The sequence below is a fragment of the Camellia sinensis genome, chromosome 15 (assembly GCF_055761805.1).
Source record: "Camellia sinensis isolate YWXY chromosome 15, ASM5576180v1, whole genome shotgun sequence".
Taxonomy (NCBI): domain Eukaryota; kingdom Viridiplantae; phylum Streptophyta; class Magnoliopsida; order Ericales; family Theaceae; genus Camellia; species Camellia sinensis.
This window is the reverse complement of record NC_138975.1, coordinates 82,170,983-82,243,071: the sequence shown is the minus strand read 5'-3', so window position 1 is coordinate 82,243,071 and position 72,089 is coordinate 82,170,983. Positions and strand designations below refer to the sequence as shown.

General features: G+C 37.9%; 2 protein-coding genes across 4 annotated transcripts; one reads left to right on the top strand and one right to left on the bottom strand.

Moving 5' to 3' along the window:
* Nucleotides 1-25,036: 25,036 nt before the first annotated feature.
* Nucleotides 25,037-25,999, bottom strand: LOC145813089 (uncharacterized). The gene is made up of 2 exons (XM_082908354.1): nt 25,756-25,999; nt 25,037-25,608 (listed from the first exon to the last, which is right to left on the bottom strand). Exons 1-2 carry the CDS (start codon nt 25,997-25,999, stop codon nt 25,037-25,039), a joined length of 816 nt encoding a protein of 271 aa, XP_082764480.1.
* Nucleotides 26,000-33,459: 7,460 nt separating this feature from the next.
* Nucleotides 33,460-42,086, top strand: LOC114299866 (C2 calcium/lipid-binding and GRAM domain containing protein). 3 transcript variants are annotated; one of them, XR_014356375.1, is made up of 9 exons: nt 33,460-34,075; nt 36,024-37,223; nt 37,341-37,523; nt 37,637-37,920; nt 38,129-38,245; nt 40,034-40,296; nt 40,420-40,594; nt 41,119-41,422; nt 41,519-41,934. XR_014356375.1 is itself a non-coding variant. In XM_028244696.2 (9 exons), exons 1-9 carry the CDS (start codon nt 33,721-33,723, stop codon nt 41,723-41,725), a joined length of 3,057 nt encoding a protein of 1,018 aa, XP_028100497.2. In that variant the 5' UTR covers nt 33,460-33,720; the 3' UTR covers nt 41,726-41,934. The 3 variants fall into 3 exon arrangements, 2 of the variants coding, with proteins under 2 accessions (XP_028100497.2, XP_082764785.1); XM_028244696.2 differs by having other exon boundaries at nt 41,150-41,422; XM_082908659.1 differs by lacking the exon at nt 38,129-38,245 and having other exon boundaries at nt 33,465-34,075; nt 41,150-41,422; nt 41,519-42,086.
* Nucleotides 42,087-72,089: the final 30,003 nt, after the last annotated feature.

Genomic DNA, 72,089 nt, shown 5'->3' with positions numbered 1-72,089 from the left:
GGAATTCATCCTCTTTTTGTTTCTGTTTAATCTCCTCAATGATTGCTGGTTTGGCTGAAATGGCGGCTATCAGTCTGCCCTGTTCACACAATATCACTTCAATCCCGGGCTTCTCAAAATCTTGCAAAATCTCTTTCTGTTCAGTAAGCAAGCAAGCCAAATTTCCCATCGATTTTCTGCTCAAGGCATTAGCAACTGCATTAGCTTTCCCGGGGTAATACTGGATTTGAAGATCATAATCTTTTATCAATTCAAGCCATCTCCTCTGCAGCATATTCAAATCTTTCTGAGTGAAGAAGTACTTTAGGCTTTTGTGATTTGTGTAAACTTCGCATTTTGCCCCATACAAGCAATGCCGCCAGATTTTCAAAGCAAATACGACTGCGGCCAGTTCTAAATCATGTGCTGGGTAGTTTTTCTCAAGTGGCCTCAACTGCCAAGAGGCGTAGGCAATAACCCTTCCATTCTGCATTAATACATAACCCAAACCTGTATAGGATGTATCACTGAAGATTACAAAGTTTTCCATACCTGTGGGCAACGTCAATACTGGTGCAGTGGTCAATCTTGTTTTCAGTTCATGGAAGGCAAACTCTCTTTCGTCATTCCATTCAAACGGTTGCCCTTTGCGTGTCAGTTGGGTAAGAGACACAGCTATTTTTGAAAAGTCTTTCACAAACCTCATGTAGTACCCAGCTAAGCCCATGAAACTGTGGACCTCTGTTACATTTGTCGGTGTAGGCCAATTCACAATTGCCTCTATCTTCTGCGGGTCCATTGAAATCCCCTCTTTGTTGATGACATGCCCTAAAAAGATAACTTCATCCAACCAAAATTCACATTTCTTTAGTTTGGCAAATAATTTCTTTTCCCTAAGTGTTTGTAAAATAGTCCTCAGATGTTGTTCATGTTTAAATCTATTCCTTGAATATATCAAGATATCATTTATAAAAACCACAACGAATTCATCAAGGTAGGTCTTAAAAATTCGGTTCATTAGGTCCATAAATGCTGCGAGAGCATTAGTCACCCTAAATGGCATAACAAGAAATTCATAATGGCCATACCTTGTTCGAAACGTAGTTTTCTCAACATCTTCTGCTTTCGCTTTCAATTGGTGACACCCGGATCTCAAATCAATTTTGGAAAACAGTTGTGATCCCTGCAACTGATCAAACAGGTCATCAATACGAGGTAAGGGATATTTATTCTTTATTGTTACCTTGTTCAGTTCTCGATAGTCAATACACAAGCGTAAGGTTCCATCTTTCTTTTTCACAAATAACACCGGTGCACCCCACGGTGAAGTACTAGGTCAAATAAACTCTTTGTCAAGTAGGTCTTGTAACTGTTCTTTTAATTCTTTTATTTCAGCAGTAGCCATTCTGTAGGGAGTTTTAGAAATAGGTTGAGTGCCTGGCACAACTTCAATAGTAAACTCTATCTCCCTGTCTACTAATTCCCCTAGCAATTCATCTGGAAACACATCTGGAAATTCGCTAATAGTAGGGATACTACTCAATTCAACATTCACAAATTGTTCAGATAGTACATAACACAAGTAACCTTGGCATCATTTCCTGATCAATTTACATGCTTTCACTGCAGATATTAAATAAGGTGGAGGCTGTCATGACCCGAACCTGCCCCTATGAGTTAAGGACATAATTGGCTAGTAATCAAGGGATTACCTACGGCCTCAAACCAAACAAGACATATCTCATCAGAGTAAGGGGCCAAACAGAAGCAAATTTAAAACTTTGTCCATAGAGCATATCATAACATTTTAAATAAGTATTCATTAATAACTCACATCAAAAGGGAAGTGAACATATAAACTTTACATAACATGATCATTCAAGTCTTAGTCAACCTAGCCAAAACTTATATACAAAGGTAGTCCACCATTTTCGCCTTCATAACAAGATTATAACAAAAGATCAAAAAAGGCGAAAGTAAGTCTCATGAGTGAGACGTTTGCTGACTCTCCAAAACTTGACCTTTCTCACAGACTTCACCGGGGCTGGGTTTGGACATCTCTTTGCTCACCTACATACACATGAATGAATGTGAGCGAAAGCCCAGTGAATAATATCAAATAAAGAAGGTACGCAAATGAGATTCACATATATCAAACGGCCTTGGGCCCATGTAGAATTCTATTTAGTGCATTATTTTGGTATATTAGGCGATTCAAGCCCGAACATATCAAACGGCCTCTGGCCCACTTCGCTCCTTAGCAAACGGCCTCGAGCCCAATTCATTCATGTATATCAAACGGCCTTTAGCCCAATCATTCGTGTCAGACGGCCTTTGGTCCATTCATTCATGTCCAACGGCTTTTAGCCCATTCATTCATATCCAACAGCCTTGGGCCCATTCACTCATCTCCAATGGCCTTTGGCCCATTCATTCATATCCAACGGCCCTTGGCCCATTCATTCATCAAACGGCCTTCGGCCCATTCATTCATTCATATCCAACGGTCCTTGGCCGATTCATTCATCAAACGGCCTTCGGCCCAATCAACTGTATCCAACGGCCTTTGGCCCAATCATATGGTATAGCAAACATTTGTCCACAATTCAAATTAACAAGCTTATAGGAATTGTATGGAAATAAGCAATTGGACAAATAACATACTTTAAAATATCTTTATTAAGATATTACTCACAGTGTTCTGCCGGTGGATTTTCCCTAGAGCTCAACCCAATACATTACATAACACATATGGGTCACAATGAATTCAATCCGTTCTTAATTCATACATTCCTCTTAGGCTTCTTTCTTATTCTTTTGATTCATTCATAATGCTCAATGCATGCCTAAAAGTACTTAGAAGTGAAAGAGAACAGAAAATGAAACACAAAACACCTTTACAAATTTTCTGAAATAGGGGTCCCCACTCGAGCGTGGGTTCTGCCGCTCGAGCGGACCCTCAAGGTCTGCAAAAGTACTGGTTGCCTCATTTTTACGCTCGAGCATGAATTCGGATGCTCGAGCTGAAAGTCACACTACATGGCTCCCCGCTCGAGCGTGAATGTCCTCGCTCGAGCGGACATCAATGTCTGCAAAAATTCTGGGAGCTCACATTTCACGCTCGAGCGGCGGTTCCCCCGCTCAAGCGGACTTCATGAATTCTAGGTTTTCCAGAACTGTTCTTGAAGCTCAAACTCAACCTTCAAAGGTCCAAAACTCATGATTTTGGTTCAAAACATGCAAATACATTATACCACATGAGAATATAAGTGTATGGAACTGAATTGTTCAAAATCACAATCTAATTCTCAAACAAATCCTCATTTCATTTGTATGATCAAACCCATGCATTCAAACTTCATCCAAAATCCATATCTCTACCAATTCAACATGCATGTTAGTCTTTGACCCCAATTCCATTTCAAATAGCACCAATGATGCTCATAACCATGAAAATCAACAAAACTATGCTTGCATGTATGCTTTAATACTCATATTTCCATATTCAACTTGATACATGTTTGATTATGCAAAATCATGGTAATTCTATACATGCATGTACATATAAGCTTTAAATTCTTCAATTTCATCTCAATTTATGTTCTTGATTACCCAACTAGTTTGAATACACAAATTTACAAACTTATACTCATGAATTTATGCTCAAATGCTCACCTAGAGGTTCAATCTTCCAAATAGTAGCAAATTCTTGAGCCTAGCCCTTTAAAGCTTGAGCTCCTTAGCAAGATCTTCAAGATTGTCCCTTCTCCCTCTCTAAATTCGGTTCTCTCTCTCTAGAGAGCAAATTCAGATTCTTTGAGCTCAAAAGAATGAGCTTAAGTATAGTTGGGTCCCTTATATAGGCTTCCTTAGTCAAATTTGATCATAGCTAATTAATGACACTTAATTAATCGTTCTGAATCTAATTATTTTGATCCGAATAAATTTGCAATTAAATTTCACCGTAGGCTCTAAAAATTATGCTAATCACAATGGCGCAATCATTTTCGATTTCTGTGGTCGATAAGGCCTTCAATTAAATTCTAGAGCAGTTAAGTCAAACAGATTTTCCCACAGTGAACAGATAGAAATTCAAAACCACATATATTCATATAAATGGCACTCGAAATCGTATCAAACACATAATCACAATCACTATTAAGATTAATTAGCATAATACGGACCAGGGTTATCACACTTAGGATGACCTAGGGTGCTCCTGTCATAACCCCATCCTCTCCCAAACAGGATGGTAGTTATGACCGGCCAGTAGTGTCTAACTACCAAAGGCCTAATAAGACAAGACATGAAAAGGTTTTACTAAAACATTGTGGCTTATGCGGAAAACATCATTATCCATTAATTACCAAGAGTCTATCCAGAGCCTGTGCATGAATCATATTATACAAGCAAGCAACTTTAGTTATTAATCTTTGACATTTACAAACTAGACATCCAAAAGGAAAATATAACATTTACAAATATACAACCACAAAAGTAAAAACTCATATACAAGATCGTCCTCTCAAGTGGAACTTCCACAAGAAGAAAAGAAAAGTAAAAAAAAAATACTTCTAACCAGATCTCTCTTCTTGAATCTGATCATCATCATCACCTATATATAGAGGAGAGGGGTGAGCTAAAGCCCATTGAATAGTAATACAAAGTGGTAAATGAATGAACACTGATAAATTTTATTTACAACCAATCACAAGCTCATTTTAAACATAATATAATTTTCAAAATATACAAAGCTTAACTTACATGCATATACATAGCGATGAACATTCTAGGGCTTTGCAAATAACTTATCCATAACAGGTGGCAAAGACCTCAATTAGTGCAAAGTTATTGGCATGATTCCCAATAATGAACAAGTTCCAAGATGTCATCTTAATACATAATACAAAAGTATAGGATGTTCATTCATAACAAAATAGTAATATAACTTCATAAACATATCATAAGTTTGCATTTCAAATCACAATTTTAACAAACATAACTTTACCACACTACCACTCACAATTGGCTCCGCGAACAAGGGTTTAAACGTCCCCAAGCTTGACCCATACAAGACAAGAACAAAACATTGAAGCATTTGAACAATCTCTAAACTTCCTATATCAATTGATCATATAAATAGACTTTAATTCTCTTTTCTATTCAAACATCTCCCAAGTGGGTTTCTAATTATGTTGCCCTTGTGTCTAGGTATCAAAACATGCCTTAAGGTGTCCCAAGAAAAGAAGGAAAACAAGTGGAACAAAGTGTAGAAATTTGTTGATTTGGCCAGTCTGCTGAAGCGGTTACTTCACCGATTGAGCAGTAAATTGGTACCTTCTAAAAGTACAAACCTGTGAAACAAGATTTTGGGAGTTGCTAAAGTGCGCTCGAGTGGTTAACTGACTTCTAACAGATATACATACCTGTAAAATATTAAAATACTGGATGATCATGAAGTTCGCTCGAGCAATACTTTCATCGCTCAAGTGGTGATGCCAAAAAACTTGCAGTTCGAAATTCTGCTCAGTTTTGTAAACTATTCCAAGGCTGCTATGGCTAGGTTTGTTACAAATTTCTACTTGCAAACATGCACATATGATGCTAAACATGGTATTATGATTGTTTATTAAATGAAATGCACCAAATCTTTATTTTTTTTCAGGGTCTAAAACATGATTCAAACTTCAATGAGAAATTTCATAGTTTCCTTTCCTTTCTTTTCAAAACTGAATTTTAATCAATGAATTGTTGAGGCCGTAGGTAATCTCAGGATTACTGGCCGGTTGTGTCCTTAACCCATAGGGGCGGGTTCGGGTCATGACAACCTAACCCGGTGCTGCTTGATAAAAATCCTTCCTCGTACTGCCAGATACGAGAGGGTGCGATGAGTGCATCCAAAATATTTGTAGGTGGGCTCGCAGCCGTTCCATTCCTGATCATGTACACCGAGAAGTTATCCCCCAAGCACTTCTATACGATCGGAGCATCTGAAAGTAGACAAGCCAGCGCTACCCCCATTTCAATTTCAGTGCTCTCAGAATCCACTTTCCCATTCTGCTCAACCTCAGCTGGTGGGTCTGTTTGCTCCTCGGCAATATCATCCCCTGATAATTGCAGGTCAAAAAAGATCTCAAATCCCGGCAGGCGCCTCTTTTTGGCATTTAGCCGTGGCTCTGGGAAGCCACAAAATGGAAAATCCTCCCCCTCCCGGACGGAGCGTCCGTTTAGGGTACCCTGGATGGGTCGGTGCATTAACTCAAAAGGCTTCCTTGCCTGCTTCGCTCTGGCTCTCCCAGCCATCTCCTTACCTTTCCTCACCCAGTCCTCTTTGGTGGCCAGATAACCCAAACCAAAGGTATATGGGTTGTGAGTCACTTCGGCCAATACTGCAATGCCCTTCCGGCCACTTCTTCCTAGTCCCATCCCAGGGATGTGCTGGAGTTTGTTCATGAGGTATACTAACTGAGCGCTGACATACATCCCTTCATCAACAGCTAAGATGTTCCGTACGACCCAGGCTTCGGGTAGGGTGAATCCTGATAGGAACACATTCTCCGTGCCATGCTTGATTTCCAAAACCAGTGTAGACACTTCCAGCGGCAGATGGATTGACAAATTCCCAAAAATAATGGCCACCCCTTTCCCGTGAGGGTATTTCAACATGTGATGCAATGTGGAAGAGATTGCCTTCACCTGGTGTAGCCATGGCTACCCCAGGAGTAGATTAAAGGTCGCGGGAACGTCCAAGACATAAAAGTCAATCTCATGATGTCCTGGACCAACCTTGGTCTGAATCTGCACAGTCTCCATCACTTCTCTGTTAGTATTGTCATAAGCCCTTATCACCTGGGCAGTTGGCACAAAGTCCACGGGCTTTAACCTGATTGCATATGCTGTCCTTGACGGGCACACGTTAATAGCGGATCCCGTGTCGACAAGAACCACCGGTATCCATTTGTCCCTGCACTCCACAGAGATGTAGAGCGGTTTGTTATGGTTTGCGCCCTCAGGTGGCAGTTCCTTGTCAGAAAAGGTCAACGTCAGGGACGCTCCTCCCAGAAAAACCAATCCTACTAGCTGCTCAGGCGTGGTATCTGTTGAGAGTTTGGCCTTGTCCATTGCCGATAAAACAGCTTGTTTATGCACACGTGAAGCCATAAGCAGTCCCCAGATGGAGATGTCTGCTTGTATCTGTTTCAACTCGTCTTCAAATAGCTTCTCTTTCTGCTTCTCCACCTCCTTGTCCTTTCCGAACGCCTCTGGTTGATCTAGGTGCGGGGCTTGAAATACCGCCCACTCCTAGTCATATGGTCAACTTCACCAATGTACCAGGTATCATTCGGCTGGTTACTCCCCCAATCCTCATCTGTGTGGGCAAGTCATAGATCATCGTCCTCCCACCACATTCCATCGGCAGCTGACAGACACCTGTCCGACTCCGTTGTAACTATCCCTATACTTGTAGTATTTTCCGTCCAGGTGCTCACAGCACACTCTATCTTTGCGTACACAGCTGGTTCAGTCCTCACAGGGGCCTTGGCTTTTCTGGCTCTCTCCTCGATTCCTTCCGGTTCTAACTGTGTCAATGCAGCCTGCTGTTCAAAATTTCATATATTCAAAATGCCCAAATCCTGAGCGAAATTCTTGGCACCGGCGCTCTCCGGCGATGTATTCTGATCCCCGGCCTTTCCGGCCACAATTGATGTCCTTGCCCCCGGCGGGCCCTTTTCCAGCTGAGATTCTTCAACAATATCAGGTTGGACATCAAGCCACCCTGTGACCTCTGCCGACTCCTCAAAATCAAACCAGTTGACCGTCATGTCCCCCGGATCTTGTTTGTTGAAAATCTGGAGGTCAGTAATGTCCCCTTCCAGAACTGCTAAGTCTTTTATCCTCTGATCAAGTCCATCCCCCTATAGTACACAAATTTCTGCCCCTACCGGCAATTCCACATTTGGCATAATCTGACCTGCTGACGCGATGTAGCCACTCGGGTTATACACCTCCTCAACAAAACTCCCCAATTCCTCAGTCCCTGAATCCACTGTACCACCTTCCTTCGAAATCATCCCTATTCTGTCTTCGACAGCCACCACCATTGGCTCGGGTTGGGTTTAGGAGATGTCCAACATGTACGAGTCAGTGCTATCAAGAAGGAACACCTCCGACTTGGGTAGGTGAGATGGGGAGATATATATGCTGGGGTCATATGACATGACCCCGATCTGGATAAAGTTGATGCGTTTGGGAGGTGGAGCTTGGTTGTGTGGCGGGAGAGGGTTGGTTGTGACATTGGGTTTCTCTGGAGGCACAATCACCCTGTTGTCGATGAGATCCTGGATCTCGTGACGCAATCTATAACATTGGTCGGTGTCATGACCATGCTGTAGGTGAAACGCGCAGTACTTCGCCGGGTTATGGGAGGGGGGAAGTTTTTCTGGCAATGGCCGCGGCTCTAGGGGCTTCAAGTGCCCTTTTCTGATTAAAACCCCCAAAGCTTTGGACAGGGGCATATATAGTGGGGTGAAGGCTCTTTGGCTCTTGGGTGCGTATCTAGTTGCTTGCGAGCTACTACCGGACGCGCCAGAGAATGGTATACCCGCAAGGGTTCTTGGGGGAAGTGGTGGTGACCATGCTTACTTCTGAAGCTCTAGCAGTTGCGGCGTTGCTTGTGCCTGTATTGGTGTTGTGGTTGAAGGTTCTCCTGGGTTGCTCTCTGTCTTGGTCAATCAGACCTTGTTTCATAGCATCCTCAATTTGTACCCACATCTCATGTAAATCTGAAAAGGTGGGGAAGGAGAGAACAATCATTTTCTGTATAAGCTTGGGCTGGAGATTGCACACAATCATCCGAGTCTGATCTTTGTCAGTGGGCCTAGTGGTCATCATTGAGGCTTGGCCCTCCATCGGGTTACGAAGTCAAAAAAACTCTCCTTAGGTTTCTGCCTAGTCGTCTCGAGATCACGGGCTGTGATCTCGATCTGTGTATTATAGGAGTATTGAGCAACAAAAGCCTTGGCCATCTCATCCCAATTCCTCTTAACATCGTCTTCCAGTTTTGCGTACCAGATGGCCGCCACACCCGACAGGGTCCGGCCAAATAAAGAAAGCTTCTGTAGTCTAGTGAGGCCCATCGGCCTTAATATATCTGAAAACAGTCATAAGTTCACCATGGGATCCCCGGACCAGTCAAAGTAGTCGATATGTGGCATCTTAAATCTGTCCGGCAGCATCACGGCTGTGTCGGTGTACCCATCTTTAATATCGGGAACAGTCTTGACACCTTGAGATTTCTTGAATAGCTTTTCAAGCTTGCTCACTTTTAATGCCGTGGGCTCCACCTCGAATTCGAAGGGAGAATCCGGTTGATTGATAGAAGTGGGTGCCTTGGGTAGTTGAGGTAGAATCGAGGACGAAGCTGGCCTCGTTGGGATGTCTGTATCCTCTTGGGCATTCTGGACATTCGCCGTCTCCTCAGGTATTGGGACTCTTGGTGGGGGAGGAGCCTGGTGTGAAGCAGATGCTCCGGTTTGCTGTTGCAGTCGGGTAATTAGCACCGCCTGTTAGGCCATGACAACAACCTACTATTTGGCAAATTCTGCTTGACGAAAAGTGTCCTCCTGCATGGCTTTCATGCTTTCCTGGAGCTGACGCACCACTTCTTCCATTCCTGCCATACTGCCCTGATCTATCTAAACTGTCGGTATATCTGCCTCTTTAGTGGACTGGGAAATCTCAACCCGACTGTTCAAAGACCATTGATCTAGCAATCTCGGTACCGAACACTGGTTGTCCGTCTACCAGATCCTCAGATCGATGGAGTTGACAACCTCTAGTTCAGAGTGCTTGGGGAATATCTGCTTGGTTGGAAGCAATTGTGCTAAACTACCTAGCAAAAAGATAAATAAAGCAATAATAAGGAAATAAACAACCAGAAAACGGACAGCATAACGACTTAAATAAACACAACACACAGTTGGGTATAACAACACGCAGTTGATAAGCTGAATACACTGTTCTCAAACACTGATCATTGTTCCCAAATTACTGCCCCCAAATCTGAATCTGATACCCGCAGATAACTGATTCCCAAAATACCGATACTGGTGCCCTCAGGCCTGATACCCAAACTTGTAAACTGATACATGCATTCCTGTAGAGACACACTCTAAAAGCACATAGCAAACAAGTGAGAGCCAAAACACCCCTATGTTGGGGTAAGGTTTCCTTGTCCTATTTTGTCAGGAGCTGGGGTTTCACTACACACACAGTGGTTTCAAACAACCTATAATCGGGTAAGCAACCTGTCCTAGTTTGGAATGGTCACTATGGATTCTGAATATGCACTAGGTCGAATGGTCAAAAGGGTACCCCGGTAAAGACCGGGGTTTCTGTTCCCATCGTGGCAGAGCCCGTAACCGGTCAGCCTTATGGCACGCTTCTCAAAGCGAGCCTCCGACAAACTGTTCAAGAATAACATATGGCAAACACAGTGTCCTAGGCGCACCAATGCAAATGCAATGCAAAGAAACACATAAGTGTAATCAAAACAAGATATCATGAGTTCGAGTCAAGTTCTCTAAATCCCCAGCAGAGTCGTCAGAAACTGTAGACGTCCCTGAACGTCCGGGGAGGGAATCCCGTTTTGTTCATTGGGCTTACTACAGTTCGGACTCAAATGTCATGGTTCTGAATCTAATCCCGCAAAGTGCAATGCGAGACCGATAAATCACCAAAAAGTCCAAATCCGACAAATCGTTTTGAAAAACAGATTTTTAGAAAGGAGTGCCAAACATGGACTGCTTTGCCAGATACAGAGTCGCCACCTAAATATTTTATTTCGGAGGAATTTAGGAAACCCTGACTCTTGCCTAAGGCCATGTGTCCGTCATCACCAAAGCTGCCTCGGCTCGGGATCTTCGGTACGATTGGGGAAGGTCACTTCGTGAGCACCCCCGCTCGCCCGATCAAAGATCGGCCTCTACTAACCATGATATCGAGTTTTGAAAACATTACGCGTTCTTATTCTGGTTGTTAGCCTAGAATTACTATGTGATGCGCACAGCATACAAGTATAGACTGGATTGCCTAAGTTGGAACAAAGCATCGCATAATTCATTTGTTTTGAAAATGGATTGAAGTTTGCTACTCGCAAGTAGGCTAAAACACGGGTTTCGGCGAATTATTCCAATTCAAGCAACCCAACCTTCACCCACAGGCATTCAGGCAGTTATATCACATAAACAATTAGCCTAATGGCAAGCATGATGTCATGTTAACACTTACACACATGCTAGATGCTAAAGCATAAACACTCACAGTGTACATCGAGCCAAAACGAGGAACATGTTAGTAATCAATACATGATCCTAGCTATGTTAAGATGGCTAATGCAACGCATGCAAAATGCAACTAGAGTAGGCTCGGCCAAGCTAAGAATGGCATGTGGAATGCGACAACTCGATATACGTATCCAAGTTGGAATTTAAATACTATGCAGTTAGCATGATGCGCCGAGCCCGGTGCATGCAATACGGATGAATGATGCAAACATGTGAGCATAAGTATGCTAATTGAAACATGCCCTAAGCTAACCATCAAAAGCTAGTAAATAAAAGGGAGAAAGACGTGGGGTTGGAAGGCATTCACACACGCACGCACACTTATTACAAATTCGCCCTCTCGACGGAGGGTCCGAAAGAATAATACAAACCAAATAAATAATTAACTACTCCAGCTAATTAATTATTACAGACCCTTAATTAATTAACAAATTAATTACAAAATAAACTAAGTATGAAATTCAAAAGGCCGCCGCAACTCCGCCTTGGAATGATTGGATGATGCATGCTCGATTTGCCTTGCTCGGAAACCCGTTGTCATGCCTCTGTTGCCTCTGTTTGCACTGTTCTACACCTCTGATAATTGTGAAAATCCTAAGGTTACTTCTGAACCACTCCCTGAACACTTTGGGATGCCACCAGCCGAGAGAAAACACCACCGGCCATGGAAATATGGTCATCGACCAAAAATGGGACCACCGGCTGGGTATTGATAGTCGGCCGGCACTTAAAGTTGCCGACCGGCCATTTCTTCCTGCAAAACACTGGTTTTGCTGCAACAGAGGACAGACAGTGCATGGCATGGAATTTGCAGCCAAATGTATGCACGACCACCCTCCCTATCATGCTATGAACTCAATGGAGTATGGCTCTCGACCCTCGGGCCACCAATCACGCATTTCGATGCATGGTGGCCAAAGATGTCAAGTGTGCAAATCGATATAAATGAATGCAACAAAAACAAATGAATGCTACACACTCAATCATGTTGGATCAAGAGTGTCGGCGACCGAGGATTGAGGTACGTTTCGTCACTCCAAGTACGAATGCCCCTCATTCCTCATGTTTGGTTTGACACCCCAAACCAAACTTAATGCAATGTATGTATGCCATATACAATGCAAAGCATGTAACCAATGCAATGCAACATGGGAGTGTAAGGCAAAGTAACATGAGCATGCCAAAAGTGCAATGTGACTCAAGCATGTACACAAAACTAAGGTAACAAACATGTCAAATGCAACACAACCTAAGCATGCAATTCAAACTAATGTAACATGAACATGCCAAGTATACAACAAAGTTATGTGATGCAACTAGCTAAGCATCATGCAATATACCGAATCACGCAAACATGATGCAATACAAGCATGCAAATATCATGAATGCAAACATGCCCAAACGGACTTAAACCAAAAGGCACCAACATGAGAAACAAACATGTACACATATTGGTCTAAACACTATGCAACAATGCACAATGCTTAAACATGAGCAAAATGGGACAAACATGAGAGCATGACAATGCAATGAACTCTGAAATCATGGGAAGAATGATGCCAAATCATAAACACAAGTGAAGCATAGCATGCCAATGGACTCAATGCTCAAAGTTAGCCAAAGGGCTTACACCATGGCCATATCAACCAAGCCCCAAAGGGCCAAGATGACCCAAAACAGTCCCGAGGCAGACCAAAACAAGGCTAGAACACGCACGGGATAAGGCCAAAACATGCTATAAAGGCGAGCACGAAACAAGACGCATACAAGGCCCAAAAGGGCAAATGCACTACACCTACTACAACCGATCATGGCATGAATTAGGCCAATAAAATTAGAGTTATAATATGTCAAAATAAGCCCCAAAACCCAATGAGAAGGCCTCCCAAAGACCTAATCATGGATGCACATACAATGGTCCACACATGGAGCATAAGACAATAACTCTTCAAAGCATTCAAAGGGGTGGTAAATACAAGCATACAAGCATGGAATATGGACTGAAATAGCATGATAAATGATTCCAAATCACTGACATAACCCAAATAAAGCATGCTCATGACTCATACACTCAAAGCTAGCAAGCTAGGATACATGGTGGCTATACAAAACGTGGCAAACATGATTGAATCAACACCAAACAGAGCTTAAACATGTTACAACATGGCTAAAAGCTTCATGAAGTCAAGCTAAAACATGCAAGCATGATGGTCTAAATGCATGGTACATGCCACGACAATAGAAAGGATTACAAAGCAAGTGCATGATGCAAATAATAGGCCATCAAACCAACATGAAACAGAGGTCTAACATGATAGAATAACACCAAATACCCTCTGAAATGGAGCCAAATAAAACTATGCAAACATGCTACCTGTATGAGCCCTAAATGCAAGCAAATGAGTCACAAGGGGAGAGGGGTGTCCCTCCCGTATACAAGACCTCAAAACCACTTCTCCACCACTGAAAATCCTCTGGATTTCAGTGGTGAGAAGGCCAAAACAAAAGGGTTACAAAGCCCAAAGAGGAAGACACAAAAAGAGACCAAACAAGGCCTAAGAGGGGGTGGACCACCCCCAACACAAAAGTGACCTAAATGAAACATCTTAAGCATGAAAATACAGAACTTTTATCAGTTATACACTAAGCTCAAAACAATATGCAAATAGGTCTAAAACCTTAAGCAAAGATGGGGAATAAAAGGGTAAGTTCTTACCCTTGAAAAACACTTCAAGAACACCAACCTTAGCACTTCCTTTTGATCAAAACCAACTCAAAACTCTGAAATCAACCCCTTAAAACCTCAGTAACCAAAGTATAGTGTAACACTAGGTGTCTTAGTGCAAAACTAAGAACAAAAACCCCTTTAGAACCCTAATACACACACAACTATATAGAGAGGGAGATATAGAGAGATATAGATATATAAGTTATATATCAGAGTTGTTCAACCCCTGGAAAGGGAGGGGAGGCCCTCCTTTTATAGGAATCCAATTCCTAAGCTTCTTGGAGAAGCTAACACAAGGGAGCAAATCCCTCCATACACGTGTATGGAGGGGGTCGGCTAGAAAATATGGCCGATTGACCAACAAAAATGGCCGGCCGACCAAACACATTGCCAACCGACCAAAATATTTGGCCGGTAGCAAGAAAATAGGGCCGGTGGCCTCAAGCCAAGGCCGGTGAGGTGTGGGGATGGCCAACAAGCCATTCCCTACCCTCAGAAGCAAAACACAAGTGTTTGGTGTACTACCAAGCACAAAATAAACAAGTCGAGAGGTCTTGGGCAAGGCGCACGACCGAAACCTCCGAGAACTCAAGACGAACACGAACATGGATGATCACCGAGTGTTCAAACCGTGACGTCCAAGTCTTGAGGACGGTAAAAAATGGGGTGTCTACACCAAGTGCCTTCTGTGCCAGCAAGTTAAAGCTAAACAACAGAAACCAGGCGGTCTACTTTAACCTCTTCATATTCCAGAATGGAAATGGAAGCACATAACTATGGACTTTGTTGTTAGCCTACCTCAAACTCCTAGAGGTATGGTTTCTATTTGGGTTGTAGTTAATAGACTGACCAAAAATGCACATTTTCTGCCTGTGAAAACTACTTTTGATGCTTATAGATTAGTCACTATATATGCTGATGAGATTGTTCATTTATATGGAGTTTCGGTATCTATTGTATCAGATAAAGATCTGAAAATTGGGTCTAGATTATGGAAAAGCCTGCAAAGAGCAATGGAAACAAAACTGAGATTCAGTACCGCATTCCATCCACAAATAGATAGGCAATCAAAACGGACCATACAGACCTTGAAAGACATGCTCAGAATGTGTGCTTTGGACTTTCAAGGGAGCTGGGAGGACTATTTGCCACTCGTTGAATTTTCATACAATAACAGTTTCCACTCCCGCATCGGTATGGCACCATACGAAGCTTTGTATGGTAGAAAGTGTAGATCACCAATTTGTTGGATAGAATCAGGGATAGAGCTTTACTTGGGCCAGGAATTGTGCAACACACTTCTGAGAAGATTAAAATCATCCAACAAAGGCTCAAGACAACACAGAGCCAGCAAAAGAACTATGTAGATGTTCGGAGAAGGCCTCTTGAGTATGAGGTTGGCAACTATGTATTTATTCGTGTGATTCCGATGAAGGGCCAATCGAGATTTGGTAAGAAAGGTAAATTGTCACCCCATTACATTGGATAATTTCAAATTCTGGAAAGGCTTGGTCTAGTTGCTTATAGAGTTGCTCTGCCATCGGGATTCAAACACATGCACAGTGTATTCCATGTATCGATGTTGAGGGATTATCTCCAAGATCCGTTTCATGTGATTGACTACCACCGGATAGCACTTGATGAAAATATGGAATACGAAGAATGGCCAAAACAGATCATTGACCAACAAGTGAAACAATTGAGAAATGAGTCCATGCCAATGCTGAAGGTAGAATAGAAAAAACACTATGAGAAGGACGCTACATAGGAAAAAGAGGATGAGATGCGCCTACAGTATCCATATTTGTTTCTGGACGAAGGAAAAATAAGTTTAGAGGACCAAACCTCCTAAAGGGGAGAAGATTGTGATAACCCTGTTCTGTGTTATATTAATTAATCTTAATTATGATTGTTATTATGTGCTTGATATGATTTTGAGTGCCAATTATATGATTATATGTGTTTTTGAATTTCTATCTGTTCACCACTATAGGAAAATATGTTTGATTTTCTGCTTTAAGATTAAATTGTAGGTCGTAGAGGCAACAGAAACTGAAATTGACCGTATTTTTGCGATAAGCATGATTTTTAGAGCTTACGGTGAGATTTAATTAAAAATTGATACGGATTAAAATAATTAGATTAATTTAATGATTAATTGAGCCTAATTGATTAATACTAAGATTGGATTAGTAATGTTGACTAGTCTAGCTTATAAATACATGGGAGATTAATGTATAAGCTCAAACTTGAGCCCATTTCTCATACTTGGTTGAATTACACTTTAGAAAGAGAGGGACTGTCACGCCCCAAACCCGCCCCTAAAAGTTTGGGCATGACCACTTCAAGAACGGACACTTAACTTGATGTACATCAGATATGGGGCCTGAACGGAAGCATTAAATATTATAAAATAACATGAAATAAAAAGAAACTACATCCATTGAGCGACCACTATCATGCCAGGATCACAAATAGTGCATCAGGTGGTGAATATTTACATACACATATACAAGTACCGCCCCTTGCTTGGGCGTATAACAAAAACATTGGAAGTATAATATAGACAATTAGTGTACAAGTCAAAAGCTTAGCAAAACTCCACAAAAATGGGCAGGCTTCATCCGAATGCCTGGACACACAGAGGTTGACAAGAGAGGGACGAGCATCGAGGGTTAAGGCTGACCTCCAAATTTGCTACCTATAGAATCAGACAAAATACAGAGTGAGACAATCTCAGTGAATAATAGTACTTTAATAATTCAATGAACATCTTGAATTACAATCCACATCAATGCGTGTATAATGCAAAATACACGTAGTTGTTTCTAGAACGACCTTGGGCCCAGTCTTCAAACAGAATGGCTTTAAGCCCTTGAACAGAGTGGCATTAAGCCCTTAATCAGAGTGGCGTTAAGCCCTTAAACAGAGTGGCATTAAGCGCAGAATGCAGAACAACCTCAGCCTTGTTCATGCATGTATGAATTCAAGAGGCGTCTCGTGCGGATTCTAGAGGTGACTCACACTGTAGCACTTAGTTCCGCACAGCACTTTGCTTCATACCAAAAAATGCAGATTGGTCTCAGGCCTAACAGACCATACAGAATGGCCCCTGGCCTAACAGATCATACAGAATGGCCATAGGCTCAGATTAGCTTTAAGCCCAGTTCATGTATGTATGGATTTAAGAGGTGTCTCGTACGAATTCTAGAGTTGACTCGCATTGCAGCACTTAGTTTCGTATAGCACTTTGTTCCATACCAAAAATCAGTAGGTCGTAAAGACCGAACAATTCATATCACCTCATAGCATAACCAGAGCGGTAAACAGAACAAAATAATCCCAGATATCATTTGAGCAGATTAGTCTCAGAGTTATACAGAAACACATGAGTTCTATCAACCATCCACATGAGTTAACATAGTTAATTTACAGGTAACAGAGTGCTAATGATAATTATTAGCCATACATAAAGCGTATTTTACAGGTTGGCCTTTAGTTCGGATATTAACAGATTGAACAATGCCAGAGATATAAGGATATTAGAATTCCACATTGCACATACGTTCCATTTGTTCATCATAAATTAATACAATTATCTTGCAGATAATAGAATGTTCATATTAACTATCAACAATGAGCAACATGTACTATTTCAGTGTTAATAATGCACGTAGATCTTCCCATGGTTTATAATAAGTCGACATACTTGTTTCGCAAATAATAGAACATCATTGATAATGACTAACAGAAGGCAACTGTATTACTGCATTCATAAGGACAGAGCAATGCACATTATAATGGCCTTGAGCCCATCACTGCCAAACAGGATGATTCCAAAGACATCAAAATATCAGTAAAGCAAGGTAATTCCAGAGCTGTACCAATGTACGCAGATTTTCCAAACATTTATAAATGTTAGCGTAGTTAACTCTCGAAGAACAGAGCGTTAATAACAATACGTATTAACGGTAACTAAGATATACAGCTACCGTACTACTACTCACAGTGCGTTGATGGGGCAATAGTCCCTCCTGGTAGGTGCCCTACATATGCATGCCATACAAGAATTAGTTCATTTTCCTTTTAAAATCATTTTTCGGTTCGTTTCGTTTCAACGAATTCACAAACATTGAAGAGGCATTAAATACAGATGTCAATATCATCAGAGGGTCAAGCACGTAAAACGGAGCGGGCAAAATTTCCCAACATGGGCCGCACGTGCGGCTGTGAGCCCCGCACATGCGGCAATGAAGCCCCGCACATGCTTTTTTAGCAATATTCAAAGACCCAAACTGCTCTGTTTTCCGCACGTGCGGCCATGACTCCCACACGTGCAGCCATGACTCCCGCACGTGCAGCCATAACCCCCACACGTGCGGCGATTTACCCTGTTTGTGCAGTCCGAAATTCATGTAATCTTTCAACTTGGTAAACTCAATTCAAAGCATAAAATGAGAGGAATTAATGCAACACAAGGGATCAACATTACAATAACATGGATTTCAAGTGTATAATACCACATGAATCTTAAGTCACAAACTCAATTAACTTAACCTTTTTCCATTTTACAACATAACCCAATTCCCTTAACCATACAAACAAACACATGTATAAACATGCAATTTCAACATGAGAGTCCAAGGAATTTATCAGTCCTTACCTCCAAACAACTATATGCTAAGAATGTTTCCCAATGAAACAATTGTCACACACACTTGATCTCAAAGACAAACTCTAGCTTGCATAGAAACATCCTTACTACCCTTAAGAAGAGGTTGAAGAGAGGTTATTTAAAGTGATTCATACATACCTTGGTTCAATCTCCACAAACCCTCTCAACTCCCTAATCTCCTCCTTTGAAGAACCCCTCTTCCTCTCAAACTCTCTCTTCCCTGGAGATATTTATGAAAATGGCTCTCAATCAAAAATCTAAGGAACCTAGCTATATATATATATAGAAAGAATAAGGACGAAAATCAATCAGTTTAGGCATTCCAAATTGAAATTTCACAGAAAATCATATTATGACTTAAAAATTACGAAGATCACAAATATAAAATCAATTCCAGATAATTACGCCTTTAAGGCTCTCAATCTCTGATCCAAACATTTTAATTGTGACAGATATTTTTCTTATTAAACAGATATGAATCTATATTCATAAGATTCACTCAGTCAAACTTCACTTCATACGAAATTTCACAGTAAGCATATAAATGCACAAAATAGGGGATTGGAAATATACCAGAAAACATATACGAGGGTCGGGTTATTACAGGGATGGTTCTAGAGAGAGAGAGAGAGGACACAAGTTATGGATTTTCGCTCAAAGCTTGGGAATTTGGAAGCTAGGCTAGATTAGTTAAATTTGGAAGAATTGAAGCTTTAGGTGAGTAATTAAACTCTAATTTATGAGTTCAAGATCATGGTTATATGAATTCAAAAATAAATGAAGCTTAGAATGACATTTGAGTTGAATATAATGAAATTGAAGTTTGTATTTACATGCATGTAAGCATTCACCATGATTATGTATATTTGAGCTTGAAGCATGTTAAATGTCATGCCCCAAACTCGCCCCTAAAAGTTTGGGCATGAGCTATTCGGAGTCGGACATGTAACCTGATATACATAACGTACAGGGCCTCAACGGAAGCATCAAATAACATAAAATAATAGAAACAAACTCCATTGAGCTACTACAACTACAATGCCAGGATCAAAAACATCATAACAGACAAATAAAATCCAAAACATACACCTGAGTATCGGTTATAAACATATACATATACAGGCCCAGCCTATGATTGGGCGTATAACAAAAAAACATTGTGGAAGAAAGTGTTATACACATTTCAGCCTAGGCCAATAATTAGAGTACAATGTCAAACTTTCGCTAAAACTTCACAAAAATATGAGTGGCTTCATCTAGGGCCTGGACACACAAGGTTGACAAAAGAGGATGAGCGTCAGGGCTTAGGGCTGACCACTTGGCTGGTTACCTACAGAAACAGACATAACACAGGGTGAGCCAGGCTCAGTGAATAGCAATACGTCTATAATTTGATGTTCAACTTAAATCATAATACAAATCAATGCGTAAGTAAATGCAAAGATCACATGTCTAATCTGATTCTGTATAAAATTCAGAACGACCTTGGGCCCAATCTTGAAACATCTTGAAACATAATGGCTTCAAGCCCTTGAACATATTGGCATTAAGCCCTTGAGTATTTTGGCATCAAGCCCTTGAACATGCATGTATGAACCTAAGAGGTGTCTCACACGGATTCTAGAGGTGTCTCACATCGTAGCACTTAGTTCCGTGTAGCACTTTATTTCATACCATATCAACTTAAACGGAATGGCCATAGGCCCAGATATCAAAGTCTTATAGAATTTCGGAGTCATAAGCAAACATTTCCATTCTTATACATTATTCGTTTACATCCTTTCAACATTCACATAAGTTACATAATTGACATGCACTTACAGAATGCAAATAGTAATGATTAGCTGAAGAAAAGTGTACTAGCACAGTACTACTACTCACAGTGCAATAGTGGTGCGCCCGTTCCTCCCGGATCATGACCTACACACATGAACAACTTGCAGGTTAATTCTTTTCCTTCGTTAAATCATTTTAGAACTCATTTCGTTTCGATGAAAGTTACAGATATCATTAAGGTCTTAAATACATATTTCCATAATATTGGAGGGTCCACCACGCAAAACGGAGCAACCCGTTGTTTTCAACATGGGTCGCATGTGCGGCGGTTGGTCCCGCACGTATGACAGTGACCCCCGCACGTGCGGCGATTCTACCCAGCAACATTCGAAAATTCAAACAAAACCTCAACTTTTGGTGAACATTAACAAGGCTTAAATTAGCTTCCTTAATTGATAGAACATTGTCTAAAACTCATGTTAATAGAATCTTCAAACACACACATCAATCTAGATATAAACTAACTTTTTCATTCTTACATGTAACTTAATTTTCTTTTTCATTCAATATCTCCTATATATATAAGGTAAGTTCTTCATGATCCTCTTGAGAAAGTAAGGAAGAAAAGATAGTTTCTCCACATATGAGCATAATCAACTTAGTTCAAAATCATCCAATTAATAAAACATGATCCAAGTCTAAGAATAATTACACCCTACGTTCAATTCCAAGTCCTAGGTTACACAATTATGATGGAATCACACTCAAATTCAAGAGAGGAATTAGAGGAGATAAATAAACTTACCTATGAGCTTAGATCTTTCAAATTCTCTCTAGGTTATTCACTCTATAAACTTTGTTGAAGTCCCCCACTAGCTTTTCTCTCTACTCCCTCTATCCTCCCCCAAGAAATATGTGAGCTAAATTTTTCTTAGGTCACATGGTTAAGAACACACATATATAAGGAATGAATAGGACAAAAATCAATCGTTTAGTCATCCTAAATTGAAATTTCACTGCAAGGCTTATTACTACATAAAAATTATACTGATTTCAAATATAAAATCAATTCCGGATTATCAAGTCTCTAAGGCCCTCAGGCCAAGTTTGGCAACTCTAAAATAATCAATCTTTTTATCTTTTTATCTTTTTTCCATCACATCACCTCTTTACTTTTCTACATATCTTTTCGTAAAAAGACAAAAAGTACACTTCTTTAGGTCATCCCAAACAACCCCTTCTGATTCAACATTCTAAACATGACAGATACTTTTCTCATTAAACAGATACGAGTTTCAAATCATAAGATCCATAGGTTTAAACTTAATTTCTCATGAAGTTTCACATTAAGCATTTGAAAACACAGAATAAGGGATTAAAAATATATCATAATCGTATGCAAGGGTAGGTTATTACACTCTCCCCCCCTTAAATAAGTTTGGTCCCTCAAACTTGTTTTACCTTAGACGGAAACATATGCGGATATCGGTGTTGCATTTCCTCTTCTTTTTCCCAAGTAGCTTCGGTCCCGTAATGTTCTTTCCATTCAACCTTTACCATTGGAATTTCGCGATTTCGTAACTGTTTCACTTGCCGATCCAGAATTCGAATTGGTTTTTCTTCATAAGTTAACTTGTCATCCAACTCAATTTGGTGGTAATCAATGACATGTGATGGATCCGGAAGGTATCCTCGAAGCATAGAAACATGAAACACGTTATGTACTTGACTCATATTGGGCGGAAGGGCAACTCGGTAAGCTACCAGATCCACTTTTCCCAAAATTTGAAAGGGTCCTACATATCGGGGTGTTAACTTACCCCTTTTCATAAATCTTGGATGTCCTTTCATCGGAGTAACCTTTACAAAGACATGACTATCCACTTCAAATTCCAAATCCCTTCGTCGGTTATCCGTATAACTTTTCTGCCTACTTTGAGCAATTTTCAACCTTTCCTGAATAAGTTTAACCTTTTCAGTTGTCAACTGAACAATTTCAGGCCCTAGCAAGGATTTATCTCCAACCTCAGCCCAACACACGGGAGAACGACACGGTCTTCCATACAGAGCTTCATAGGGTGCCATTTCAATACTCAAATGATAACTATTATTGTACGCAAACTCTACCAACGATAGATGGGTTTCCCAACTTTCTTGAAAATCTAGCGTACACATTCGGAGCATATCCTCCAGAGTCTGTATCATTCTTTCGGATTGGCCGTCAGTCTGAGGGTGGAAAACTGTGCTGAACTTTAATTCTGTACCCACGGCTTCCTGCAGACTTTGCCAGAATTTGGAAACAAACTTTGGATCCCTATCTGATACAATTGAGATCGGAACACCATGAAGCCTTACAATTTCATTCACATAAATTACCGCCAGTTTATCTGCATTATACTGAGTCTTCACTGGTAGGAACTGAGCGGACTTAGTTAATCGGTCTCCAATGACCCATATTGAATTCATACCCCGAGGAGTCCGTGGTAACCCCACAACAAAATCCATGGTCAGATGTTCCCATTTCCATTCCGGGATTGGAAGGGGTTGTAACAATCCTGCTGGTCTCTAGTGCTCCGCTTTTACTTGCTGACATTGTAAACATTTGGAGACAAACTCCGCAATCTCCTTCTTCATACTTGGCCACCAAAAATTTTGCTTCAAATCTTGGTACATTTTAGTACTCCCTGGATGCATTGAAGATCTTGAGGTATGTGCTTCTTCCATCAGTTTCTGTTTAAGTTCCAACACATTGGGGACACATATTTGGTTTTGAAATTTGAGCACTAAATCTACTAGACTGAATCCCGGTTTTGGTTTTGTCTCTAACTCCCCACATGCCTTCTTTAGAGTTTCATCTTCCATTTGATGTAATTTAATCTCTTCAAGTAGGGTCAGTTGGGCCATCACTGCTGCCATTATAGCTTCCTGCCCATGTAGTACAAGGTCTACTTCCATTTTATCCAACTCAGTTGCCAATTCCTTTTGCCCTGTAACCAAATTTGCCAAATTTCCCATATTCTTCAGACTAAGCGCGTCTGCAATTGTGTTGGCTTTACTGAGATGGTAATGAATCTGTAAGTCATAATCTTTAATAAGTTCCAACCACCGTCACTGCCTCATATTCAACTCTTTTTTAGTAAAAAGATACTTGAGACTCTTATGGTCGGTGTACACTTCGCAGGTAGTGCCATACAGATAGTGTCTCCATATTTTCAAAGCAAAGACTACTACTGCCAGCTCAAGATCATGCGTGGGATAATTCTTCTTGTGGGGTTTCAACTGTCGAGAGGCATAAGGGACAACCCTTCCATTTTGCATAAGTACATAACCAAGCCCTTTGTGGGAAGCATCACTATAGATTACAAACCCTTCTATACCGGATGGTAAGGCCAGCACTGGTGCTGTAGTTAACTTTGTTTTCAATTCCTGATAAGCAGATTCCCGTTCTTTTGACCATTCAAATGCAACTCCCTTTTGAGTCAGTTGTGTAAGCGGCACATCGATTTTGGAAAAATCTTGAACAAACCTTCTGTAATATCCGGCTAAACCCATAAAGCTACGCACCTCAGTCACATTAGTGGGAGTTGGCCAATTCACGATCGCCTCAATTTTGTGTGGGTCAACGGAAACTCCTTCCTTTGTTATAATATGCCCCAGAAATGCCACCTCCGGTAGCCAAAATTCACATTTCTTTAGCTTTACATACAGTTTCTTTTCCCTGAGGGTCTGAAGGATCAAGCGAAGATGGTTCTCATGAGCTTCCACATTCTTCGAGTAAATGAGGATATCATCAATAAAGACCACCACAAACTCATCCAAATAAGGTTTGAAAACACGGTTCATTAAATCCATAAATGCTACTGGTGCGTTAGTTACTCCAAAGGGCATAACCAGAAATTCATAATGACCGTACCGGGTTTGAAAAGTTGTCTTCTCAACATCATCAGCTTTGACCTTTAATTGATGGTATCCAGACCGTAAATCAATTTTAGAAAAGACCTGTGCCCCTTGTAACTGGTCAAATAAATCATCGATCCGTGGTAAGGGGTACTTGTTTTTGATTGTTACCTTGTTGAGTTCCCTATAATCAATACATAGCCGAAGTGTTCCATCCTTCTTTTTCACAAACAGAACTGGCGCACCCCAAGGAGATACACTCGGACGGATGAATCCCTTATCAAGCAAATCCTGTAGATGAATCTTTAATTCTTTCATTTCAATTGGTGACATCCTATACGGAGTCTTAAAAATAGGTTGAGTTCCCGACGCTACTTCAATTGTAAACTCAATTTCACGGTCTATCAACTGCCCCGATAATTCTTCTAGAAAAACATCCGGAAATTCACAGACGACCGAAATTATATCAATAACCCCATCCATCCCTTGCCCCTCCAAAACATTGCATAAATACCCCTAACACCCTTTCTGAATTAATTTACAAGCCTTTGCTGCAGAAATCAAATAAGGTGGGGAAGTCACTTCCTGTCCCTGAAAAATAGACTCTGCTTGTCCCGGAGGGCGGAAACTGATTTTCTAAGTCAAGCAGTCTATAGTTGCACCATATTCACTCAACCAGTCCATTCTCAGAACAATATCAAAATACGTCATGTCAAGAGGTAACAGGTTAGCATATACTCGGATATCCCCAAGGTGGAGTTCACAAGCAACATATATAGAAGTACAGATCATAGAATCCCCCAAAGGTGAGGACACACATAGCATATAAGATAATACTTCCTCAAATTCATCTAAATTGAGAGCAAATAACTTTGACACAAAAGAATGGGTAAAGCCTGAATTAAACAAAACATGAGCAGAATGACCATGAACAATAAATGTACCTGACACCACTGTTGCAGCATTTTGCACATCTCCCGGAACCAATGCAAACACCCTGCCTTGTCTTGTACCGTCTTTGTTGTTAGCAGATTTGGCAGCTGGCTTGGTATTGGGAGTCGGTGTAGACCCTGCTGAACTGGCAGCAGCCTTATTACCATCTTGTTGATTCGGCTGAGGGCAATCCCTTATCAAGTGACCTATTTTGCCACACCTAAAACAGGCTCCAGACTTCCGATAACATGTTCCCCGATGCTTCTTTCCACATTCTAAACAAACAGGAATTGAATCCTGACCAGGAGTAGAAGTATTTGAAGTCCCTGAATTTTGTTTCTTATTTGGTGGAGTAGTTGCCCCCTTTGACCATTGAGTATTCTACCTCTTCCCTTTCTATTCCGAAATTCGGCTCTGAGTACCGAGGTTTCCTTCTGCTATAACAGCCCTCTCCAACACATCGACATAAGTGGGTAACTTCAACATGTTGACCTTGTCCAGGATAGCACTCCGTAATCCCCCTTCAAATTTACGCGCCTTCTTGTAATCTGTGTCCACCATATGAGGTGCAAACTGAGCCAATTCTGCAAATTGGGCTTCATATTCGGCAACAGTTTTATTTTCTTGTCTGAGAGTTTCGAATTCTGTCACCTTCTTATCCCGCATACTTTGAGGAAATACTTGTCATAAAACAATTCTAGGAATCTGTCCCATGTTAACCCTGGGTGTATGGTCCTTGTAAGCATCCACCATCTCCGCGCCTCGTCCTCGAGAGTGAAGGCAACCAGTTGCACTTTTTGGGCTTCAGTGCAAGGAAAAACTTCAAATTACTTTTCTATTCCCAACACCCATGCCTCAGCTTTCATTGGTTCTATTCCTCCTTTGAATGACGGCGGTTTCATCTTTTTAAACTCCTTGGTAAGGGTAATGGTCCGGTCCTCAGCATGGAAATCTTGTACTACAGGCGGAGGTACCGCTGGTGGTGGCGGTTGTGGTTGTTGCTGTTGTTGCCGTGAGGTTTTCGCCATCTCCATAATCATTCGTTCCATTCTGTCCAATCGTGCAGAGGTAGTATCTTCCGGGTCTTCTGTCCTTGTTCTCACCATAGTCTACACAATAATCAATTACATAGCATCGACATAGTTCAAATTGTTAGCATTAGCAGAGTACATGTAACGTTGCTATTGATCATATACTTTCAAGATGTCATGCACAATGCCTACGTTTGGTTTTCTAGACACCCTAAAGCTCAATGGATCCGTGTGTCAGATAGCAACTCGTGCTCTGATACCACTTGTCACGCCCCAAACTCGCCCCTAAAAGTTTGGGCATGAGCTATTCGGAGTCGGACATGTAACCTGATATACATAACGTACGGGGCCTTAACGGAAGCATCAAATAATATAAAATAATAGAAACAAACTCCATTGAGCTACTATTACTACAATGCTAGGATCAAAAACATCATAACAGACAAATAAAATCCAAAACATACACCTGAGTATCGGTTATAAACATATACATATACAGGCCCAGCCTATGATTGGGCGTATAACAAAAAAACATTGTAGAAGAAAGTGTTACACACATTTTAGCCTAGGCCAATAATTAGAGTGCAATGCCAAACTTTCGCTAAAACTTCACAAAAATATGAGTGGCTTCATCTAGGGCCTGGACACACAAGGTTGACAAAAGAGGATGAGCGTCAGGGCTTAGGGCTGACCACTTGGCTGGTTACCTACAGAAACAGACATAACACAGGGTGAGCCAGGCTCAGTGAATAGCAATACGTCTATAATTTGATGTTCAACTTAAATCATAATACAAATCAATGCGTATGTAAAGCAAAGATCACATGTCTAATCTGATTCTGTATAAAATTCAGAACGGCCTTGGGCCCAATCTTGAAACATCTTGAAACATAATGGCTTCAAGCCCTTGAACATATTGGCATTAAGCCCTTAAACATATTGGCATTAAGCCCTTGAGTATTTTGGCATCAAGCCCTTGAACATGCATGTATGAACCTAAGAGGTGTCTCACACGGATTCTAGAGGTGTCTCACATCGTAGCACTTAGTTCCGTGTAGCACTTTATTTCATACCATATCAACTTAAACGGAATGGCCATAGGCCCAGATATCAAAGTCTTATAGAATTTCGAAGTCATAAGCAAACATTTCCATTCTTATACATTATTCGTTTACATCCTTTCAACATTCACATAAGTTACATAATTGACATGCACTTACAGAATGCAAATAGTAATGATTAGCTGAAGAAAAGTGTACTAGCACAGCACTACTACTCACAGTGCAATAGTGGCATGCCCGTTCCTCCCGGATCATGACCTACACACATGAACAACTTGCAGGTTAATTCTTTTCCTTTGTTAAATCATTTTTGAACTCATTTCGCTTCGATGAAAGTTACAGATATCATTAAGGTCTTAAATACATATTTCCATAATATTGGAGGGTCCACCACGCAAAACGGAGCAACCCGTTGTTTTCAACATGGGCCGCACATGCGGCTGTGAGCCCTGCACGTTCGGCAGTTGGTCCCGCACGTGCGGCAGTGATGCCCGCACGTGGCTTTTCGATAGTAGCAAAACCCCAAATTTTTGCCATTTCCCGCACGTGCAGCAGTGACCCCCGCACGTGCGGCGATTCTGCCTAGCAACATCCGAAAATTCAAACAAAACCTCAACTTTTGGTGAACATTAACAAGGCTCAAATTAGCTTCCTTAATTGATAGAACATGGTCTAAAACTCATGTTAATAGAATCTTCAAACACACACATCAATCTAGATATAAACTAACTCTTTCATTCTTACATATAACTTAATTTTCTTTTGCATTCAATATCTCCTATAAATATATAAGGTAAGTTCTTCATGATCCTCTTGAGAAAGTAAGGAAGAAAAGATAGTTTCTCCACATATGAGAATAATCAACTTAGTTCAAAATCATCCATTAATAAAACATGATCCAAGTCTAACAATAATTACACCCTAGGTTCAATTCCAAGTCCTAGGTTACACAATTACGATGGAATCACACTCAAATTCAAGAGAAGAATTAGAGGAGATAAATAAACTTACCTGTGAGCTTAGATCTTTCAAATTCTCTCTAGGTTATTCACTCTATAAACTTTGTTGAAGTCCCCCACTAGCTTTTCTCTCTACTCCCTCTATCCTTCCCCAAGAAATATGTGAGATAAATTTTTCTTAGGTCACATGGTTAAGAACACACATATATAAGGAATGAATAAGGAAAAAATCAATCATTTAGTCATCCTAAATTGAAATTTCACAGCAAGGCTTATTACTACCTAAAAATTATGCTGATTTCAAATATAAAATCAATTCCGAATTATCAAGTCTCTAAGGCCCTCAATTTCTGATTTAACATTCTAAACATGACAGATACTTTTCTCATTAAACAGATACGAGTTTCAAATCATAAGATCCATAGGTTTAAACTTAATTTCTCATGAAGTTTCACATTAAGCATTTGAAAACACAGAATAAGGGATTAAAAATATATCAGAATCGTATGCGAGGGTTGGGTTATTACACTAAACATGTAGAATTTGTAGTATTTTAGACATGTATCCATGAATTATAGGATTATGGAACTTGGTTGCTTGACCTTTGAAGCTATAAAGCTCAAATCCATGTCTTGATGATGATAGAAAAGAGTTTAAGTTTGGATTCATGCTTGCAAGGAAGTTTAGAATAATGATTTGCCAAATTTGTGAAGTTTTGTATATAAGAAATGCAATTCATCAAGTATTAGTGTTCAAATAAATGTTTTTGAAGTTTTTGGGTAAATCATACATGATTTTGGCCTTTGGAAATGTGTTTTGAACTTTAAACAAAATTCTGGAAATTCTAAAATTTGACTTGTCCACTCGAGCGAGGAAAGTGTCGCTCGAGCATAGAAATCAAGCTCCCAGAAGTTTTACAGAGAATTACGTAGTGGCTCGAGCGGCAAACCTTACGCTCGAGCGAACCCTGTTTTGCAAGACTTATCGCTCAAGCGACAGAAATCTCGCTCGAGCATAAAAATCATTTAACCAATACTTTTATAGAGTTTTACAGATTGCTCAAATGACCAAAGTTGCGCTTGAGCGAAGTGCCTTGTTTCTGAAATTTTGAAAAACCACTTCATGTTCCATTTTCGTTCTCTTTCATTTCTAAGCACTCTTAGGCATGTATTGAGCATTGTAAATGAACTAAAGGATTAAGAAAGAGGCCTAAGAGAAATAAACAAGTTAAGAACAGATTGAATTGCTTGTGACCTAATGTGTTATGAAATGTGTAGGTCAAACGCAAAGGCAAATCCATCGATGGAACACTGTGAGTAATATCTTAGTAGAGATATTTTCAAGTATGTTATTTTCCAAATGCTACTTCTGTAAAAGTTTCATAGATATGTTAGATTGAATTATGAATGAGTATTTGATATGCCTAAGTTTTGTATAAGGCTTTGTAAAGAATATGAATTGGGCCTGAGGCCATTTGATACGTTTGATATATATGAATTGGACCTGAAGCCGTTTGATATGTTTGATATGTATGAATTGGGCTTGAGGCCGTTTGATACGGTTAAATATTTTGATGGGCCAAAGGCCATTTGAATGAAAGGCGATCATGATCATGAATGTGAAATATGCGTAAATATGAAAATGGAAATGATGTGCCCGAGGCCGTTTGATATGTCGAAGTGTTTAGATTGGGCCCAAGGCCATTTGATGAGTCTGACAAAGTTATGCAATGGGTCCGAGGCCGTTTGATGTGTTTGATGCAATGGGTCCGAGGCCGTTTGATATGTTTGATGAGGACTTAAAATGGGCCCGAGGCTATTTGACATGTACAACAAAAACACATAATGGGCCTAAGGCCGTTTGTATATGACATTTATAGGCTCGATGTACTTAATATGAATCTCACTCATATAATTCCTTTACTTTGGTATTATTCATTGAGCTTTCACTCACTCTTGTTTATATGTATGTAGGTGAGCAAAGAAATGTCCAACCTCAGCCTCAGTGAAGAATGTGAGAGAAATCCCAGTTGTGTGGAGTTAGCCCAAATGTCTCATGCACAAGACTTTATTTTTGTTCTTTTGCTTACTTTTTTGCTACCTTGGTGGTTCCGTTGGATGACCTATGTATATAAACTTTTGGTTTAGCTGACTATATGTTTGAATGATCCTGGATACACAAGGTGTAAATTTTGGTTATGGTGTGAGTTATTATTAATATACGGAGAATGTTTTTGATGTGCCACATAAGCACAACTCATTGAAAAAAAAAAATTTAAGTTTGATCCCGCTTTGGCCCCTTTATTACTATTAAGATGCGTTTAATCTTATTCGAGGCTGTAGGTAATGTCATGATTATTGGCTGGTTATGACCTTAATCTATAGGGGCGGTTTCGTGTCATAACAACATGTGGGCACCACTCCTTGCCACATCACTAGAGCTCTCTTTAGAGCTCCAAAATTAGAGTTCTCAATCTTCATATATATATATATATATGGGTAGTTTAGTCATTTTGAGGGAGCTTGTTCTTATGGACAAAGTCTTTTACACTTTGTTTGGATGGAGAAGTTTGGTTAGAAAAGAAAAGAAACGGTGAGAATAAGAAACCCTTTCACTCATTTGGATGATTAAGTAGGTGAGAAATAAAGAGAAAATTGTGATAAAATGATTCTCACCAAACCTAAGTTTTGTTTTTCACCAAAAGTGGTGAGATTTGGTAAGAAAAAAATTTTGTTTAATGAAAGTTTTCTAAAATACCAAAATTATGCTTATAAAAAAACATAACTTATAAATATATGGAAGGTTATTTTGGTAAACTAAAACACAACACTTTTCTTTCTTTTCTCTTATTTACTCTATCCAAACAATATAGGTAAGAAACCATATTCTTTTCTCTTTTATTCATCCAAATATAATAGTGAGAAACCATAATCATTCCCCCCCCCCTCCCCCTCACCTAAGTAAGAAACCACAATCATTTTTTTTCTCACCTAGGTGAGAAACCACAATTATTTCTTTTTTCACCTCATCTCATGATCCAAACGGAGTATAGTGTGAACCTTTGGACAAACAAAAATCAAAATTGGATTTACGGATCGAGTGCCCTAATTTTATGGTTGACATAAATCATAGTCATTGAGATTGACATAAATCATAATTATTAAGATAAATTTTGAACATTTTCGATTTTTAACATTATTAATTTGTGGGAAAATTATATAAAAATTCAAAAATTTGAGTCTTGTAACAAAAGAAATCCTGAATTTTTAATTTTATCAATTCAAACCTTAATATTTTTTATTTGTTTTCAATCTAAACTATTTATCTATTTTTGTTAGGTAAAACTCTAAAAAATATATATTTTTTCGTCCTTAAACTCAATGAAAATGGATATTTTAGACATCTTTCGTGCAATGACGTTAAGTTTAATGACTACAATATTATTTTTCAATTAAATTTACTTAACAAAAATAGACAAATGGTTTAGATTGAAAACAAATCAAAAGATTAAGATTTATTTTATTACTTAATGAAAAGTTTATTTTATTATGAGGCTCATACCCTGATATATATATATATATATATATATATTTGTAATTTCCCTCTAATTTATTTATATGTTTTCCTGACATAGTAGATTGAATTGTAAAATTTGATCAAATTTAATTTTTAATTTTTCTTAGAAGCAATTGTAATTGATATAGTCAAGCAATATTCTATAAATAATTCAAACATTTGAAAAATAGCCATCCATTATTTTTAAATAATTCATCAAATCAATTTTTTTTTTTATTTTATGAAACTTTATTTTTTAAAATATTAATACTATAATGTAGTGCTTGATTCATTGAAATCAAATTAAAGTGAGTAAAATGATTATTCCTTAGTCTCTTTAAAGAATGACTATTCTTTTCACAATAATGAATGACGATTTCGTTTTGTAATATATATATATATATATATATATATTGGTAAATTAAACTTAAGGATGGACATTATGATAGAATTATTAATTTATTCCACTTCATTTCAATAAACCGTACATAAACTTAAGATCAAATATTATTTCAGGGTTCTATTTTTTAGACAAAATTCTACGGCCTGAAATGACAGTCTTGGCTGCGTTGCCTCAAGGCCAACCCTGGGTGGACAAAGAAAAAATATAGAATGTGACACAGACGAAGTATGTAGTTTTGTAGAATTAGACACAAGGTGAGTTTCAATCGTGCAACATGCATCATAAAATATACAGATACAAGATAAAAAATATTTGTGTCTATTATTGCGTTGCATCTATAATGATCAACATGTCTCATATTGTTTGCATTTTAGAGTTGCTTTGGGGTTTGCTTATTTTGTGGGTTTTTTTTTTTTTTTTTTTTTGAATTTTTTAAAAAAAATTTAAAAAGTTTTAAATTTCTATATTCAACTCGAAATATGAACCAAAAAATATATATATATATTTTAAAATTACGAAAAAAGACAAAACAATAAGCAAAATATAGTGAATATTTTAGATTATTTTGGCTTTTAATTTATTTTTTTTTCAAAAAGAAATATTCTTTTCAGATTCGTCTCGACAAAAAAAATAAAAAATTTTGACAAAATTTTAAAAAAATTCATTGAAGATATAAAAAAATATGGATAAAAGGGGTGATTTTTTTTTTTTAATTGCCAAAAGAACACTTATAATTGTTAATATATCTTCTATTTGTACATTTTGTATCCAATATCTTGTTTCTTGTGCATATAGACATTTTGAATTTCATAAGAAGTACAAAATTTAAAATAATCTTTAAATTGTTGACATTTCTTTTTTGTGGAAAAAGAATAGTAATTGAAAATCAAACCCATGTCAGCTTCTGTTAAATTCTTGAGTAAGGATTTTCGAGAGTTTTTTTTTTCTTAAAGTTTCCTAGAGTGGTGCATTGTGTGGTTGAGATTTAATGACAAGTGACATCAATTTTTTAACATTAAATCTCAACCACACAATACACCACTTTAAAAAATTTTAGGAAAAAAATACTCTAGAGGATCCTTGGTCTAAATTCTTATCTTGAGAAATGAGGAGACTCGTGCCAAACCGCAATATCGGTCCCCAAAAGAGGCAAAAACAAACCGACTGCTTCTCTCTTTCTTCTCTCTCTAATCTCCCACATCCTCGTGTCACTTCCCTCTCACCCCCACGTTTCCTCTTCATGGCTTCACTAACAATTTTTTCTCGCTTTCCCAGACAGTCACACAACCCTCTCATCAGTTGTTTCTTTAAACACCAAAAGCGTGCCATTGTCGAACACTCTCTCTGCTTTCAAGAAATAGAGTAAAGTTATACAGAGATGAGGCTATATGTGTATGTGTTGGAGGGAAGAGATTTGGCAGCGACGGACTCATATGTAAAGCTTCAGATTGGGAAGCACAAGTCAAAGACCAGGGTTTTGAGGGACACCACAAACCCAGCTTGGAATGAGGAGTTTGCTTTCAGGGTACAAGCCATGGATGATGAGCTTGTGGTCTCTGGTTATCACCATGATGATAACTCTGGGTTCTTCAATGCCTCTGGAGATTTGATGGGTCGGGTTCGGATTCCAGTATGGTCCGTTGTGGCCGAGGAGAATCACAATTTGCCCCCCACGTGGTTTTCTATTTCTATAGAAAAGCCCAAGGCTTCAAAATCGATCAACAAAGATGGTGGTTAGTTGCCCCTACCTCTCTGTTTGGCTCTGTCAATGATGGTCTGTCTTTTCTTGTAGACTGATAGAACTGTATCTTTATTGCTGATGATTAATGTAATTTAACAGTGTTCTTTTACAGCATCGGAGTCAGAAATTTAATTTAGAGGGACACTTACTAATTATAATAATTTTTATAAAAATATTTTACATAAATTTTTTACGATTGATTTCAGAAAACATAAAAAAAATATATTATTTATAACTAGTGTATCATGGATAATATAAAAAAAAAATATAGATGTAAGCCTTAAAATAAATTATCTAATGATAAATTATTTTTTGATAGAAAATTTGATTAAAAATTCAATATAATGGTAATACCACATCATCATTGGTATATAATATCACCCACTAATGGTAAATAAACGCATAAAGAGTAAACCTCACATGTCAAATATAACTAACAATCGAATAAATTCCATATCTTTATAGTGAGATTACTTATACTTGCATATCACTAATAATGACATCGTCGTTATATTCAAAAAATTTCATAACTAATATAGTTTATTTATAATAGTCTCTTCATTTTCAATCAAAACAATTATTATTGTTTTCATAAATTTTAAAATGTCATTGACATTTCACTCTAATAATATTTTTGTAATTTTTTATTAAATTTTTTTTTTTCATGTTTGCAAAAAAAAAAAAATCCAAAATCCAGGGGGGCACGTGACCCCTGGGTCACATGCTGCCTCCGTCCCTGTTCTTTCATATGCCTTGTGTGTGTGTGTGTGTGAACGTTTGAGCAGTTGTACATTGAGATAGAATTAGGAAAAATGTACCTATGAAAGTACTTTGATCAAGGTGGTTGGGTTACATATGACTATTTCATCAGGGTCTTTTAAATTTTAGAAATTAACTGCCTTGGATTATTGAGAGAAGATTACATATTATAAAGAAGAAACAAAAATGAGCATAATTGAGTGAAGTTTGTTTGTTTGTTTGTTTGTTTGTTTTTTACCTTTAGCTGGTGTATCTGTTTGTTTGGGGGGATTGGAGGGTTGGATAGGGCTCCATGTCCATTCATGGAATAGCCCCATTTTTGTCCATTTCTTATTCAAAAAATGTAAGCCGGGTAAAATGACATTTTTGGCCCTCCGAATTATTGTACTTAATAAGATAAAATAAAATTTAAAAGTCTCAACTAAAATTTAAAATAAATTTATTTAATTTTTATTGATGTTCTATTTATTTAATTTTTTAAAAGTTCTAGCCAAAAAGTAAAATATAATTTATAACTTAGATTTATTATTCCTATTATTTAGTAAACAATTCAAAAGATAACGTAGTCTTTTGAGCATTTATCTTGTTTCATAATATCCCAAACAAGCATATGATTCAATAGAATAATCATTTCTTGTTATGAATCCCATTACTAAGCAAACATTTTATACACATCCTTTCCAACCAAATTGTCCAGAGACTATCCAGTCTGTGCAAACAAACATTTAAGTGCTTTGGGAACTTCTGACTGGCTTGCCGATAATTGTTTTAAGGGTTTCTGTCATTTGCATTGTTTTCTTCGATTGGTAAATACTAGTAGACATCTGGACATCCCTCAGAAATTGAGCCATAGTCCATTATGTTATACATATTGTTTGCAGTGAAGTAATTGATTTTCCAATAACATGATATAATTTTTCTTGTTTCATTTTGTGTAATTGCAAGGATAATGACATTGAAAGATGTCAACAACAGTAAGTGGATCATGAAGTTGAATAATTTCTGTTAGTTTGTTGGTTTGCTTATGATTTGGTAAAATTTTTTGACTTGCATTGGCTCCTGTTTCTTGATCTCTCACGAGAAGTTATAGTTGCTCTTAAAAATTGTGAATTAGTCATCAAAGTGTATGCAGAAAGAGCTCTTCCTGTTTTACCCATAGAAGTTTTACCTCATGGATGCAGGGAAAATTCTCCTTGCGCTTTCTCTGCATGGAAGAGGCCAAGACATATCCACTGACTACCTTTTCCATGAAAATCCAAATATTAAGAATGGGGATTCTAAAGAATGGGAAGGCCCCCATGTTATATATCAAGATATTTGCACAGCTTCATCTCGGAAGATCCTGGAGGGAAAACAGAAGATGAAAGCTATTGCAGGCCGTTTGGAGAGCCTTTTTAATAGAAATGAGGATAACTCTAGAAATGATGATTCTTCGGAACAGTCCGCTACACTGTCTGAATATGGGGATTGCATGGAAGAACCTCTATCTTGCGGTAGCTTTGAAGAAGCTATGGAAAAGATAGAGTCAGTGAGCAATGAAAGAGAAATGCCCAAGAACCTGGAAGGGGGCATTCTTATTGATCAGACCTACATGGGAACATCCAAAGATCTCAACTCAATTCTTTTCGCTCCCAATTCACAGTTCAGGAGAGATTTGGCAGACTTGCAAGGAACGACAGATGTACAAGAGGGGCCCTGGATGTCAAAATCAGAAGACATGTGTTTAACGCGAGTTGTTAGCTATACAAAAGCTGCAACAAAGCTAGTTAAGGCTGTTAAAGCCACTGAGGAGCAAACCTATACTAAGGCAGATGAAAGGGAATTTTCTGTTCATGTAAATGTGAGCACACCAGATGTTCCATATGGTAATACATTCAAGATTGAAATACTTCACAATATAATGCCTGGGCCACAGCTACCTTCAGGAGAAGAATCGTCCCGTCTTGTATTATCATGGGGCATTACCTTCTTTCAGAACACTATGATGAGGGGTATAATTGAAGGAGGAGCTCGGCAGGGACTCCAGGAGAGTTTTGATCAGTTTGCCAGCTTGTTGGCTCAGAATATTAAAACACTCGAGTCTTTAAACGTATTAGACAAGGTTCATATGTTGGCAACTTTGCAAAATGAGCACCAGTCAGATTGGGAGTTGGCAACTGAGTATTTTTGGAATTTTGCCGTCATTTCTGCTGCTTTTGTAATTTTGTACGTCTTCGTACATATTCTACTCTGTAGACCTCGGGAGCTGCAAGGCTTGGAATTTAATGGTCTTGATTTGCCAGACAGTTTTGGAGAGCTTATCACCGGTGGAATTGTAGGCATTCTATTAGAGCGTGTTTATAACATGATTTCACATTTTGTACAAGCTAGGTTCAAAAGAGGTAAACAATGAACAGTGCCACTTAATGTGTCATCAAGTGCTCTGAATTTCATGTAAAATAAAAACTTTTGTGTAGCTTGTTTTTGCTACTTCATTGCTACCATTATTATATTAACAGGAAGTGACCATGGAATCAAAGCCCAAGGTGATGGATGGGTGCTCACTGTAGCTGTGATTGAGGGGATGAACTTAGCATCGATGGATCCAACAGGGTTGCCAGATCCCTACGTGGTGTTCTCCTGCAATGGTAAAACAAGAACAAGCTCTGTTAAGCTTCAAGCTCCTGATCCTCAATGGCATGGTGAGATCTTTATTTCCTTTGGATTATTTTATGTGGTTCATTTGAATCATTTCGGTTAATATCTATTGACAAATTTTTGTGCCTGGCTCACCATCCACTAAAAAATCATGCAGAGATACTTGAGTTTGATGCTGCTGAAGAACCTCCCTCAGTTTTGGATGTGGAGGTTTTTGATTTTGATGGTCCATTTGACCAGGCTGCCTCACTTGGGCATGCAGAGATAAATTTCTTAAAACACACATCTACAGAACTAGCAGACATCTGGGTTTCCCTCGAGGGAAAACTTGCTCAGTCTTCTCAGTCAAAGTTGCACCTTAGAATATTTTTGGACAATAACAATGGCGTTGACACAATTAAAGATTACTTAACAAAGATGGAAAAGGAGGTCGGAAAGAAGGTAGACATATTTTTCATTATTTTTCATAGTTGTTTAAGATCATCTAGAGTGGGACCCTGTCCTCATTTGCATTCACCACTCCAATCACTTTTCTTTTGTTTTCCTTGAAAATAATTGTTGCGATTTGAGCATCCTTTTGTTGTTTCTATAACTTAACTCAATGTCTCTACTGAAATGTTAATCTAACTCCATGATTCACAATTGACAGCTGAACCTTCGATCACCTCACAGAAATTCAACTTTCCAAAAAAATTTTCGTTTGCCACCAGAAGAATTTCTCATCAGTGATTTCTCATGCTCCTTGAAAAGAAAGATGCCATTACAGGTAGGTAATAATTGCATATTCAATGCTTTTTAAGTAAAAGGAATTCTGGAGTTCTTTAGTCCCATCAGCACCACCAAACAATTGACCAAGAAGTTGCAACTCAGAAGTTGCCGAGTCCTTAGAAGTTGCATAAATATGATACAATTGAGTATAATAATCATATCTTGATGGTTGATGCATTATATTTTAAATTTATGGGGCCTTTTTTCCTGTCCCATAAGCCCATTAAATTAGTGGCATTTGATTTCAGAAAGTGTTCACTAACAGAGAGTACCGTTGTTACTAAATTCAGAAATTACCTCTATCTAAACAAGTGTTTAACAGAACTAACTACTTACATTGTAGGTAGTTCTTACCAGGAGTTAGGGGGTCACTAGAGAGAGAGAGAGAGCGGAAGCACACATCCTGTAAACTGAGGACAGAGGAAATGTTAAGATGAGAGAGAAAGTAGCCCGTATATATATATATATAGAGAGAGAGAGAGAGAGGGAGCACCATGATGTGAGCAAATACAAACTAGCCCACATATATACATATATAACTTTTACAGAGTAAAACAAAATAATTACTTTAACGGAGTAAAACAAAAACAATTACAAAAACATGACTTTTACAGAGTAAAACAAAATAATAACTTTAACGGAGTAAAGTTTTAATGTTAATTTAAAACAGAGCATCAAAAAAAAAAATGACAGATTATGGCCCTGTTTGGTAGAGCTTTTTTAAGCTAAATAATCAACTTTTTCATCTTATTTAAGCTATTTCAGTAGAAGTTGTACCAAACAGTCTGACATAGACTCCCAAATTAAAATAACCTATAATCATCTCTTAGAAGCTATACCAAACAGCCCCTACATATTATTATAGCAAAGTTAGTAAAATTTTACTCTCAATTTTATGAAAAAACACAGTAAAACTTTATTGACTGTTATTTATAAACATATTTGTATAACAAAAGAAATAACTCGAGAACACAATGCCATAGTAAAATTTTACTGTTATTCTTAAATGGGACACCAAAAAAAAAAAAAAAAAAAAGAAAAGAAAAAAGAGAGTACATATTAAAAGAGCAACTGCAACAACCAGAGATGAAATTTTACTTTCACATTCACAAACTAGTTAACCAACACAATTACAAATCACATACAACAAAAACATATCAAACAATGATTCAAACAAGCTCCAACTCTAACACGAATGAAACTCCAACTCTAACTCAAATAAAGATTGAATGAAGATCTGCAACTCGATGAGGCTCTCTTGTCCTGCAACTTGATGAATCTCTCGCGACTACGAACTGGAAAACGATTGATGAAGGAGAAGAACGATAGGGAAGGAATGACAATCGCATTCACAGATTTGATTCAAATCTCTCAGATATATATATCGAAGGGCAAGATTATCCAAAAAGAAATAAAAACATGTTTCCGTGTTCTCCATCAAGTATGCACCTCCAAGTGAGGGGGTTTATGAAGGAAAAAATTATGGGCCGTCTTTTCACCAAAAAGGAGCCCAATGGAGGTGTTTTGGCTAAATTTCCCTTTTATTTCCATATTCCTTTCATTCTCTTTTACTTGTACTTCCACTTTCTAGTTTTTTTTTATTTTTTTTTATTTTTTATATATTTTTTTAAAAATCAAACTTAGCCATATTGTTTCCAGGGAGCATCCCAACCTTTCTATTTTTATGTTGTGCGTAGCTCATTGATAGATATGATTTTTTCTATGTATCTGCTTGTGTTCAAGTGTCTACAACTTGGATTAAATTTGAGACATCCTTTTGGTGCAGGGGCGCCTTTTTTTATCTGCAAGAATTGTTGGGTTTTATACCAACTTATTTGGACATAGAACCAAATTTTTCTTTCTTTGGGAGGACATTGATGAAATTCAAGTGCTTCCCCCATCTCTAGCATCCATGGGCAGTGCTCAGTTGGTCATTGTTCTTCGGGAGGGTCGAGGTCTTGATGCCAAGCATGGTGCAAAGTGCCAAGATGAAGTAGGCAGGCTTCAGTTCTATTTTATATCATTTGTGTCATTCAACGTAGCTAATAGGTATGAATGACGTATATTAATTTAATGCTGCACTGTTAGTCATAAAGCTGATATGATGACCATAGAGATATTTAGGCATTATTTCTTACTTCAAATGGGTGCTTCATTGTGCTATACTAACAGGACAATCATGGCCTTGTGGCGAACAAGAACACTGACTCCAGATCAGAAAGCACAGATTGCAGAAGAGCAGCAGGAAGATGATGGAAAGTCTTTATTACTTGCAGACACTGGGTCTTGTTTGGTTGTTGAAGATGCAAAAATGTCCAAGGTTTACTCTGTGGAACTTCCTGTAAAAGTAAGTGGTCGATGTTTTTCTTTTCACTTCTGTTTGCTTGCTTGTGAGTCCATGGACCTTTATGCGAGTTTTTCAGCCATTAGGCTTCATTTCATTTTGCAAAGAAGCAGACTGTATTGAGGTTCCTCATGTTATTTCTACCCAGAGGTAGGCCTGTATGAAAAGGCATAAATTATGTGTTAAGACTTAAGACTATAAATAATGATTCTAAACCAGTCTTCTACTTGTAAAGCAGTGAATGTACTCCTCTCAGAACTGAGCTGAATAATCAGGAGGCGGGCCTTGCCAGCCAGAAACCCCTGATCTAATCCTTACAAGTAGAGGCTAAACATGGATAATGCCTCTGAGTTTGCAATTTCTTTACCAAAATTGGCATTTTCTTATCCTTTCTATGCCTGCACAAGGAAGAGGAAGCTAATGTTGTTTGTGTTTCCTTTTTTTATTGATCCTTTTGCTTTGTACTTTTTTTTCTCAATGGTATATGTTTAATTAATATTATTCATTTTTAAGTAACTTTGGCGTAGGTGCCTAAACTGTATGGAAATTCTTGTGCAGATGAAATTGCTGATGGAAATGTTTGATGGGGGAAACTTGGAGCATATAGTGATGGGAAAGACCGGTTGCCTGAGTTATGTCGCTACTACTTGGGAACCTGTAAAGACAGACTTGTACGAACGATGTCTATGTTACAAATTTAACCGCCAATTCTCAATCTTTGGAGGGGAAGTTACGTGCACACAGCAGAAATTTCCCATTTCAAATGGTAAAGGGTGGATTGTGAATGAGGTTATGGCCCTACACGATATCCCATTCAGTGACCACTTCCGTGTAAGTACACCAATGCATTGCAAAGACATCTCTGAGGTGAAATCTCATCTTCTATTACTTTAATTGATCCTTGTTTGTTCCATTCTTCCCATGCAGGTCCATTTTAAGTACCAGTTTGAGAACTGTGTTCTCTCTCCTAGTTCATCATGCAAGTGTGCCGTTTATGTCGGTGTCACGTGGCTAAAAACTACCAAGTTCCAGCATAGGATCACTCGAAACATAACTGAGAAGTTCACTCATCGACTGAAGGGAATATTTGAATTGGTCGAAAGAGAGATTTTATTAACCAATAGTCCCATTTGACTAATACTTTCGGCACTTCATTCCGCTTTTTCTTCAAAGGGATCGAGTTGCAGAGCAATGGCAATTCAGCAAATTTATTAGATGCTTCACAATTTTCATGTTGTAGCCGCTTTGAGGATGAATCGAATAATGTGCATTGGGTGGTTCTTGGCTAACAATGTTGGATGAGGTTAAAATTATCAATATTGTCCACGCATTTCTCACAGTAACTTCCTAGATGCAGCCCTGGGTCCTAACGAACATAGCCAATGCTAAATGATCCATGAGTCATATTTCCTTTAGTAACACTCAATTCCCTTGGTGGGCCTACGGTGTCTGGAAGCCAATCCCTTCGTATAAATTTGAAGTGTTATGCTTTTGGGATGTAGTGTTTTTTGATTATCCGACAAAAAAAGGTAATTTTTCTATTAAATAAGTTGAAAACAAAAGTTTGTTTGGGAAAAGTTAAAAAAAAAAAAATTAAAAAACAAAAATTAAAGTTTGTTTGACAATTCATTAGTTTTTTTAGAATTTAATAAAGTGAAATACTTGAACAAAAATTGTTTAAAAAAATGGAAGGGGCATTGATTTGTAGGTCTTATATACACAGTTCAAAACTCATCTAGTTTCAAAATAAAACATTTGCATTAATTAGTTTTACATATTTTTAATTGTTACCATTTTTTTTTTTTTAAATTTAAGGACGCTGCACGTCTCACCATCGACGAACTTTTGTTAGACAGTCATCGAAGGCTCGTCAAAATGTTCAACATTATCGAAAAATTGTTGGAGTGTTCTGAATGTCATCGAAAATCGCCAGAATGTCCAAAACATCGACTCACCAAAATGTCAAGAGTATTGTCGGAAAAAAAAAAAAAAAGAATAACTGGAGAAAAAAGCAATAAGGAAAAAATATAGGAGAATTTGGTCAAAATCCCCTCATAGTAAAACTTTAATGCATTAAGGAATAGTACAAAAAGTTTTGGGAAATTCTATTTTCACACACCAAGTTTCCTTACTCCATACATTTAAAGAATTTTTTTAGAATCACAATTTTATCATTTAACAAAATTACTATCTCACCCACACATCTCACAATTTCTCCATACATATCTCACCAGCCACTTCATCGCTGGTCATTGCCTCCCATGCCCAAACCTCAACAATACAAAGCGAGGAACAACATATATGCCGGTTATAGTTCTGGTTTCTGGGTATCCACGGGTGTGCAGGGAGGGTTCTTCTTTAGATTTTTGGGTTCTCTTGCTAGTTTCTCCATCACTGTGAGGCTATGTTTTGCACCGGTGGTGTGCTGGTTTTGGTTTAGTGCTCGATGTTGACTCCACCAACGCTGTTTCGATTTGCCATGGCCGGAGTGGAGCAAGCTTTAGGGAAGAGAATAGAGTGGTGTGACACGCCTTGGGCGAGTGGCGTGGATGGTGTTGAAAAGTTGTTGTCCTAGCCATGCTTGTGGTGACAGAAAGTAGCTGGTAGCCAGGCACTTGTCTACGAGATGTAGTTCCGGCGAACCTCAGTTCTTGTACTAGGCCTAAGCAACATGGTTGTTGTTTGTCTTCTTCACTCAAACTCTCAAACCCTAAGACACTATATCCAAACCGAAACATATATATATGTATCTATGAGACAAAATCGAATAATCGATAAGCTTAATCACACCTGAACCTTGTGTTTGTGTGTGTGTGTGTGTGTGTGTGTGTGAGAGAGAGAGAGAGAGAGAGAGAGAGCTGGGATTTTTGGAGGAGAAGATCGCAATGGAGGTGATGGCAGCGTGAAGGGCTGTATGAGAATGGCTAAGAGGCTGGGAAGGGGCAGATGGAAGGAGAAATGATGCCCACAGAGAAGTGAGGGTATATTTAGAATGTAAAGTGTGTGAACTGAGATAAAGAAATAAAAATCGAATTACTAATTGTGTGGATTGAGAAAAGATGTACACAAAGATAATTTGGTGTGCGGAAATAAAATTTTCTAAAAGTTTTCCTTGAAAAGTCTAGAAAATATCACTATTACCAAAATATCCTTAGTGAGTAATTTAATATTTCAAACTTTAAAATAATATAACTTTTGATTTAAATATCAGTTTTTAATAAAATTAATATTTTTAGAATTCTCTCAACAAGATCTATCACAAAAGATTCATGATGACTATGAAATTCTTAAAAATAAATAAATAAATAAAATAAAACAAAATAAATAAAAATTACTATCAAAATTGACGTAAACAGTAACATGTTACTTTGATTGATAGTAACATGTTACTATTTGTTTTGAATAGAACATCAACAACAAAAACAGAGTATGATCCTCCCTGCATATGAACTCACACTACTGCTAGAAATTAAAACCCATACATACTCGTAGAATACTCAATTGGAAATTCAAAAACCCTCTTTGTGCTGATAAAAAATGGAACATTAGTGGCACATCGTAGAATATCAATTTACATAGTCAAGTGATACAATAAAATTTGCATCTCTTTCTCTCCAACCACTATTTATGTTTGTGAGAATCAATTTCTTTAGTGTTGAAAAGCGTTGAGTTGAATTGAAATTGCAAATCTTACAAGTCAAAAAGTAGGATACTGTAAAGATACAAAGTGCCCAATACAAAAATCAAACTCTACAAACAACGACTTAGAGAACAAATTGAAGATACTACAAAGATCGACGACAAGTTTGTGATGCCCCAAAAATTAGGAACATCAAACGAATATATTAAAATAATAATACTATGGTTTATCTAAGGTTACAAATCTAGGAAACGTTACTAATGAGTCATTTGGTTAATAATTAAGTAAGATCCTAGAAAAGTCGAAGGAGTTAATATAGCCTCCTTTCAAAATACAACCACCTTAGATAGCAAAGCTACATTTTGAACATATCTTAATAAGATATTAACACAAGCTCCACATAAGTGGATGAGAAAATAAGGAATAGGTAATACAAAAGATATATATAGATATATAATAATTATAAAATCATGTCTTAAATACAACATGTGATTTATCATTTATAATCTCAAAACATGTTTGCAAAACTAGTTTCAAATTCTCTTAGGGTATCCATACGACCTCAAATGCTTTAGGTTCGTCTTCGACTGGCTAATGGTCTTCAATACCTGCATGAAACGCCATAAGCTTTGAATGCCAAGTAAACGCACATATGACCCTTTTTCCTAATCCAATACACAATAATGGTATGACTATAATATATGGCGGAAGTAAAAATGAAGCAGAGCTTATAATAAATTTCAGTTCTCAAGAATAACGGTCAATCAAGCTAGTTCTAGGCAACTCCCTGCGGAATGTTGTTCCTACCCAACCACCAACGCTGGCCATGGACAATTTTGACTCCTCATTGGTTAAACAAATACCAATGCGTTGCTCACCGCACAATTACCAATGATGCCCATGCACGTAGGTTACATACTCGAGTGGTGACATCATGGTCTGCCCCAAGGGAATAGGCTTTTAGGTATACTCTCCTTATGTGAGACCCTCACTTTCACTCTTATACCTCCCAATTCCGTTAAGCATCCAGAATACCTCTCGTGCCAAGTTAGGGTTCGAAAACACACATGCGTTGTGATAAATCCCGTTTTATGTTATACTGTGAATCCTGAATTATACCTATGATTATGTGCTTAATATGAATTTAGATGTTAATCATGTGATTATGTGTGTTTTTGAATTCATATACGTCCATTGTAGAGAAATATGTTCGGTATTCTGTAACAAACCGAAATTGAGGGCTGTAGAGGCAACAGAAACCGAAATTGACTATACCATTGTGATTAGCATAATTTTTACAACCTATGGTGAAATTTAATTAAAAACTTATTCGGATCAAATTAATTAGATTAAATTAAATAATGAGCCATAATTAATTAGACTAACCCTTAGTGAATTAGTTTAAGCTAATCACTCACTATATATATGAAGTGATAGTGCCTAGGCTCATAATTATGTTCGCTTTGAAAATCTAGCTGTATTACCCGTATGGGGTGAAATGAAGTTTACACAAATCACAAAAGCCTAAAGTACTTAGTTACTCAAAAGGAGTTGAACATGCACTAGAGAAGATGGCTTGAGCTAATAAGAGACTATGACCTCCAAATTCAGTATCATCCAGGAAAAGCCAATATAGTTGCTGATGCCTTGAGCAGAAAATCAACGGGGAACTTGGCTTGTCTACTTACTAAATAGAAGGAAATCCTGCAAGACTTTGAGAAGTCCGAAATTGAGGTAATGTTACATGAACAAAGCAGGTTGATAGCCGCCATTGCAGCCCGACCGAAAATTATTGATGAAATTAAGTTGAGGCAAAGAGATGATGAATTCCTCAAGAAGGTGATTGATGAAATTCAAGTGAATCCGAAGCTAGGGTTTAGTGTGGAGAATGAAGTGTTGAAATTCCAAAAACGATTGTGTATTCTGAACATCTTTGATTTAAAAAAGAGAATCCTGGATGAAGCTCACAAGTAAATGTTTGCAATGCATCCAGGCAACAACAAAATGTATCGGGATTTGAAACAAAACTATTGGTGGCCTAATATGAAATGGAAAATTGTAGAATATGTATCTAAATGTCTTCAATGCCAGCAAGTCAAAGTCGAACATCAAGCCGGCAGGACTACTTCAACCTCTTCCTATTCGAGAACGGAAGTGGGAGCACATAACCATAGATTTTGTTGTTGGTCTACCTTGAACACCTAGAGATATGAACTCTATTTGGGTTATAGTTGATAGATTGACTAAATCTGCACATTTTCTTCGCGCAAGGACTACGTATGATGCTTATAGACTTGCCACTACATATGCCGATGAAATTGTCCATTTACATGGAGTATCGGTGTTTATTATGTTGGATAGAGATTCGAAATTTGTATCTAGATTCTAGAAAAGCCTTCAAGTGGCAATGGGGATAGAACTCAGATATAGTACTATATTCCATCTACAAATTGATGAACAATCAAAACGAACCATATAGACTTTGGAAGTTATGCTTCGAATGTGTGCTTTAGATTTTCAAGGCAGTTAGAAAGATTACTTACCATTGGTAGAGTTTGCATATAATAACAGCTTCCACTCCAGCATTGGCATGGCACCGTATGAAGCCTTATATGGCAGAAAATGTAGATCACCGATTTGTTGGATAGAAGTCGGGGATAGAGTCTTGCTTGGGCCTGAAATTGTGCAAACCACCATTGAAAAGATCAAAGTTATTCAACAAAGGCTCAAGACAGCACATAGCAGACAAAAGAACTATGTGGATGTTAGTTTGGACTGAGCCTAGACTTGTGCTTGTGCTTATGCATGTATTGGGTTTGGTCTTGGACTTACACTTGGACTTAATCTTAAGCTTGAGCTAAGCTATGTTGTGTTGGGTTTAACTTGTGCATGTGTTTGAGAATTGGGTTTGGATCGGGTTGTGATCCAACATTGGTATCCATTTTGTGACCCATCTAGTTGGTTTATTTAAACATCATTATGTACATATTTATTTGTTTATATTAAGCACATGAGAGGTTTAGACCTTTATAACTCTCATCTTTTGATGATGGAGTTGATGACCATATTAGTGGCTATAGGTTTTCAGCCTTTGTAACTCTAGCCCTAATGGCTAGAGTTGATGGCCTTGGTTGATGGCATTTGATGGCTCTATTGATGTATAGCCTTCATGGCTAGGAATTCTCTTACTTGTGCAAATAGAGGCTTTTCCCCTCTAACTTGGAGGAAGTTTTTTAGAGAGGTTTTGTGATGAAAAATGAAATGGTGTTTTGAAATAAAAAGTTGGAGATGATTTTTTACATCAAAGAAAAATTTTCCTATATTCTTTTGTTAGTCTCTTCTTTAGTTCTTGTTGGAGAGAGTGCAACTATTATCAAGTTTGCCGAAGCTAGTTAGAAGGTACTTCTGCATTAGCTGATTTCGATCGTTGTATCCTGGGAGACAGACCCTGGCATACCTCGAGCATCCATCAAGAGGCGGTGAATCTATTTTAAGGAAGTGGTGGTATTATACAGGCTTCGGTTTGCATCTTTATCTTTTGTTCTTCAAAATTTTAAATTTAAATAATTTCTCGTACATTATTTTATATATCCATTTGAGTCCATCTTGTAATATGTTCTATGGTGTAATCTAATTCATTATTGTGTTTTTTTTAGTTGTATAGTTTATTGTATATTTTATTTTTTAATAATAATAATTGTTTCGTCAATTCTATTAATTCATTTTATATATTTTTCTTGAATTTTTATAGAAAAATACCAACAGAAAATCAAATTTGTTGCAAAAATTCAACCATCTGCGACAGCTTCTTTTGGGAAATCAACTTATTAATTTATTTTAATCACATCAATTCTTTTCATATTGTATTGTCTTTTTATAATAAGTTTAAAAAAAAAATCAACTACACCCAAAACAATCCGAAATCATCCCTGTTCCTCTCTCTCTCTCTCTCTCTCTCTCTCTCTCTCTCTCTCTCTCTCTCTCTCTCTCTCTCTCTCTCTCTCTCTCTCTCTCTCTCTTTCTTCTACAAATTTTTGAACTTGGAATTTATAAGAGCATTTCCAACTTGTCACTAGTTTTTTTTAATCTAATTTAATTCTAAATTTAAGTATAAAAATAAAAAAATGAATTTGATATGAACTATCTCAACATTTTCATCAAATTTTCAATAAAATCTTTTTAAAATTTTCCCTTTCATCAACATTGATGGGAAAAAAAGAAAAAGAAAATCATCTCCATGTTATTTCATCTTTTTGAATTTTCATTAAATTTAAATTTGATGAGTTCTCAATTTCATAAAAAATATATATGTTTCTTTCTTGATTTGATAAACATCTGGTCAAAGTCTTGTAGATAATTTTTAAGAACTTTTTCATCAAATTAAAAAACAAAAAAGAAATTAAAAGGTTAAATATTGGATATGCTGTAAGTTCTATTTATTTGATAACTGGATACTTTTAATTTTGTGTCTTTTATGACTAAATATTTTAAATGACCCTTGAAGTTTTAATAGTGACAATTGAAGAGACAAATGCATTTTACATTTAAGTTTAAATATGAAAAACATTCCAATAAATTCGCTTTAGCCTGATTATTGTCGGCCATTTGAACTTGTATTGTTTATTGTTTGTTGGATGGTGTCTTGTTGGGGTGATGCTATGGTACATTTAGGTGTACCATACATTTAGTTATGAACTTATATGATTTTATATCATAACCTATACCATATTAGTCATAACTATCACCATATTAACTCATAACTTAGTTATATTCAATTATTTACTTATACCATATTACTTCATAACCAGGTCATTAAAAGTGACCTGCTAAACAGGTCACTTTTTATAGTTATGAGCTAAAATTATATTTTTTCATAACTATAATCAAATTGATCATAACTTATGTCACGTCCCCAACTTGCCCCTAAAAGTTCGGGCATGACCTATTCACAAACAGACATATAACCTGGTATATACATAGTATATGGGGCCTTGACGGAAGCACAAACATACAAGAAGACAAAACCAAACAAATTCCATTGAGCTACTTCTAACATGCCAGGATCTCAAACATAACATGCACTGTAAGAGGTTGTTAGAATCCAAAAAAAAATATTCCTTGGCAGTACATATATACACACACACATATACAGACCCAGCCCTGTAGTCGGGCGTGTAACAAAAACTATTGGAGTTATACACACGCCAAGAAATAAACTAATTATCTTAGTAGACTTCACAAAATGGGTGGCCTCGTGAGTGCTTGGGTACACGAAGGTTGTCAAAAGGACCCGGGCACCATAGGTTAGGATTGACCACCTGGTTGGTTGCCTACAGAAACAGACATAACAGAGAGTGAGCCGGGCTCAGTGAATAGTAGTACATAATGAAGCAATGCTCAACTTGAAATATGACATATGTCAATATATGTGAAAATGCAGAGATTACAAAGTTAGTCTGATTCTCTATGCATCTTGTATGCATCTTATAACGGCCTTAGGCCCAATCTTGAACATAAAAGCATGATATAACACATTCTTAATTAATAACGGCTTGAAGCCCTTAAACATGGTGGCATAATGCCCTTGAACATAGTGGCACAAGGTCCTTAAACATGGTGGCACAAAGCCCTTGTAACATATGGCACTAAGGCCCTTGAAACGTGTGGCACAAGGCCCTTGTAACTTGTTGGCATTGAAGCCCTTGAAAGTGGCTTAAAGCCCTTGAAACCATACTTATACGAACTCAAGAGGTGTCTCACACGGATTCTAGAGGTGGCTCATGTCGTAGCACTTAGTTCCGTGTAGCACTTTGTTTCATATCATAATAGCTTATATTGAGTGGCCGTAGGCCCAGAGTCTTATAGAATAAAGGTATTTTATCTTTCCCATTTCATTCTTTACATACTTGGAACATACTTGAGCACTAACATACATTCTTGAAACATTAATCATAGTTGCGTACTTGAGACATTAACATAATCGCGTAAACGAAATGCTAATGAAAATCATTAGCCATATGTAAAGAAGATAATGATACTACTACTCACAGTGTTGCGATGATGCGCTTGTTCCTCCCGAAGTGTGCCCTGCACACATTCAACTTTTAGAGTTTAGTTTCCTTTTTTCATATCAAATTACTTTCTGTTTCGTTTTACTTTGAAGGAATTTATACATATTAAAGAGGCATCAAATACATATTCCGACAACACTAGAGGGTTCTACACGCAAAACGGAGCGATCCACGTTTTTCAGCATGGGCCGCACGTGCGGCTGTGAGCCCCGCACGTGCGGCAAAAATGTCCCGCACGTGCCTTTTTGACAGTGTCCAAGCCCTTGTTTTTCGCCATTTCCCGCACGTGCGGCCATGACTCCCGTACGTGCGGCAGCACCTCCCGCACGTGCGGCCATGACCCCCGTACGTGCGGCGAATCTGCTCAAATTGTCCGAAAATTTCTTACAAAATCCCATCTTTTGGTACATATTTACAAAGCTCGAATTAACATTCTTACTTGATAATACATGGTCCAAAATCATGTCAAGATGATGGCAATTACATCAATTTAATTTAGTTCATCATTCTTGAGCTCACAACATACACATATCCATGAGAATTCTAACTTTACACATCCATAAACATATATCCACATATTTGAATTCAAAGTAAAAGCTCAAATACAACTTCTCCATGGTTAATTCAAAGTGAATCAAGCAACCAAGTAAGAGTATTTTACCCATTAACTTCTACACATACATAAGGTTACAATTACTATCTTCAAATACCATAACCAAGGGAAAATCTCACTCAAAGCTAAGAGAAAGGTTGTAGGAAATGATTAGACTTACCTTAAGCTTGAGCTCCCTAGATTCTCTACCTTCTCCTTGTTGAATTCCTCTCAAACCTCCACTCTCTCTCTCATCCTTTCTCTCTTAGGAATTAGCTTGAAGAAACTCTTCTAAGTCCAACATATATGATATGAACATGAATATATCCTTCTATATAAGCATATCATAGGTGAATAAAACAAAAATCATTCAGTTTAATCATCCTAAATTGAAATTTCATAAACATACTTAATATTACTTAAAAATTATGCTGATCACATATGTGAAATCAATTTCAGATAATTAAGCCTCTAAGGCTTCAAATTTCTAATCTAAGCGTTCTCATGTAACAGATACTTTCCTTGTTGAACAGATAGGCATCCATAATCATATGGTTTACTTACTTAATTTAAAGTTCCCATAGGATTCCACAGTAAGCATTCAAAATCACAAAATAGGATTCGAAAATATAATAAAGAACACGTACGAGGGTCGAGTTATTACAACTTAGCTATAACTACATCTCATAACCAACACCATTTTGTTCATAACTAATATCACATATTTCATAACCACATCTCATAACCAACACCATTTTAGTCATAACTAACATCACATATTTCATAATCATAATCACATATTTCATAACCAACACCACTTTGATCATAACAAATATCACATATCTCATAACTATTGATCACATATCTCATAACAACATCTCATAACCAATCCCTTTGAGTCATAACCAACATCACATATCTCATAACCACTAGTCACATATCTCATAACCAACACCTTTTTGTCATAACTAATATCACATATCTCATAACCACTAATCACACATCTCATAACTACTACCCACATACATCATAACCACATCTCATAACCAATCCCTTTGAGTCATAACCAACATCACATATCTCATAACCACTAGTTACATATCTCGTAACCAACACCTTTTTGTCATGACCAATATCACATATTTCATAACTACTAATCACATATCTTATAATTAACACCTTTTTGCTCATAACCACATCACTTTGATCATAACCAACATCACATATCTCATAACTACTAGTCACATATCTAATAACCAACATCACATATGTCACATCCCCAACTTGCCCCTAAAAGTTCGGGCATGACCTATTCACAAACAGACATATAACCTGGTATATACATAGTATATGGGGCCTTGACGGAAGCACAAACATACAAGAAGACAAAACCAAACAAATTCCATTGAGCTACTTCTAACATGCCAGGATCTCATACATAACATGCACCATAAGAGGTTGTTAGAATCGAAAAATATTCCTTGGCAGTACATATATACACATACACATACAGACCCAGCCATGTAGTCGGGCGTGTAACAAAAACTATTGGAGTTATACACACGCCAAGAAATAAACTAATTATCTTAGTAGACTTCACAAAATGGGTGGCCTCGTGAGTGCTTGGATACACGAAGGTTGCCAAAAGGACCCGGGCATCATAGGTTAGGATTGACCACCTGGTTGGTTGCCTACAGAAACAGACATAACAGAGAGTGAGCCGGGCTCAGTGAATAGTAGTACATAATGAAGCAATGCTCAACTTGAAATATGACATATGTCAATAAATGTGTAAATGCAGAGATTACAAAGTTAGTCTGATTCTGTATGCATCTTGTATGCATCTTATAACGGCCTTAGGCCCAATTTTGAACATAAAAGCTTGATATAACACATTCTTAATTAATAACGGCTTGAAGCCCTTAAACATGGTGGCATAATGCCCTTGAACATAGTGGCACAAGGTCCTTAAACATGGTGGCACAAAGCCCTTGTAACATATGGCACTAAGGCCCTTGAAACGTGTGGCACAAGGCCCTTGTAACTTGTTGGCATTGAAGCCCTTGAAAGTGGCTTAAAGCCCTTGAAACCATACTTATACGAACTCAAGAGGTGTCTCACACGGATTCTAGAGGTGGCTCACGTCGTAGCACTTAGTTCCGTGTAGCACTTTGTTTCATATCATAATAGCTTATATTGAGTGGCCGTAGGCCCAGAGTCTTATAGAATAAAGGTATTTTATCTTTCCCATTTCATTCTTTACATACTTGGAACATACTTGAGCACTAACATACATACTTGAAACATTAATCATAGTTGCGTACTTGAGACATTAACATAATCGCGTAAACGAAATGCTAATGAAAATCATTAGCCATATGTAAAGAAGATAATGATACTACTACTCACAGTGTTGCGATGATGCGCTTGTTCCTCCCAGAGTGTGGCCTGCACACATTCAACTTTTAGAGTTTAGTTTCTTTTTTTCATATCAAATTACTTTCTGTTTCGTTTTACTTTGAAGGAATTTATACATATTAAAGAGGCATCAAATACATATTCCGACAACACTAGAGGGTTCTACATGCAAAACGGAGCGATCCACGTTTTTCAGCATGGGCCGCACGTGCAGCTGTGAGCCCCGCACGTGCGGCAAGCTCTCCCGCACGTGCGGCAAAAATGTCCCGCACGTGCCTTTTTGACAGTGTCCAAGCCCCTGTTTTTCACCATTTCCCGCACGTGCTTCCATGACTCCCGCACGTGCGGCAGCACCTCCCGCACGTGCGGCCATGACCCCCGCACGTGCGGCGATTCTGCTCAAATTGTCCGAAAATTTCTTACAAAATCCCATCTTTTGGTACATATTTACAAGGCTCAAATTAACATTCTTACTTGATAATACATGATCCAAAATCATGTCAAGATGATGGCAATTACATCAATTTAATTTAGTTCATCATTCTTGAGCTCACAACATACACATATCCATGAGAATTCTAACTTTACACATCCATAAACATATATCCACATATTTGAATTCAAAGTAAAAGCTCAAATACAACTTCTCCATGGTTAATTCAAAGTGAATCAAGCAACCAAGTAACAGTATGTTACCCATTAACTTCTACACATACATAAGGTTACAATTACTATCTTCAAATACCATAACCAAGGGAAAATCTCACTCAAAGCTAAGAGAAAGGTTGTAGGAAATGATTAGACTTACCTTAAGCTTGAGCTCCCTAGATTCTCTACCTTCTCCTTGTTGAATTCCTCTCAAACCTCCACTCTCTCTCTCATCCTTTCTCTCTTAGGAATTAGCTTGAAGAAACTCTTCTAAGTCCAACATATATGATATGAACATGAATATATCCTTCTATATAAGCATATCATAGGTGAATAAAACAAAAATCATTCAGTTTAATCATCCTAAATTGAAATTTCATAAACATACTTAATATTACTTAAAAATTATGCTGATCATATATGTGAAATCAATTTCAGATAATTAAGCCTCTAAGGCTTCAAATTTCTGATCTAAGCGTTCTCATGTAACAGATACTTTCCTTGTTGAACAGATAGACATCCATAATCATATGGTTTACTTACTTAATTTAAATTTCCCATAGGATTCCACAGTAAGCATTCAAAATCACAAAATAGGATTCAAAAATATAATAAAGAACACGTACGAGGGTCGGGTTATTACAACATATCTCACAACCACTAGTCACATAACCAATATCTCATAACTCATAACCATTAATACATATAGCATAACCACACCCTTTGACACTACTTTGCTCATAACCATTACCCACATATCTCATAATCACTAACACATATAGCATAACCAAATACCCTTTGACACCATTTTGCTCATAACCATTACCCACATATCTCATAACTACTAACACATATAGCATAACCAAATACCCTTTGACACCACTTTGCTCATAACCATTACTCACATATCTCATAACCACTCATAACTATTACCCACATATCTCATAACCACTAACACATGTAGCATAACCAAATACCCTTTGACACCACTTTGCTCATAACCATTACCCACATATCTCATAACCACTCATAACCATTACCCACATATCTCATAACCACTAACACATATAGTATAACCAAACACCCTTTGACACCACTTTACTCATAACCATTACCCACATATCTCATAACCACTCATAACCATTACCCACATATCTCATAACCACTAACACATATAGCATAACCAAACACCCTTTGACACCACTTTGCTCATAACCATTACCCACATATCTCATAACCACTCATAACCATTATCCACATATCTCATAACCACTAACACATATACCATAACCAAACATCCTTTGGCACCACTTTACTCATAACCATTACCCACATATCTCATAACCACTAACACATATAGCATAACCAAACACCTTTTGACACCACTTTGCTCATAACTATTACCCACATATCCCATAACCACTAACACGTATAGCATAACCAAATACCCTTTGACACCACTTTGCTTGTAACCATTAGCCACATATCTCATAACCACTAACACATATAGCATAACCAAACAACATTTGACACCACTTTGCTCATAACCATTACCCACATGTCTCATAACCACTAACACATATAGCATAACCAAACACCCTTTGATACCACTTTACTCATAACCATTACCCACATATCTCATAGCCAACATCACATATAACATAACTACTAATGACATATCTCATAGAGCAATGAAGAGAAGAGAAGAGAAGAGCAGAGAAGAAGAGAATAGAAGAGAAGAGAAGAGAAGAATACCTTCGAATTGATGATTCGATCACTGCTCGCCACCGTTGTCGCCGATCGCCAATCGTCGCTAGCCACCACTATCGCCGCTCGTCGTTGCCTCCGTAAGAGAGAGATAGAGACAGTGTTGTTTCGAAAGTTAGGGCTCCGAAACTTGGGCTCTACAAACCTGAAAGGAAATGAAAAAAAATGGGGAAAGACGGGGAAAAAACAGGGGGGAAATTGAGGTTTTGTTAGGTTTAGATTTTCGGAATATTTTTAATATTTTAATTTTCTAAATATTTTTAATATTTTTAATGTTTATACAGGCCTAAAAAATTAATTGACAGAAAATAATTGACATAGAAGTTGTTGGAAAAAAAAATGATTTGAAAAAAAAATATTTAAAAAAATTACTTAAAAACAATTAATTGAAAAAAAAACATTTTTTTAGTTGAGTATTTTAAAAATAGTTTGGTTATGACTGTTGATCAAAAATACGGATATGGAGTTATGAGTTGTGTGTTTGATTATCAATTATATGTTGAATTAAGTTTTGAAAACTATTTTGAAAACTCATCACCAAACAAATTTTTTTATTTCACATGTCACATCAAACTTTCAAAACTCAATTCCACATACAATTCAAAGCTCAATTCAACACTCTATTAAAAAATCATAACCAAACAATTTTTTCGTAGTAGAGGAAAGGGAGCGACAATAGTGGTGAAAGTGATGGATAAGAGGTGGTGGTGGTGGTGGTGGTGGTGGTGATGACGAAGGAGATTAGTGATGAAGTTGTGGTAGTGGTATGGGAGATGGAGTGGCGGCGGTGGATGAGAGGTAATAGTAGTAGTAGTAGTGGTGGTAGTGGAGTGGTGGCAATGGTAGTAGTCATGGTAGCCGTAGAGGTGAATTGGCGACAGTGGAAGTAGTGGTGGTGGTGGAATGGCGTTTGCAGTAGTGGTGAAGGTGGTAGAGGAGATGGGTGGTGAGAGAGAGATGAATGAGAGACAGATAAAGGAGAGAGAGAGAGAGAGACAGAGTGATGAGCGAGAGAGAGACAAAGTAGTCACTAAAAGTGCATTTTCTTGTAGTGGATCGATAAATCGAGAGAGAGCTCCGTAAATAGAGAAGACGGGAGGAAGAGAGTGAGCAATGCAAACATAGTGGGAGAAGAGAGAGGGAGAAAAAGAGAAAGAGAAAGAGATAGAGATAGAGAGTGAGAGACAGAAAAGAGACAGAGAGAGAAGAGAGATAGACGAGAGAGACAGAGAGAGATAAAGAGAAGAGAGATGAACGAGAGAGACAATGAGAAAGATAGAGAGACAGAGAGAAAGATAGAGAGATGAGCGAGAGAGACAGAGAAAGATGAGAGATGAGAGAGGTTGAGAGAAGAGAGATGGGCGAGAGAGATGAACGAAAGAGACAGAGAGAGAGAAAAGAGATGAGAGAAGAGATAGATGAGTGAGAGACACAGAGAGAGAGAGAGACAAATAGACAGACAAATAGAGAGAGAAGAGTGATGAGTAAGAGAGAGAGAGAGAGAAAGAGAAGAAAGAGATGGAGATGAAAAAATGGATGAAAAGATATAGACAGAGAGAGAGACAGAGAGAGAAAAGAGCGAAAATAGATAAACGAGAGAGAGACAGAGAGAGATGAGCGAGAGAGATAAAGAGAAGAGAGATGAGAGAGATAAAGAGAAGAAAGATGGACGAGAGACACAGAGAGAAAGAGAGACAGACAGAGAAGACTGATGAGTGAGAGAGAGAAGGAGAAGAGAGACAGAGACATAGAGAGACAAAGAAGAGTGATGAGTGCGAGAGAGAGAGAGAGAGAAGAGAGATAGAAAGATGAAAAAATGGGTGAAAAGAGAAATGTTCAAAAGAGTAAGACGACGTCGTTTTTATTTTTATTTTTTTTGTAACAGAAAAATACCGTTGCATTTATTTAAACCATTTTATGACTATATATATATGAAGCTGTCTCAAAGCCACAATATATATATATATTATTTTTTATTTTTTACTTTTTTTTTGCAACGGTACGTATTACAATCGCAAAAAATTCTTTTTTTTTTTTTTTGCGACTGCAACTGGTACCGTTGCAAAAACTCTATTTTTTTTTTTTTACGACAGCAATTTCTGCCGTCACAAATACTCTATTTTTTGCGACGACAAGTTGTGCCGTCTCAAAAAGTCACATTTTTTGGCGATAGCAAGTTATGCCATCTCAAAAAGTCACATTTTTTGCTTGAGACGGCAAGTTGTGCCGTCGCAAAAAGTTCAGTCTCATAAGCCCACTTTTCTTGTAGTGAATCGTAGATAAAATTTTTCAACACATTTTTTATTAAAATTTAGTCAAATTATTTATATGTATGCCTATGTGTATATAAATATTTTAAAATATATATTGTTTGTATACTACCCTTTTTATTGTATTTAGTAAATAAATCTAAAATAGAGATATGTGGTTAGTGGTTTTGAGTTGGTTATGATCAAAGTTAGGGGTTATGGGTGAAAATGATGTTAGTTATAAGATGTGGTTATGAGATATGTGATGGTGGTTATGATCAAAATGGTATGGTTACGAGCCAAAAGGTATTGGTTATGAGATGTGGTTATGAGATATGTGATTAGTGGTTATGAGTAAAGTGGTGTGGTTGTGAGCCAAAGAATGTTGGTTATGAGATATGTGATTAGTGGTTATGAGTATAGTGGTGTGGTTATGAGCCAAAGAATGTTGGTTATGAGATATGTGATTAGTGGTTATAAGTAAAGTGGTATGGTTATGAGCCAAAGAGTATTGATTATGAGATATATGACTAATGGTTACGAGATATGTGATGTTAATTATGATCAAAGTAGTGTGACTATGAGCCAAAGGGTGTTATGAGATATGTGATTAGTAGTTGTGATATATGTGATGTTAGTTATGAGCCAAAGAGTGTTGGTTATGAGATATGTGGGTAATGGTTATGAGATATATGATTGTTGATTATGAGATATGTGATTTTGGTTATGAGCAAAGTAATGTAGTTATGAGTCAAAAGGGTGTTTGGTTATGAGATATGTGGTTATTAGTTATAAGATATGTGATATTGGTTATGTTCAAAGTGATGTGGTTATGAGCAAAAGGGTGTTGATTATGAGATATGTAATGTTGGTTATGAGTCAAAGGGGGATTGGCTATAAGATGTGGTTATGAGCTATGGGGATTGGTTATAAGATGTGTTATGAGCTATATGAGTAGTAGTTATGAGATATGTGATTAATAGTTATGAGATATGTGATAGTGGTTATGATTAGAGTGGTGTGATTATGAGCTAAAGGATATTGGTTATGAGATGTAGTTATGAGATATGTGATTGTAGTTATGAAATATGTGATATTGGTTATCAACAAAATGGTGCTGGTTATGAGATAAGTGATGAGAGCTCATAACTGAGTTATGATTAATTTGATTCTAGTTATGAACAAATATGAGTTTGGCTCATAACTATAAAAAGTGACCTGCTTACCAGGTCACTTTAATGATGTGACTCAATCTGAGCCATTGATTTTCGATGTACCATACATTTTTTAAACAAAATGTACTATAGACTTTCCCGTCTTGTTGTAGGTGGATGGTATTAAAGCTGAACTTTCTAGCCATTGGCCAAATCTCATAGATGATAAAAACAAGTTCCAGGCTGATTTTGGATTTTGGAAACAAGTATGGGCAAAGCATGGAAATTGTTCAAATCCGGACCCTCAGAGTTACCTTTCCCTTGCCATAAAGCTCAAAACGAAAATCAATATCCTCCAAGCTCTTCGATCTTCAAGTATATCTAATTGCTAACTATACTCTACTTTTTTTTCTTTTTTTTTTAACTTCTTTTTTTTTATATATATATTTTAATTTAATGAGTATTTTTACCATTACTCACATAATGAAGAAACTTCAACAGGAATTCAACCAAGTTTCAGCACACACATTGTGAAGATTATCATGTCAGCGCTAGAACAACAAACAACTTACATAACTCATCTACAATGCCTTGAAATTGAAGATGGAAGGTATTACGTAGTTAAAGAAATTCAACTGTGTCACTGCACCTACCCCAGAAGATCCAACATATGAGTTTGTTTCATGCTGGAGAAAGCCTTCTTTTGGATGCAATGGGGACAATAACTACGTTAATTTTCCTCTTGAAAAAAGGTACATTTACCTGGGCTTGTTTAATCACTTTTGTTATAATTTTTGCAAAACTTTTCTTTAATTCATCAGCTAATGTCCCGGTAAAATCTCTGTTTCCTTTAATTCATCCACTAACGTCCCGGTAAAATCTTTGTTTCAGGCACCAACCCCTCGTTACATGGAAATAGCTAGCCTTTGTCTGTGCAAAGAAGTTTACTATATATTTTCAGTGGGAAAAAGAAGTTTACTATATTATATAGAAATGTTGGGTGGCTATATGAATGACAATACATTTACTATGCTCTTATTATGTTAAAGTTTTAAGAACTTGTGATTCCTATATTTTCTTAAGGGATTTTTATTGATAAATTCTATTTAGAAGTGTTTTAACGCAAAAAGTCCATGAAGAAATTTATTAACCCATTTAGTCTCATGTATGTATAATTTTATTCTATAAAGTCCTTTTTCTTGATTTACAATCTTTTTTTAGACTCTTATGCCCTTATATTTAATTTTGATACCCTTACAAATATTTTTTGAACGATTAGCAATTTTATGATGTAAATATTCATATTTTAACATTCACATTGGTAAGAATATAAAATTGGCCCGTGGCCCGTGGGCGGTCCGAAGATCGCCCTCGGGCCGGAGCAGGCCCGATCCGTTGACAATGTGAATATTCACATTGACATGTTAACATTCACATTGATAGAAATGTAAAATTGGCCCGCGGCCCGTGGGAGGCCCGAAACCCGCCTGTGGCCCGTGGGCTGCCCAGGCGCGGGTCCGGCCCGGCCCGGCCCGGCCCGTTGACAATGTGAATATTCACATTAACATATTAACATACACGTTGATAAGAGTGTAAAATTGACCCGCGGCCCGTAGACGGCCTGAAACCCGCCCGTGGGCCCGGCATGGCCCGTTTACAATGTGAATATTCATATTGACATGTTAACATTCACATTGATAGGAATGTAAAATTGGCCCGCAGCCCGTGGCGGCCCGAAGCCTGCCCATTGTCCGGGGCGAGGCAGGCTGTAAATATTCATATTTTAAAATTCACATTGGTAAGAATGTAAAATTGGCCCGTGGCTCGTGGGCGGTTCGAAGCTCGCCCTCGAGCCGGGGCGGGCCCAGTCTGTTGACAATGTGAATATTCACATTGACATGTTAACATTCACATTGATAGAAGTGTAAAATTAGCCCGCAGCTTGTAGGCGGCCCGAAACCCGCCCGCGGCCCGTGGGCTGCCCGGGCGGGCCCGGCCCGGCCCGTTGACAATGTGAATATTCACATTAACATATTAACATTCACGTTGATAGGAGTGTAAAATTGACCCGCGGCCCGAAACCTGCCTGCGGGCCCGGCCAGTTTACAATGTGAATATTTAAATTGATATTTTAACATTCACATTGGTAAGAATGTAAAATTGGCCCGTGGCTCGTGGGCGGTTTGAAGCTCGCCCTCGAGCCGGGGCGGGCCCGGTCTGTTGACAATGTGAATATTCACATTGACATGTTAACATTCACATTGATAAAAGTGTAAAATTAGCCCGCGGCCCGTGCGCGGCCCGAAACCCGCCCGCGGCCGGTGGGCTGCCCGGGGCGGGCCCAGCCCGGCCCGTTGACAATGTGAATATTCACATTAACATATTAACATTTACGTTGATAGGAGTGTAAAATTGACCCGCGACCCGAAACCTGCCCGCTGGCCCGGCCGGTTTACAATGTGAATATTTAAATTGATATGTTAACATTCACATTGATAGGAGTGTAAAATTGGCCCACGGCCCGTGGGCGGCCTAAAACCCTCCCGCGGGCCCGGCTCGGCCTGAAACCCCCCCGCGGGCCCGGCCAAGCCCGTTTACAATATGAATATTCACATTGACATGTTAACATTCACATTGATAGGAGTGTAAAATTGGCCCGCGGCTCATGGGCGGCCCGAAGCTTGCCCGTTGCCCGGGGCGGGGGCGGGCTGTAAATATTTATATTTTAACATTCACATTGGTAAGAATGTAAAATTGGCCCGTGGCCCGTAGGCGGTCCGAAACTCCCCTCTGGGCCGGGGAGGGCCCGGTCCGTTGACAATGTGAATATTCACATTGACATGTTAACAGTCACATTGATAGAAGTGTAAAATTGGCCCGTGGCCCGTTGGCTGCCCGGGGCGGGCTCGGCCCGGCCCGTTGACAATGTGAATATTCACATTAACATATTAACATTCACGCTGATAGGAGTGTAAAATTGAGCCGCGGCCCATAGGCTGCCCGAAACCCGCCCGCGGGCCCGGTCCGGCCCATTTACAATGTAAATATTTACATTGGCATGTTAACATTAATATTGATAGGAGTGTAAAATTGACCCGTGGCCCGGAGCGGGTTCGACCTGTTGACAACGTGAATATTCACATTGACATGTTAATATTCACATTGATAGGAGTGTAAAATTGGCTCGTAGCCAGTGGGCCACCCAAAGCCCTCCTGCGGCCCAGGGCAAGCTCGTTTGGGACCAGGCCCAAACCCAGCCTAAGAACTTGGACTAGGACCTGGGCCATCACTTTGAAACTCAGCCCGCATGAGGCCCATTTAAGGCTCGGCCCGCCAAAGGCCCGGTGTCTTTTTTGTGAAAAATAATAAAATTTTGGGAGAAAAAATTAAAAAGAATTAAAAAAAATGGCGAGGCTCACCCAAGCCCAAGTCTAGGCCCAAGCCCCTTGGCTCAACCCACCGGGGCACCCAAAGCCTAAATACCTTTGTGCCAGGGCTAGGGCCTAGGCCTAATTTTTTGGCTCGTTGGCCGATCCGGCCCGGTCCGAATTTTGGCAAGCACCCACGAGGCTTTACATGGGTTGGCCCCAGCCCGGGTTGAGCTAAGCCCCTACACATTGATGATATGAACATTCACATTGACGGTGTGAATATTTACATTGACAGTGTGAACATTCACATTGACGATGTGAACATTCACATTAGGGGTATTTTGGTAATTATGTCACCCATAGGATGTGAACATTCTCATTAGGGATATTTTGGTAATTATGTCACTCATAGGACTTATTGAAACATAAGAAAATAATGTGTACTAAATGGAATATAAGTAGATGAAAAGGGTATTTTGGTCTTCTTACCTCAAATAGGACCTAATGGAATAGTCAAAAAGAATATGGGTTGGTTGGAATAAAACTCTTAGAAAAAAGATTTATCAAAAAAGCTCCATTTTCTTAATAGAGAATTAATAGAGACCCCTTCCAATCATCACCCCCAGCACCCCCCACACACACGTGGTGAGTGGTGATTGGAGGAAAAAAACAAAAAAAAAAAAAAACAAAAGAAAAAGTAACCAATCAAAAAAGAGAAGAGGTCAAAGGATGTGGGAGAAAGGGGACTTAAACATTTTTGTTCTAATAACCTTAATCATTTTGTTATTATTCCTCCAGCAAAGTCAATCATGTGCCGTATGGACACTAGCCTCTCATATTCCTACATCATGTGTTTTGTGTGAATACACGTTTCTATGATAACGCATGATATGATTATCAATGAGTCGTTTTTGTTTTCACAATTAAGTTCGGCAGACTCTTTTTGTATTTACTTTTTTACTAGTTTTTTTAATTCAATTTTTAACTTTTTCAATTATCATTCAAATTTTTATTTGAGGTTTCAGTGTGGAATTTTATTTTATTTTTGCAAGAAATTCAAACATAAAAGTTAGAAGAAAAATAAAACAAAAACAGAGGAGAATTACCTACAATCCAAAATATGGACAATCCAATATAATTAATTTATTTAATTTATTGCATTTGTCATTACCGTCATTGCCACCACTACCATGACCACAACCACAAACACAAACATAACCATTACAGGCACCACCATTATTTTACTACTACTACCACACCACCCCATCCCACAGTCGTGAGTTAAAAAAGCAAAGGTTGCGTTTGGTAGAATTTTTTAAATATGATTTAAGAATAGAGTTGTATTTTGAGTTTTTGAGTTTTGAAATTATGATTTGAGTGTGAAAAATTTATTTGGTGAATAAGTTTTGAAAAGAGTTTTGAATTGAGTGGTGAATTTTTGATGTGACATATGATATTTGTTACAACAACTTACAACTCATAACCAAACATACAACTCAAAATTCTATTAAAGCTCATAAATTTTTTTTAAAAAATCATAAAATGTTTTTTATTGAATATATAAAAATTAACATGTGTCAATTGCAAACTAAATAAATAAATAAATTTGCCCTGTTCCGGTCAACCTGCTAGACGACTGGTGGGACGACCAGTTAGTCCAAATTTTTCCGCTTTCGATCGCGTTTCAAAAGCGAGTGTGGAATTAATTTTTGAAAATCATAAACAAGCACCATGTTCAAATCGAGCTCTGGAACGCTCCAGAGCTCCACCAAATAGAGCCAAAATGTTTCATGAATTTTTCACTAACTTTCTAAATACATTAACTAAAAAATAAAAATAAAAGATAGAATGACCATTTTAATAAAAATATAGTGGAACACTATGTGTGACATTGGCAAATCAAAATAGAATAAAATAATTATTCTATCAAAATATTTATTATCATATTTGATTCACTAAAAAAATGATGAAAATTTACAAGTAAATTATCATTCTCTTTTGCAAGTAATTATCACTACAAGAAAAATGAGTTTTGGCGACGTTTATTTAACGGTGTTTTTTAAACGTCGCTTTTTTTTTTTTAAATCAAAACGGCATCGTTTCAATAACCAAAGGCATTTGAAAGCGCCTTCGAATGTCCTATTGAATATCAAATATAATACATTTTGTAGCCCTAATGTCTCACTCACTCACTCTCTCTCTCGCTCTCTCTCTAAACCGTCTCAACAAATCGATTCATCTCTCACTGTAGCCCTAATCGAAGTTCTCTCTCTCGATTTTGATTTCGATTTCAAAATCTATGTTTCGATGATTCTCTTTCAATTTCGAAGCTTATTTTGAATCTGAGATCATTCTCATAGATTCAACTTTGAGATTCAGAGCGATTTCGATTTTGAAGCTCCACCACCACCACCATCCGCACCGACTTGATTTCTCTGATTTCGATTTCATCTGCATTTGTAATTGCAATTTCGATTTCGAAGCTCCACTGCCACCACCATTTGCACCGCCACTGCCATCTACACCAGCGAGGTATCGATTTCTCTCTCTCTCTTTCTCAAGCTCTTCCTTCCCGTCTCTCTTGATTTGGTTATTGAAATTGAAATTGTAAGAAAGAAACTACAAGTTGATTTGTGTCTGAACACATCCTTTTCTTCTTTTCTTCACTCTCTGCTTCGTTGAACTAGATTTACGTATTTGCTTCAAGTCCAGATGTGAGCGAGCGAGAGAGAGAGAGAGAGAGAGAGAGAGAGAGAGAGAGAGGAGGAGGAGGAGGAGGAGTTGATTTGTGTCTAAACACATCCTTTTTTGATCTGTTATGTTGAAAAAGTTGAAAGATTTCTGAATATACACTTACCCATATATACATTTACTTTCCTTTTTCAAAATTCTCTTTAGCTTGAGGTACAGATCTCCAATCTGTTCATTTTCTCTACCTTCAAATCTTGTGTATATGTATATTTGGATTTATTTGTGTATATTACGTGTTTGTTTATATGCCAAGCTCAAGTTGAAGTTCTCCATTTCTTGTTCTCTGTTAGATTTCTTTTTTTTTTTTGCCCCTTTTTCCCCTGGGTTTTAGACATAAATAGGAAACTGTAGACAAACTTTCCAAAGATGTGGATCACCTTTAAAAATTTGCAATTCATGGGTTGAATTAGGTGCATGCATGATGGTTTGGCTAATAAAAGAATGCTGATTAAAGTTTAAAGGATATTTTGTGGGGCTTTTTTCACTCATGTCCAAGCCATAGAAGAGACTACCGTGCTTTGTATTTACTTGGATTTTAGATTCCACTAATGCTTTTGATGTCTAATTTTTTTTTCCACCTGCTTTGAGGACTGTTTGTGCTTTTCCCTCCAGAAATGTTCTCTGGAAGGTAAGTCATTGCTTCCATATTTTCTTTGGTTTACATTTCCGAAATTCTTTTTCAATATTTTTGATATCTTGGAGTTCTATCTGTTCTGTTAGATCTGGATCTTGGACTGGTGGCAAGGGGGTTTGGGTTGAATTATCTGGAAAAACGCATGCCTTAGCCCGGTTTCTCTCCCAGCTGCACCGGAGAACAGATGACCGAATTGTCTTGGTCTCGAACTACACACAGGTAGTTCTTAGATTGATTCTTGCCAACTGAAGTAACTGGTTAGTCTGAAGTACAAATCAAACATTGTATTGTTGCCTTAGCTTTTTGTCTCACACAAAACACATAGTTCTTAGAAGCTGCAGCCATGTGGGAACTATTTGGATGCTGTAGTTTTCACGCTCCCAAAAAAGAACTCAGAAAAATGTTCTCACAGTGAAATTGATTTTTTTTTTTTTGTGTGCTTATGAGAATGTTTACTGCTATGCAAGTTGTCTGGTTATGTATCCTGTCCATCAGGCAATTACTTGTGGCACTTCTTTTCCCATAAGATTATTATTATTATTATTTTTGGTTTTGATTGGTGTTAAATAACTTAGTTTTAATTTGTCAGACATTGGACATTTTGCTCAATTGTGTCGGGAGATAAGATATGTTCCTAAGGCTTGATGGAACTACATCAATCAGTAAAAGGAAAAAGTTGGTGAACCGCTTTAATGATCCATCTAAGGTACATAATTTTTGGTCCATTAATTGAATATGCAACTATGTGAGCTGACTTGATGAAACAAGTTCAATTTACATCTGTCAGGAAGAGTTTGTCTTTCTCCTGAGCAGCAAGGTTGGTGGTTGTGGCCTCAATTTGATAGGTGGGAATCGACTGGTCTTATTTGACCCTGATTGGAATCCTGCCAATGACAAACAAGTAATTACTTTCCCTAAATTTTCATACAGGACCTTGACGTGTTTCAAAAAAGAAATAACCCTATTGTTTTTCCATGGCTTCTGTGTTTTTGTCTTTTATTATTATTATTATTATTTGACTCATGCAGGCTGCTATAAGAGTCTAGAGAGATGGACAAAAAAAGCGAGTGTATATCTATAGATTTTTGAGTACTAGAACCATTGAAGAAAAGGTTTTGACGCATCAATAATTTAGTTAATGTTATTACCACTTTTGTTGCAGTTTGAGAACTTGATGCGTGATTTGTCTTTGTTGCTTTTAAGAACCGCTCTGATCTTCTGCAGGTGTACCAGCGTCAGATGTCAAAAGAAGGGCTTCACAAAGTTATTCAATAGGAACAAATAGATAAAGCTAAGAACCAGGTACTTGTTCTGATGCAGCCGTGGTGCTATTGGAAATGCCTTTAAATGTATAACAGCAACAGTGGTAATTACAGGGGAACTTTCTCTCAACAGAAGATCTATGGGATCTGTCCACATTTCGTGAGAATGTGAGGTACGTCTCTCCTCACATTTCGTGAGAATCGTCAGATGCATTACTGGATGGTTTCATCTTTATATATGCAAGCTTAAACAATACATGTGCTTGTGCTTGGTGCTTGCTCCCTTTTTCACTTTTGAAAACTTATTTGAGATTTTCACGTGAGATGCATGAAATTGTTGTGCTACCTGACATGTAGGTGCCATAGACAAGTGCCCCACTCCCTACTGCTGTCATGTTTCATTATTTTCCATTTTGTTTTGCTGTCATGTTTTCCTCATGGACTAAAACTAAAAGGATAATACTTCGCATTGGAATAGTAATTATGGAAACAACTATCAGATTTTGAATGTTGGGAGTAGACATGTCTAGAAACTTTTATTTGATTTTTATTGATTACAAACTCTGAAAGCTCTCCGTTAGAAGTCATAAATGCACAGAGTTTCTTTGGTTGTTGCTTGTAAACTTACCATAATAACTGAGGATTATGAATTGATGTTTTAAGCCCTTGAACTCTAGAGTTGGTCACTTCTAATCAAAATATTGCAGGTGGTTGTCAGCCTTCACATATTATTAACGACAGCTACAGTTCTGTTTCCAGTTTTTGTGATCCTCAGGTTAGTTTGTCACTTACTTTCTTTTTCATTTGGTATTTTGTTTTATTTCTAGCATCAAAATACAAAAGTAAACAACACTTTGCAATTTGCTGCATTAAACTTTGATTGACGCTGTGCAATCGGGTCGATACTATGCTTTGTCTTTCGTCACTGTCACCCAAGAATGTGTGTCAGTAAATTCTAGTTGAACTCTGTTATTTGTTTGACTTAAATAGATGAGTAGTGATATGCAAACCAAAATTTTGCGTGTAAAATTAATATAGAATGATGTGGTAAGTCTTAATTTTATCATTTTAAACAAAAAGACCCATCAAAGTGACATATTTTCCAAAATGCTACCACATCATTCTTGTTGAAAATTTTGTAAGGATATCATTTTCCTCAAAAGATTGCATGATTTATGTAATTAAATGCAAGAATGAGCATTCCTTCCTAATTTGCAAACAATCAATATATACCAGAATTTTGATAGAAGCTTTAATCGTGAGATGTGCTTGATTTAATGGCTTTATGCAAGCCTTTTTGGCTAATGTCTTGGCATCTCAGATGGATTGATGGTTTTTGGTACAAATCTTGGGCATAGATTGTTGGGCTTTTATTGTCCAATAGATTGGTGATGTGCTAGGGGAGTGCAACAAAGAATGAGAAATTAGAAATAATAGAAAATATATACTGTTTGTAGGAAGCCAGAAAACTAGCAAATTACTTCATGTGATGCCATTGAAGAGTTCATGGCTGTGGTTTGAAATCCTATAGGTATGATTCTGCTATCCTATCTGGCATCACATTAATGCTCTTTGCATGCGTTGTGTGGCTGAAGTTGGTATCCTATATGCACATACAAATTATGACATGAGAGCGCCTACTAAGTCACTTGATAAGGTAAGAACCGAAATCTTGTTGTTAGTGCTTCTTCAAGTTTTAAGTACTGTTTATAAATATTGGGTACAAATTCTTCAATTTTGTTTATTTTGGTGAATCTGATTGCAATTTATGTTCTAATACAGGCATGTAGACCAGTGATGACTACAACTTTTATGCTAAAACATGATTTTTGGATATAATGTTAGTTTGTCGTAAATGTTAAAACATGATTTTTGGATTTTGCATATGCTATTTTGTGGGTAATGGTGATTGGATATTAATTGAATGAGAAATTGAATTAATGTTTTATTTGTTATTTGAATGGGAGTTAATATTTTATATGTTAGTTTTATTGCAGGTGTTTTTTTAATTCAATCAAATAAAATTAGCACAATTCCAAAAAAAAAAAAAAAAGGATATGACGGCATTTCTACAAACGCCTTCTAAATCCTAAATACCAACGGTCAAATTTTTTAAAACAGATACCACGGCGATTCCAAAACGTCGCTAAATATTGTTGGTGGCGTCAACGCATGTAAAAGGGACATTTGGCGGCGTTTTTTAAAATGCCTCCTATACTAATATCACAGTGTTTTCAAAACGTCACGAAGCTACAGCGACGGCCGCATCTTCGACGTTTGGTCCTAAACGCCACAAAAGGAATTAGCGGCGTTTTTGATAGATATAGCGGCGTTTTTTAAACGCCACTAAAAGTCGAATTTCCAGCAGTGTATTGAGGCAGAAGAATAATCATTTTAATTTCATTCTACCTTTATTTTAATTAACTAAATATTAAAAGTGTCTCTAAAGATTCAAAACTTTCAGTTTTTACTACACCCGTACATAAACATTTTGATAGAATAATTATTTAATAGATTTATATGTGATAGTTGTTAATAAGTACATTTTGAATCAAGCACGGGAAGTGCAGCTGGCTCAGATTTTTTTGGGCAAGAAGTCGGGGAATAACGGTCCAATTTGATGGGAACCACCACCTCCAAGCTGCCATTCTGCGGGGTATCCCAGAATGGCAACCATTGGAGGTCTTATTCGTGATCACAACGGCATGTGGGTGGTGGGCTTTTATCCAAAGGTCCGGTGGGCCTCAGCAATTACGGCAGAAATTTCGATGATATGGCTAGGGATTAACGTTGCATGGTCTCAAGGATATGGTAATTAACGTAGTCGTTGAGTCAGATTCTCAGGAAGCAAAAACAGTAATTCAAACAGAGGATGGCAATCACCTAGACCAATTTAATTTTGCCTATCAAGGTTGTGTTGGGGAGAGATTGGGAGTGATCTCTTTGTTTTGCTCCGCGCGAAGCAAATATGTGCGCTGATTTTGTGGCACATATGGGGGACCAATTAGAGGGGCAGTTGAGTTTGAGCATCCTCCCGTAGCTTTACGGTATATGTTGGTTTTAGATGGATTAGGATCCTCTTATGCCATGGTTTCCTCCAGCAGTGTCCTGCAGTTTTGTCATGACCCGAACCCGTCCATATGGGTTAAGGTCATAACTGGCTAGTAATCAAGAGATTACCTGCGACCTCAAACCAACTAAATAAAGTTACTCTATCAGAGTTAAGGGGCCAAACGGAAGCAACTTAAAAATTTTGTCCATAGAACTGTGCTTACATGGCACATCATAACACTTCACATATGTTCATTAATAACTCACATCAGAAAGGAAAATAATTCACAGTTCCATACGTAGAGGATCATTCAAGTCTAAGTCAATCAAACCCAAAGTTTATATACAAAAGTGATCTAGTGTTTTCGCCATCATAACAAATTATAACAAAAGGACAAAAGAGGCGAAGACAAGTTTCGTGCGTGAGACATTTGGGCTCACTCTCTGAAACTTGACCTTTCTTACATACTTCACCAGGGTTGGGTTTGGACATCTCTTTGCTCACCTACATACACATGAATGAGTGTGAGCGAAAGCCCAGTGAATAATATCAAATAAAGAAGGTACGCAAATGAGAATCACATATATCAAACGGCCTTGGGCCCATGTAGAATTCTATTTAGTGCATTATTTTGGTACATTAGGTGATTCAAGCCCGAACGTATCGAACGGCCTTTGGCCCACTTCGTTCCTTAGCAAACGGCCTCGGGCCCAATTCATTCATGTATATCAAACGGCCTTTGGCCCAATCAATTGCATCCAACGGCCTTTTGCCCAACCATTCGTATCCAACGACCTTTGGCCCAATCAATTGTATCCAACAGCCTTTGGCCCACTCATTCATTCGTTCATGTCAAACGGCCTTTGGCCCATTTATTCATTCATGTCAAACGGCCTTTGGCCCAATCAATTATTCATTCATGTCAGATGGCCTTTGGCCCATTTATTCATTCATGTCAAACGGCCTGTGGCCCAGTTAATTGTATCCAATGGACTTTGGCCCAACCATATGGCATAACAAATATTTGTCGCCAATTCAATTTAACAAACTTATAAAACGTACATAGAAGTAGGCAATTGGACAAATAACATACTTCAAATATCTTTATTAAGATATTACTCACAGTGATTTGCCGGTGGATTTGCTCTCGTGCTTGACCCTACATATTTCCTGAACATAATGGGTCACAAACGATTCAATCCGTTCTTAATTCATACATCCCTCTTAGGCTTTTTTCTTATCCTTTTAACTCATTTACAAAGCTAAATGTATGCCTAAGAGTGCATAGAAATAGAAGAGAACGAAAATTGAAACACAAAATTAACTTTACCAAATTTCTGAAATAGGGCTCCTCACTCGAGCGTGGCTTTGGCCGCTCGAGCAGACCCCTATTGTTTGCAAAAATGCTGGTTGCCTTATTTTTATGCTCGAGCGTGAATTTGGGCGCTCGAGCTGAAAGTCACACTACATGGTTCCCCGATCAAGCGTGAATCTTCCCGCTCGAGCGAACATCCATGTCTACGAAAGTTCTGGGAACTAGCATTACACGCTCGAGCGGCGCTTTCCCTCTCTTGAGTAGACATGCCAATTTCTAGGTTTTCCAGAATTGTTCTTCAAGTGCAACCTTGATATTCAAAGGTCTAACATTCATGTTTTTGGTCAAAAAAAAAAAAAAAACGTGGAAACACAATATATAACATAAGGATGTAAACAATGTGAGGCCAGTTATTCAAAATCCATAATCATACTCTCAAATTAATCAACATTTCTCTTGTATGGTTGAAACCCATGCATTCAAACTTCATATAATCTTCATATCTCCATTAATCAAACATGCATGTCAATTTTGACTTCAATTCTAGTACAAATGACACTTATAATCATGAAAC

Excerpts from the sequence above, each read along its gene's own strand:
- LOC114299866 (XM_028244696.2), top strand. The coding sequence starts at position 33,721 with ATGAGGCTATATGTGTATGTGTTGGAGGGAAGAGATTTGGCAGCGACG. Across the intron at positions 34,076-36,023 it reads ATCGATCAACAAAGATGGTG|GGAAAATTCTCCTTGCGCTT; the intron begins GTTAGTTGCCCC and ends TCATGGATGCAG. Across the intron at positions 37,921-38,128 it reads AAAAGGAGGTCGGAAAGAAG|CTGAACCTTCGATCACCTCA; the intron begins GTAGACATATTT and ends CACAATTGACAG.
- LOC145813089 (XM_082908354.1), bottom strand. The coding sequence starts at position 25,999 with ATGCGGGATAAGAAGGTGACAGAATTCGAAACTCTCAGACAAGAAAAT. Across the intron at positions 25,609-25,755 it reads TATAGCAGAAGGAAACCTCG|AATGTGGAAAGAAGCATCGG; the intron begins GTACTCAGAGCC and ends CTGTTTGTTTAG.